General features: G+C 38.0%; 1 protein-coding gene and 1 pseudogene across 2 annotated transcripts; one reads left to right on the top strand and one right to left on the bottom strand.

The window, feature by feature from the left end:
• The first annotated feature begins 46,054 nt into the window (after positions 1–46,054).
• Positions 46,055–49,929, top strand: LOC143571492 (patatin-like protein 2). Its single transcript, XM_077056902.1, has 7 exons — positions 46,055–46,306; positions 46,783–46,967; positions 47,620–47,794; positions 47,866–48,024; positions 48,251–48,556; positions 49,439–49,611; positions 49,711–49,929. Exons 1-7 carry the CDS (start codon positions 46,175–46,177, stop codon positions 49,793–49,795), a joined length of 1,215 nt encoding a protein of 404 aa, XP_076913017.1. The 5' UTR covers positions 46,055–46,174; the 3' UTR covers positions 49,796–49,929.
• A 12,893-nt stretch (positions 49,930–62,822) lies between these two features.
• On the bottom strand, positions 62,823–70,998 carry LOC143571489 (organic cation/carnitine transporter 7-like; annotated as a pseudogene). The gene is made up of 7 exons (XR_013142103.1): positions 70,965–70,998; positions 70,782–70,822; positions 69,555–69,823; positions 64,803–65,040; positions 64,161–64,579; positions 63,306–63,508; positions 62,823–63,231 (listed from the first exon to the last, which is right to left on the bottom strand). The product of XR_013142103.1 is annotated as an organic cation/carnitine transporter 7-like (transcript).
• Positions 70,999–72,089: the final 1,091 nt, after the last annotated feature.

Genomic DNA, 72,089 nt, shown 5'->3' with positions numbered 1-72,089 from the left:
CCACACATGCTCCGATAGGATATATATTCCCAATAATATCCTCTAATTTCTTTCGCATACGTTTCTCGTTCGTTGTATATAGCTCCTCATTTGCTTCTCGTTGTAACATAATGTATCCTTAACCTCTTTTGTAACAGGAACATCCATCATAGGCTCGCTGCTCACGTGAATCTTGTTTGCGGCTCCTTGTTCATAACCAGATCTAAATATTTATTAGTTTATGTTTCTTCTTTCAAGCCATGAATCGATCGTCGGAACAATGGGTGGAAGATGGATGATGAAGCTGATCGATGAACGGGGTGATGTTGGCCGGAGACGTTGAACATGTGGTATTGAAAGGGTGTATTAAAAGAGAGAGGATACATAAATTCATTCCAAAAAATAATAAATGAATTCATTCCAAAAATAATAAAAGAATATGGACGATCATAGCCCTATTTGTTATAATTAATTGCTCAGATTTTTTCCTACACTTCTTACAAAAGTTTGGCTTTTTATTTTAACTTTCCTTTGTATGTATATACAAAACATATTAAATAGAATTTTCTTTAAAAGATTTAAAACAAAATATTCATTTATATATTACTACATATTATATTTAATTAATTACACAAAATTAATATGATTACATATTTATTTATACAATAGTATTTTATTTACTCAAATAATTATAAGTATATTTTATATAACAAAATATATTTATTTAAGTTATGTATTTATATGTCTAACTATATGATTTTTTTTATCAATTAAACGTAATGGTGATTCCATAAAATAATAAAAGTAATAATTCTTTAAATGATAACAATAATAATGGTTTGCCATAATATGTATAATAGAAAATCAATCAACCGTTCAATAAACATTCTAATCCCAAACACAACTTAATCACATTGAAATCTTAATTCATTAAATTATGTTATATCATTTATAATTAATTTATATTATTATAATCAACTAGGAATCCTTGTCGGACTACCCCGAAGGGTTCATCTCTCTCACATCATCATTTTATATTTTGTTCATCCGATCAGGTGAGTAAATCACTCCCCCTTTTAACTCATTTTTAACCGTTTTGGGGACATATGCATTCTATTTATTTTATTACTATATATTACTCAACTTGCAACTGTTGTCACTTGAGTTTAACAATTTATACCTTACTTGCTTTATATGTTTCCGCATTCGGAGAGGTTCAACATAATCTCAGTCTAGTATGATCATACAACCGTCATAGTGGCCGGCGTCCGACGCAATGACAAATGTTTCACCGACACCTCATTTTTGGTAACCAATGCCCTTTCTCATGGCAACGGTTTGGCCCTTTCTTTAAGGTTTGATTGATTTGTTTATATGCTATGGTTAAATTGCTTATCTCACTTGTCACAGTTTGCTATCTTATTTATTATTATATAATCATGAAAATCTGGCGTTTTACTCACTCAACCTTGTGTTGACAAAACTATTTTATTTTCAACGCATATGCAGGTCATCGTATGATGTAGTTGAAGTTAGAAGATCGTTTAAGGACTTATGCTAGAAGAAATTTAAATGAGACAATTAATTTTATGAATTTGATTTGTGTTTGTTTTGAGATATTGTAATGAATAATTGTTTTATTTGAAATTATTAAATAGATATTGAAACTTATAATGTTGCATGATAGTAACCTTGTGAGCTGTGACAATCAGTTCACGCCCCGGCATTTCCGCCGTAGGTTGGGGTGTGACACATGTTTATAAGGAAACAACAAAAAAGTGGGGAACTTGAGAACTATGTCTTGACATGTAAAAAAAAATAAAAGATTCATTTTGACATGTAAAAAACATATTTTTTACCTATTCTTTTTATTTTTTGAGCTTTTACATATAAACACATGTAGAGCCGTTTTCGTTTAAAAAAAAGGTTTTACAAAAAGTCTGTTAAAAAGGGTAAAAAAAATAATACTTTTTACAAAATTAAATTTTTTTGTTGGAATGTAATCAACATGTATTTATAAACAGAAACTCCAAAATAATATATGCTAAAACTAATGTTTTACATGTGAAATCGAGTTTTATATTATTTTTTTTACATGTAGAAGGCATGGTTCCATAGTTTTTGAAATTTCACTTTGAACCCTCCCATAATTTGTACGAACCCATGCGCTTTACGTGGCTTTAGATTTATTCATAAACACAATTCTAATTATTAGAGTTTGTTAAAAAATTTTACGGAATATTAAAACTTCAATCATTCATTGCATAACCATTCAAATCTTCATTTAAACAACTGTTAAACTTGTCATTACCATTCAAACTTAAACAAAACAACACAAATTCTTTTTTCTTTAGATATCAATTTCTTTATTCTTCAATGCTATGTGTGCTCATCAAGCTAGCTGCCCCAATCTATCTTCCTATATGCATACCAAAAGTCAGCTACGTTGTGTGGGTTCTAGTTTAATAGGAAACATGTCATACATTCACATTTATTTACATACATACCTGAAGATACATATTCAATACTTAAACATGTTATTCTTTCCCATACATACATACATACATACATACATACATACATACATACATACATACATACATACATACTTTCTTATCATACTTACTACTTACTCATTCACCGATATTAGAATGGTCTGCCACCTTAACATTCACAGATATTAGAAGGGTCTGCCAACATAACATTCGCAGATATTATAAGAGTCTTTCACCCTAACATTGACAGATATTTATAGAGTCAGCCACTCTAACATTGACGAATATTATAAGGGTATTTCACTCTAACACTCATATATATTAGAAGGGTCTGTCACCCTAATTCAAAGATATTTCTAGAGTTTGCCACTCTAACAGTTACAAGGGCCTGTCACCCTAATGTAATCATACATAAATTTCAACACACACGTACATCATTATATATATATATATATATATATATATATATATAACATTCACATACAATATATTTTGCTAATTTATGGAAGTATATTAACTTTCTTTCTTACGAGTATGCACGAAACCCCAAAACTTTAAAAGTAAAGAGGGCTAGAAACTGACCATGGTCTCTGTAACAGTCGCTCTCTCAACTTGTGTACATTGGGTATCCTTAGAACGTCTTATCTAATGAATATCACAATTACATCAGTTATCTATCACATCAATCCTTTGTTTTCTAACGTGTAACATCGTGAAAACATCGAGTTGAAAATACCAAGTTCAAAAAGCTCAAGGACCGAATTTTTTTTTGTTTCCCTGTCCCATCGTGATACGCGACAGGTCAGAGGACAAGCCCATCGTGTATCGCGAAGGACTTGTTTACATACCCAATAATGGGCGATAGTGCGATACGCGACGCCCCAAAGTACCAACGTCATCGCGTATCGTGATGACGTTGTCTGACAGGCTTTGACACGTGTCCCGACACGTTTTCACACGTGGCACACCATCCGCCATGTGTCACCACGTGGCACTGCAACTGTCAAGTGTCCACACGTGGCAAGTCTACTAGTTGCGTCATCAAGCCTAGTCGCGATACGCGACGACTTTCCACTAGGCCCATCGCGACCCATTAAAATAATAATAAAAAGATCCGATGATCCATCGCGCTACGCGATGGGTCACCGGGTTAATGTCTATAAATAATAGGGGCTCTGGACCTCATTCTCAACACACCAAATCTCATACATCACTCTCTCTCTAAAAACATCTCTCTAGAAATCACCTCGTAAAGCGTGCCATAAATTCCCTCATAAACCGTGTCAATAAACCAACATTTCCTCGTATTTCGTGCCATTTAACCAACAATATCCTTAAATACCGACGATGTTATCTTGAAGAACGTGACGCTCAAGAGACGAGCCGACGCTCGTCTAGAAATAAGTGCTAAGTGAGATTGAAGGAAATAACGTGCATCAATTCGCGTGTCAAGAAAAGTGTTGATCAAGGAAGCTTGAGAAAAATATAAGGCGTTGAAGTGTTGCTCAAGTGTCTAGGGTTGTTATAAGCCACACAAGGTAGGCATAATGCCCGAATAAAATAATAGTAAAATAATGAAAGGCTTATAACCCTAAGTCGAGGATATACTCGATACCTCGATAATAAATAAAAGAAAATATAACAAAGAATATAAAAGAAAGAAATGAGAATATAATATGATTCTTTGTTATAATTATTATTATTCTTAGAAAATAAGTAAAAGAAAAGTATAAGTTTCTTAAAGAAGAAGAAACGTAGGGTTAAAGAAAAGTAAATAGGTTAAATTAAAGAGTTTTAACTTATAAAAGAAAACAAAGAAAGAATACCATTAAACTAAAGGTTTAAAGTAAAGAAAAGATGTTTTGAACTAAGGGTTCATAAAGAAAATATAATCGAGGTAAATATTATAAAAAGTGACTAAAGGTCTTAGCCGGGTTAAAGATCCGACTAACAAAAGGTTATACTGGTACTGTAGGTGTGAGATAGCAAAGAAAGGGAAAGAGCCGGTTAGTGTATTGAAGCTGATCATTTCAAGAAAAGGTGAATACGCCCAACTTTATAAACTTGTTTAATTGAGTCAAATAAATGAAATGAATTACATGAGATTACGTATCTCTAAAACGTTATAAACAAAAATAATCTCTAGTCCTCAGGCTGTCGTGTACATTTGTTTGGATCCTTACATATGTGGTAAAAAGTCGGTGGGCACACTGCACCACACCTGGTCATGACTTCCGCCACGATGGGCCGGACCTAAGTTACGTCCAAGTGAGACTGACCATGTGTATACATATGGTACCTAAGTAATGTCGAACGCTGTGGTGTTTGCTGGGGTGTATTGTGTGTGACTTAAGTTTATTATTGTGCTTTGTTTTAAAGATTGATTATTCCTAAGCCACGATGTGCCGGACCTAAGTTATGTCTCGAGGGGTAATCTAAGTAAAGAAAAATATTTTATGCGTCAGCTTATTAACCAGCATGTGTTGACGTATTTTCTAAACATTTGTAGGTAATCAAGAATAGGAGCTTGGAATGCTCGAAGTGCTTAGATATCCGATTGCTCAGATCTTTTGTTAATACATTAAAAATATGTAATGGCGGTTTAATATGAACAAGTAACCTTTTGTATAAACAAATAATACTTTAAACGGGTATTTTATAATCTCGTCTTTTGACTTGTAAATAGTAATATTTTAATCCACGAAAATATAACTTCCACTTTAAACACGTAACTCTGATATATTTACAAATGTGGTACCAACATATGGGTCGCACGCTTAGGACGTGGTATGGGGTGTGACATAACACGTGATTGATTTCTAACCAAACCCCAAACATCTTGATTATGTGTAACAAGATTATACCCAATCAGTATGAAGAATGAATATGTTTTTATTTAAAGTGTTCCCTTTAGGTCTAACTAAAATGGGTTGTGTCCCGTTTAATTTTGCATAAAACACAAGAACACAAGTTCTCAATATTTCATCTTCAATCTATTCATAACATCCATGTGTAGCATCCCGAAACATTATAAAAGTACAAGGACCAAAAATGAAAATCTGAAATTCTGAACCCGTCATGCTACACGGTGGACAAAGGATACGCCCATCGTGATTTGGGAGGTGTCTCGCTACGCAACGGCCCTACCTATTGGACCATCTCAATACATTATATCCACGTTAAGCAACGAGAGACACGTGTCACAACTTGGTAGGCCACGTGTCGCCACGTTGCAGCACGTGGAGATGATGAGTCATCGCGCTACACGATGGTCACCCAAACAGGTCATCGCGATACGCGGTGGATTCCGAATTTCACGTCTAAAATGGGGCATCCGAGATCTGCCCAAAAGTATCCCAAACACACATATTACACACACAATCTCAGGAATCATGCCTAAGCCCCGAAATTCCGACGATTTGGTCTCTGATACACGACGTAGAGCAGATATTCTGTCCAACCAACCCTAGGAGTCAACCTTCAAAGTACCTGTGTAAGGTAAGGGTTCCTCTTAATTATTTTATTATTATGGCATAGACTCAAGTCGGGGATATAGCCTAAACCTTGATAAAAAATTAAGTATGCATAAGCTTTTCATAAGCAAATGTTATAGTCAAAATCATGTCTTTTTTATAACTAAGAAACATTAAATTTTACATACAAGGGGAATAGTAAAATTGACGTTTCTTTTTGAATAAGAAATCACACGTAGACGTTTCTTCATGAAGTAGACACGTAACACATAATAGGTAAATGAACAAAAAGACTATAGGCCTAAGTGTTTTATACGAACAAATAATAAATTAAAGTTAAAGTTGTTCAAAACAGATTAGAGGTTTGAAGCTAGATCATTGATTTAGTTGTATAAAATTTTTTTCTCGTACTGTAAGTTCGACGTGACGCATAAGCAAAAATCAATACAGAGAGCTGATCATAAAGAACGGTGAATGCTCTCAAACTTTTACAACTCATTAAACGTGTTATTTACAAAAGTTTACACGGGAGCATGAATCCTAAAAACATTATATACAAAGGTCATCGCTGTCTCTCAAGCTATTGTATGCATTTGTTGGATCCTTACATATGTGGGCAGTCAGTGGGCACATCGAACAACGCTTGGTCGTTCTTCCGCCATGACGGGCCGGGTCCAAGTTATACCCATACGGGGAATGATCTTGTGTATGTTGGTAGTTGGTAAGTACTCGAACACTGCTGTGCTGATGTGTAGGTAAAAAACACGTGTTTGTGTTGTGTAATCTCATATGTTTTAATTGTTTAAATGCATCGAACTCGCGTACTTTGAGTGTTTTCATGTTTAGAGGTGTGCAGAGCTTAATGGTGCTAATTTGGAGCGTCTAAGGATGGAGAAATGAATATAACATGAACATGAATGATCGGGAGCTTAATCAGAAAAATGAATATAACATGAACAACTTGTCGAATTCCATTGAGAGTTGAGAAAAATGGAATTCGACAAGTTGGACAATGAAGCAGCCGTAGGTTATGGGGTTTTGTCCGTAGCCTACGACCATATAGAGCCGTAAGGTAGCGATTAAGGGTCGTAGCCTACGGCCTAGCCGTAGGTTACAGTGACCTAGCCGTAGACGGGGAATCCGTTTTTTGGAGTTTTTGTTCCATATTTAAGAGACTAAAACCCTAAGGTCGAATATCATTCATTCTTTATCACATAGGGGTTCTTGGAAGGCTATCTTGACCTTCATAACATCTCCTAATCACAATAATCACTCATGTAATCATCTTCCAACATCATAATAAAGAGATTCAAGATCGAGATACAAGGTTAGACTTCATAACCATCTCGGGGCGTAGAGTTGAGCTGTATGTTGGGTGTTTGGTATTCTAAACTTTCACATTGGATTTGGATTTGCTTAATCATTCGGTTGATCATCTCGTTACATTTGTTTGTGTGCTTAAATAGTTTTCTAGTATTTGATTGCTTAATATTTTATAAGTTAATCGATTTGAGGTCATCAACAATTAGGATTGAGTTGTTATCGTCATTAACCGGTTTATCATTAACCATAGTATTGATTTTGTATATCAAAACAAAAACCTGTAGATTTTCATTAAGTTGTGTCAATCGTTTGGATTAAGTTTTGACATTCAACATAGCAAATATTAAGTCTTTTGGTTTACATATAATAAGAATGATTTCTCCAAATAATTTTTTCAGTTGTCTACCTTGCTTCGAAACCTGATACCTAGAGATTGGTTATTTTCATATTATTGATTTACAAACTACTTTTAAACCTCTTGACATCGGTTTTCCACCAAAGTATAATAAAGTAAAAGTATTAAACTGAACGAGCACTTTCCACTAATTTCATGTGAATTCGACACCGTACTTGCCCTTGCTAGTAAAGGTATTTTATAAATGTTTTTGATTGACCTTTCGACATCGATGAGGTGTTTGTTGAGCGGTTTCGGGTTAAGTTTATATTTATAATATTAATTCAGAATTTCAGAACTCGATTGTTCTCTCTGCCATGACAGGTTGAGTCACAAGATATTCATAGATAATAATTAAGCATATAAAATAGTGTTAACGTGTTCACCAACATGTGTTGCTGACATATTTTATAAGCTGTTTTAAAGGTAATGAGGAATAGAGCTAGAGGATGGTGGTGTTGACATTAGATTATATGATGGCTCAAATGATACTTTAATAATGTAAAAAAAAATATAAATTAATGATTTCAAAGTTCAACACTTTTGTAACATTAATGGGAATTTAATTCCTGAAATTTTGGATATAATATTATATAAATTAAAGACTTCTGCTTTGCAACCTATATTCTGAAATATATACAAAACATGTACCAATGTTGATCACATGGCTAAGCCCATATATCAGGGTGTGATAGATTGGTATAATGACCATCGATCTTAGCGAATTATGAATTTAAACGTACCTAAGTTTTGATCAGAGACAAGTTTCAATATTTTTTTCTTATATAGGGATAAGATAGGTTGTTATTCTTTCCTATCCTTCCTCAATCTAATCTTGACAGATGTCATCAAACCCTTATATCAGTTACTATAGTCATCGATGTAAGATAACCATTCGTTAAAACCCTAATCCTTCATAGATGTCAAATGGAAGTGACAGATTTTTCACCGACTTTTGTAACTATTGGCATATAACTAATAAGATGATAGATGGCGGAGCATATGCCAATCGAACTATCAAGTGATTCCTTAACTTCAAGGTATAATCCCATATATTATACTTTGGAGGAACAGAAGGCAATGGAGGAAACCGAAAGAAAAGTGAAGCATGAACCAATCCATTTCCCGAATCACCCATTAAACATAGCAGAGTATCATCCTCAGAAGAGATGGAAGCTAAAAGTTCAAGTAAGCAGGAATCATACGGATCAAGTTGGAAGGAATGTCACTCAGACCAAAGTTAGTGGCGTTTCGGAACTCGAAAGTATACTATAATGGTGTCAAATACAGACTCAGTACCATCAAGGAGGCCTAAGATGAGGGTGATGCAACAACATGAAAGGTTTATTTTCAGGTGGAAGTAAATATGAATGACATAGAAACAAACTCAGAGGAATAACTAGAAGAGGAATCAGAAGAAGAATCAGAAGGAATTTCCCTTGATCCACCATTCCACATACCACCATATACAGGGTATGTACCCACCATTTTAGAAGATTTTTCCCGTGGACCACAGGTACTATGTGGAAGCAAATGAAATTAGGTAGCAGGAAGAGGCTGCTAAAGCATTTCACAATTTCGATTTTCAAGCAACTCCGCCACAGTCATATATGAACAATCCATACGAAATATTGATGATGGGATACCGGGATCCACCCACATAGTACGGTTATCCCAATGTCATTCTACAATCAACGGACGAGCATCTTGATCGTGCTTTGCATGAGACAAATTATATCAGGAAGGAAGTGATTGATGTTAAAAAGAAAAAAGATGAAAACGGGGAAGAAATTGTTACAGATTTGTAACAAGTTCAGGAAGATAATCAAGCAGTTCGTGGATGATTAGGATCTTAACCCTTCAAAACTATACCAATTTGTATATGGGTCAGTATGTAATATACTCTATCATTGTATCCATGCCCACTAAACGTCAATCGGTTGTAATATACTCTATCAATCGGTGTATAAATAAAAGTTTTCTTGCTTTTTTATAAATCTAGTCTACTTTGATTGTAGAATGTCTGGACAATAGAATAACTCAAAACGTGATGAAGCTTCTACAAGAAGCAACAAAACCAAGACAACAACTACTCAGGAGATTACTTAGCAGTTAATCAAAATGCAATGACCCATATCAAATAAATGAAAGAAGGGTCAACATACAATCGTCCAAATTCCTCAACTCATCACGATGAAAGTGTTCTGCTATACCCACATTTTTATGCTTTTGTATAAATCGAGTTACGAAATGGAAAAATGTACCTGTTTAATTATATTTTACTTTTTAATTATAAAGACGATAAAAATTGAAGGAAACTATAGTTTTTTTACCAAACATTTAGATAACATCTATTTTTGAATTTTGTTTAAACTTATACCGATACACGTAAATAAAACACACTAAACAACATTACTACCCACATGTGGTTTTGCACGTATCTGGTTGACTCTTTATAAAACAAATTTGTTTAAACTGATCCAAGACCTAAACACAAACGTTCCTACCACAAAACATTATTATTGGTAATTTCACATGACGTGAATACTTATTACTTGGTTTTCTTATACCACCTCAAATAAATGCCCACTAGACATTATTATAACCACCTTGGTTTTCTTATACCGCCTCAAATAAATGCCCACTAGACATTATTATAACCACCATATTTCCTTTTTTTCCAAGACATCATCTTCATGCTCTCATTCCAAATCTGAGCCAAGATGCGGGCTTTACGACTTATAACAAAGGACCTGTCATTTTGTTTAATGTGTACTCGATCCTTTCTACTTGATTCTTGACTCAAAAACATATCTAGTTTTGTGTTTCATACGTGAAATATCATGACTTTAAACTTGTTAGTAACGCGTAATAATCTAAGGTATACAATGTTTATCATTATACGTCTATAAACAAAACAAACCGTGAAAATCAGCATTCCACCGTAAATTACGTCGCGGCACCATATTTCACGTTGCACCTAACCTATAAAGTCACAGAGGGGCATCGTATTACTATAAAAAATCCACCGTAAATTATAGTGCGAGACCGTAAATGCATAGTATTTTATGGTGCACCTGATGTATAAAGTCAGTGTAAAACACAAAGGGTACTGTATTTGTATCTCACATCCATTGTAAATTACAGTGCAACACTATAAATGCACCGTAATTTACGGTGCTTAATATACAGTCCCATTCAAAGCTTTCAGACTTATCTCTGTGCTTCTCATACATGTTCTTAATCATCATAAACCCATCATTTGAATTTAAAAAACATGTAGGTAATGATCTATATCAGGTTCATCATTTGATGTTCATACAAAAAGATCACCAATTTCTTAAGTTACAAAAGAATGATTGCCCCTAACCGGCCAAAACATTATTAACTCATACAATAATCATCCTTATGTGGTTTAAAAAATAAATTCATATTAGTACTTCTATTATTTCCATCAAATTTGTCAATCGCCAAATGCTTTCAAACATTAATACTCCTAAAATTTTAATAACACAAACGAGTCAAGCACATACCAATCCTTGTAGCACATATCACAAAGCAACTTCCAACATCAAAACTACTTGTTTTACATCTACCTATCATATTGATTTTACTTCCATGAAATAATAAAGGCGTAAAATGACATTTTATGTGTGAGTGGAAAATCATTTTGACATTTCCATTCACAACCACCCATTTTATAAGTACCTTAACCCTAGAACAAGTTAACATATGTCATATTAGGATAATACGACCACAATCTTGTTGAGTATAGAACCTCTTACTTTAGCCTCAATATTGAAGAACCCTTCTTAACAATCATTAACTTAACACTTTGGATTACCAAGCAAGGAATCATTAACTTAACATTTAACCTTAGTTCTTGTTTTTGAATTTTTGAGTGTGGGTCCCGACCCGTTTATCACCTAAAGTCAACATACAAGAATATATCTCATGTCAGTTCACCACATTTGACATTCCTCTTTATAAATTAATCTCATATAATTTCTCAATTAAACTACCTTCAGCTAGGCATATTAACAATGATATATATATATATGTGTATATATATATAGGGTGGAGTTAAAATAAAAGGTGGAGTGTGTCTAAGAAATATAAGAAGTAATCTGGTGCGTTAGATATGTTGATCTGATGGTGGATATGGAAAGTGTGTTTATTGCGCGGTGTGTTTATTTTAGTTGTAGTGTTTTTATTGTGCGATATGTTTATTAGATCTAAGGGTGAAAACACACTTTCTACACTTCTTAGGAAAAATCTACTTCCTATTATAACCTTTTTGTATATATATATATATATATATATATATATATATATATATATATATATATATATATATATATATAGGATCAGAATAATGAGAGAACTTTTTTTAAAATTGTGAACTAAGAGAACCATTTTGAACCACAAAAAACCCAAAAATAAAAAAAATCATAAAATTAAAAAAAACACAAAAATCAAAAAAGTAAAAAACCAAAATTCTTATTTTATCATCCCGGTTTCATAAAAAAAACTCGGTTTAGCTAAATTATATACACATATGTATAGTATATACATATATGTACATTTACATATTTTTTTATACACATGTGTATAATTTAAGATAAATAATACTATACATATGTGTATATTACGTAACTAAAGATTATATAAAACTATACATATCTGTATAATACGACGTTTTTTTATTTATTATTTATTTTTTTAATGAAACCGGAATGAAATATAAGAATTTTGGTTTTTTTACTTTTTAAAAATTTTTATTATTTTTTGTTTTGTGATTTTTTTAAATATTTTTTTAAAGGTGTTTTTTGTGGTCTAAAATGGTTCTCAAAGTTCTCAATTTGCAAAGGGTTCTATTAGGATCCTTACCCTATGTACGTATGTATGTATGTATTGCGTATTACCAAATGGCTATCTAAATTTCACATAAGTTATGTCAATTCTTTCATTAAGGCATTTTTACAAACACTTGGTGTGCATAAAGAAGTCTTAAAACACATAGTTCATATTTATATCATCTAATCCCACCTTTGACTATACCATGAAGTTCATACATTTCTAATAATATAAACATGTTAAATAATTTTCATTTAACTCACAAACATCATAAATAGACCAATGATTTAGGTTTATGATCAAAACCTAATTCATCACTCAAAACCCTTAAATATGCAACAAAGGTATAACTTCAACAATAGTGATTTGATGTATCTAGCATGATTTTAGAGAGATGTAAGCTCTATAAAATATACTCCAAATTTGTAGATTATATTATAAATTCACACAAGTTAGTAAACATCTACATTTCATGAGTTCTAGGTTAAGAAATCACATACCAAGCTCCTTTCACAAATCAAGGATGATGATGGAATAAAGATTTAATAGTATTAAGCTCTAATTTGTGACTATCTTCATCTGTTTTCTTCTTTCCCCCTTTTTGCTTTTGTCGAACCACGCACACAAAACACACATATTACCCCAACATATCCCCTGAAAATTATAAATGAAAATATCTTGGTATGGCTAATCAAAGTGGTTTTATAAAATTAACTATATGGTCCTCTTACTTTGGATTATGTAGGTTCCTTGGACGGATCACACGAGATATCCCGATATACACAGGTGCGGAATCCCTGTGTAGATCGTTACGGACGTAGAACACAAACACACTAACACACGAATACGATACGAACAAACTCACGTTATATTAATAACTCAACACGTGATATAATCACAGTTACAGACTCTCAACCTCACGTCACTTGACTCACTGATTTACACAAACTTGAACCACTCCTAAACAATAATCCGTAACCTATATAAATACACGACAACTTCGCCTCAGGCGAAGTTGTCCATAAGTTCGCTTGGTTAACAAGTTCGCCTAAGCGAACTTGTCAACAACTTCGCTTGGTTAACAAACAAATACATAAACAATATTACAGACTCGATTACAGACATTAGACATATGAACTACTGACATTTATGCACCAACAGACTCCCCCTTGGCAGTAGCTTCATATCTTGATCTTTCAGCTCTTGTTTCGTAATCCTGTATCTTCACGCGTGCACTCCTTCTCTAACACACACCGACACAACTCGTTGATACTTTCTTGCTTCGTCCTTCCAAGCTGGAATATAAAAGATTTTCTTCTCGTTAAGCACCTTCAGATCAGCTTGCGATAAGTTAACAAGATGCATCGGATCGTAAACTCTAAGGATCTCTTGTTCATCCTCATCTTCCATCACTGCCTCCGCTGTCTCACAATCAACGAACCACCACTTTAGGTCTTTGAGCACATCCTTGGGCATAAGCTTCATCGGTACTTCTTTAAGGCACCGGATTGGTTTATACTTCATAACCATCCAAGGCTTTCCATCAGCTCTCAAACCTCTATCCTTGTCTTCAACAAGTTTCCCTTTCTGTGGTTTCAACAGCTCAAACTTCTTTTCCTTTATGCTCTCTTTCCATACGATTTTCCCTATGACTCTAGCCATATTATCGTCACTTCGATTGATCAACCCCAATCTGGCTAAGTCTTTAACCTCACACTCAGGCAGTGTGTTTAACGATCTCAACATTCTTCTAAGGTACTGAATTCCATCATATCGTTTAATCACGAAGAGCCGCACCTGCTCATCATAAATCCAGCATATAATCCCTTTCTTTGCTTCAGCATAGCCCTTAATATTGTAACACTTTTTGAACATGGTAGGGACTGCCGGTTTCTTCGTTTTGATGAACCATTGAGCGTATCCTTCCTTCCACCTCGGCTGCTCTTCCCATTCAGTATCTTCAACTGCCGTCTGATCACCCATATCGGCCTTCTCAACCTCTGGAATGTCATGTTCGACATTTTCTCTACTATCTCTCCTTCCTCAATCTCATTCTCAATCTCAATCTGCTCACCAATCTTCTCAATCACATCACTCGGCAGCACATCTTCATCAAATAACACATCGTCACTGAACATATCATCGTCAAGTTCCCTCAACGCATTAATCACGTCATCATCAACCAACACCACATCATCACCACCAGAACCACCAGCCGCGTCGGCAGACTCCCCCTCAGCTGTGGAAGTACCAAGAGTTTGAGAAGTTCTTGGCAGCTCACCACCTGCATCTTTCGATGCATTGGGATCATCGTCTCGGTCATTTCTTCTTTTCGTCCTTAGCTCGTCGCCCTTACAGCTCATCTCCCCCTGAGATGCCAAGAACTCCTTCAAGGCATCTATAATTTTCCCATGCTCAACCAGGAGGGATGACTGTAGTTGATTTGCTTCTACTAGGCGTTGAATAGTCTTCGATTGCTCTGCCACGATCCGCTCTAGTGAGGCTATTCTCTCTGAGTCTGACATAGGCGTAGGCGAGATATCAGAAGCAGGCGTAACCACAGGTGGTACCATACCTGATAACCCTGTAGTAGTGACGACCGTTGACTCTACAAATCGTGCAGCAACCACCGACTGAGTAAGCGTTGGAGGTGGTAGAGACACAATCTCCGGAGTCGACATCTGGATGGTAGTGGTAGATGGAATGCCAGCAGATGATGTAGCCACCACGGAAACATCCGCAGCGCTTGTACTTGTAACCTGTACAGAAGTAGGAACGATAGACATACCAGACAGTGCAGCCGGAGCGAAATGTACCATCCTTGAAGTCTCTCCAGCTCCCATACCTGCACCTGTCCTTTCCCGTCTTGAACGTCGTATCAGCTTATGTATATCTTCTTCCTCTTCTGATTCATCATCATCCTCCGTTCGCTTTCTCTTCCCAAACGTTCTCTCTCGAGACACCATCAACCGTCTCCCCTCATCCATGATCTCATCCAAATCTGAGTCAGCCATCGACGTAGCTGCTCTAGTAACACTCACACCCGAACCCTGTGCAGCAGAGACCTGCACCTCTTCATGTGTATCAACTTGATCCATATCGAAATAACCTTGACCTCCAAAGACAGCATCAAGATCTATATCCTCTGCAGCCGACACAACAGGCACAGCAGATGCAGCTTGAGTTGCTCTTGCCTGTCGCGGTTGAGGATCTTTGAACTCGTCCCCACCAGCAGGAACATACTCTGGGTTGATTAAAAACCCAAACAGTGGAGTATGCCTTGGACGACGTTCAGGGTTGCTCCTCGCACTCGAAGTGCGGCATTGAGCAAAGATACCTTTGCTCACAGATTCCACGTATCTGATCGGTCGTCTCTGAGGTAGATTCGGAGCCACATGGTTCAATATCATCTGGATGAAACGTGGATACATAATGAACCGCTCCCGAGCCATCGCCCTTCTCTGTCTGTCAATCTCGTAAAAGACCATCTGACTAAAACTATAGCGTTTATTGTAAGTCAGTGCAGTCATTGCGGACTGCATGGTGGCACCCATACCGTCAGTGCCCGCCTTCCTTCCTGACATGCAAACTATCATGACATGCATAAGGAAGCGCCACTGATCAAGTAGAAAACCCTTCCGTCTCTGTGAATCGCCTAATGGACAAGAATAGCCCATTCGGAGAAACGCTCCATCACGAAACGGAGCCTCAAACTCAGTTGGGTCGTCCCTCGTCTCTTCTCCAAACCGTAACGCCACCCGAATCTGTTCAGAATTGAACTGAACATGTTGATTGTTCACAGTCGCTCGCATGACCGGGGGCTCAACACGACAATCGTATTCTACCGTCTGCCAAAAGTCTTCTATATTTGGTAAGGATATCGGCAGAGTGTTCGTGATAGCATGAAAAATCCTCGAGCGTATGAGGAAAGTAATAATCTCACGGTAATCCTCAACGCCGCTCGCTTCCGGGTCAAGGGTGATGTACATATTGTGACCCGGGAAAAATTGCCGTTGGTTATCACCATCGTCTCCTCCTGCACCTCCAGCACCAGCTACTGCAGCCATATCTGCAACAAACGAACCAAGTTAGATAAACGTTAATGAATAACACAAGTTCGCTGGTTACCATGAGCGAAGTTGTGATAATCTGTTTATAGGCGAAGTTAAAGGTGGGGCGAAGTTGGGAACAACTTCGCTTCAGCCTTAAGTTCGTCTATTTAACATTCAGTAAAATTGATCTAGGCGAAGTTAATGTTAACTTCGCCTCATCACAACATCGCCTCAGGCGAAGTTAATGACAACATCGCCTCAGGCGAAGATAAGCCTCAGGCGAAGTTACGGATAACTTCGCCTAAACCTTAAGTTCGCTTGAATCTGAATCGGCGACAGTAAGGATTATGGAACAACGTGCAGTTGATGTTTTCGTGATTAAGGAATCCGAAAAACATGATGTTAAGGTTATCTAGACGATCAAAGTGGTTCTTAACACGTAAAAACAAGTTTTGAAAATCGATTTTTAAATTCCGATGGTCCGAGGTTTCGAAATCGGTCCAAACGACCCCTGATTAGCATGAATGAACATGGAATATATGATAAATCGACATCTCGAACCTTGAATCTTAATGAAATCTGGGAAAAATAACTCGGAATCGAAATAAACAATAAGTTCGCCGGAAAATCAGTAAGTTCGCCGGAGAATAAGTTCGCTGTTTTTGAAAAGTGATGAACAGTTTGACTCTTGAACATCCTTATATAGGGTCTGGGTTATACAGGCGAAGTTACAGATAACTTCGCCTAGGCGAAGTTATTCACAACTTCGCCTGTTTAACAACATCGCCTATATTTACAAAATCAAACCTTATAATTTGAACATTTTTCAATTAACTCTTTAAAACTTCCCTTTAAGAAATAAATGACATGATTAATTCTAAGTAACCAGTTAAAAAATCATAAAACTATCTAAGTACAAAAACTTTAAAAGATTTAAAGTATAAGGGATCAAATTTCAGTCTAGTTAGGGACTACCACGTTTTTAGAAAAGATCTGAACATGAATCATACTAATTACGTGACTGTCACATAGATCCGTGTTTAGCTGTATTATAACATATAGAGACAGGTTGTAAGCAGGTATAACTTAAAGTGGTTTTTCATCGTTTCTGTGATACGAGTTAGGTTCGATTAAGCCTCAAAATTTAAGTGGGCGATTTGATGCCTCCTATCTATCCTCAAAGCGTATTTGGCTTTCCCCAAGTCACCCCGAATTGACCTCGACCCATAGTGTCTGATTAAGTTGTAAGTACTCTTCATCTGTTTCCCGTTCTTCTTCTTACTCTAAGATTGAGAAGTCTTGATTTTGTCATCTCTAATAAGTTTCAATAACTCCAATTTTTTTTTTTTTTTTAATAAACATAGACTTCAGAGTAGAAATTAACTGCAAGTCCCGAATCTGGATCACTGCAGTATCTTGAGACGCTATCTTCACGGGAATCAGAACACACATGGGCTCGTGTATGACTGGGTAATCACTTTTCTGCCTATCATTCGGAAAGATATATATGAAGACATGCAAAACTCTTAAGGAGTTTCCACGTAAAATCAAGTAAATTTAGTTTGTATCACATCTACTTTTACGCACCATTAAAAAGTTACCATGACATACAATGACTGTTCTAAAGCCTTTTAAGCCTAATAACTTCACTAGTTAAGCACACAGAATCAGTATAACTATCATTTTCCAAGGTTGGATCAATTTTCTGTTAAACGTAGCAAATGAACTTCTTACGAAGTAACAGACTTGAAAAATAATTTCATTTCCCATTTCTTTCAAAATTTTAACATTAATTGCCCCGACCAAAACAAAGTCTTCAGGTAAACGGCTATCCCGAAGATCCAATGGATCAGCTGGACCGACCACATACTAGTATGTGTCCTTCTAACTAAGTATGATCGACTAATTTTAAGCGAAAGAATGAAAAACTCATCATAAACCGCCCCGGTCACTATCAGTAATCTGGTTAATGGCTATCCTCAAAATCTACAAGTAGAAAATGAGGACCAAAACATATTCGAAGACAAGTCGTTCAAACTGATGTAACCGACATATTTTTAAGCGATTAGTGACGTTTTTTTTTTTTTTTTTTTTTTTAAATATCACAAGAAAAGCATGGTTACTCGGAATTGATCATCCTATTCAACTCAATAAGGTTTTGAAATCTCGTTTTGTCAAACGCTTTAGTATAAAGATCAGCGAAATTATCAAGCGTATCCACCTTTTCAAGCACTATCAGTTTCTTCTCAGCACAATCCCGTATAAAATGATGACGTATGTCAATATGTTTAGTTTTACTATGTTTCACGGGATTGTTAGTTACTGAGATAGCAGCTATGTTATCAATGCAAATAGGAGTAAGTAAGAAATTCAGACCATAGTCGCGCAACTGTTGTTGAATCCAAAGAACCTGAGAGCAGCAGTTGGATGCTGCCATGTAATAACTTCGCAACTCGTTATCAGGTATGGTACCACCTGCGGTTACGCCTGCTTCTGATGTCTCGCCTATGCCTATGTCAGACTCAGAGAGAATAGCTTCACTAGAGCGGATCGTGGCAGAGCAATCGAAGACTATTCAACGCCTAGTAGAAGCAAATCAACTAGTGAAGATACAGGATTACGAGAAAGTAGACCATCCAAAGAAAGTATCAACGAGTTGTGTCGGTGTGTGTTAGAGAATGAGTGCACGCGTGAAGATACAGGATTACGAGACAAGAGCTGAAAGATCAAGATATGAAGCTACTGCCAAGGGGGAGTCTGTTGGTGCATAAATGTCAGTAGTTCATATGTCTAATGTCTGTAATCGAGTCTGTAATATTTTTTATGTATTTGTTTGTTAACCAAGCGAAGTTGTTGACAAGTTCGCTTAGGCGAACTTGTTAACCAAGGGAAGTTATGGACAACTTCGCCTGAGGCGAAGTTGTCGTGTATTTATATAGGTTACGGATTATTGTTTAGGAGTGGTTCAAGTTTGTGTAAATCAGTGAGTCAAGTGACGTGAGGTTGAGAGTCTGTAACTGTGATTATATCACGTGTTGAGTTATTAATATAACGTGAGTTTGTTCGTATCGTATTCTGCTTCACAGGTTGAAATTGCGACCGAAGTCTATTTCTTGCATTGCCACGACACCAATCTCCCACCAAGAAACTGACATCCTCCTCTGGTTGACTTCCGACTCTGATTGCACCCTCCATAATCAGAATCTGTGTAAGCGACCAGCTCCAAGTCTCCTCCTCTCGGGTACCACAACCCCAGCTTCGGCTTGCCCTTGAGATACCGCAGTATCCTTTTTGCACCTTTCAAATGAGATTCTTTTGGATTTGCCTGAAAACGTGCACAAAGACAAACAGCAAACATTATATCAGGCCTAGATGCAGTTAAGTAAATTAAAGAACCTATTATTGCCCGATATTGAGTTGGGTCCACATCTGCATCACCGTCTACTTCAGCACCCAATTTGTGATTGACGCAGATTGGAGTATCATATGGAGAACTGTCCTCCATCTTGAAGCGCTTGAGCACATCATGAACATACTTCGTCTGATGAATGAACATCCCATCCTTCTTCTGATCAACCTGCAATCCTAGAAAGAAAGTTAGTTCACCCATAGCACTCATTTCAAACCTTTTCTTCATGACGGCTTCAAACTCCTGACACATGGAGACTTTTGACGCAGCAAATATAATGTCATCCACGTAGACTTGTACCAGCAGGAAGTCGCTTCCATCTCTTTCGAAGAACAACGTGCTATCTATTTTCCCTCTTTCAAAACCATTCTCGAGCAAGTAATCCGATAAAGTTGAATACCAGGCACGAGGTGCCTGATGTAATCCATACAACGCCTTGCTCAACCTGTACACGTGTTCTGGAAAGTCTGGGTCAGGAAAACCCGGAGGTTGCTCAACATACACAACCTCATCAACTTCCCATTCAAAAACGCACTCTTCATATCTAGCTGAAACACCTTCATCTTTTCATAAGCAGCAAACGCTAAAAACAATCTTATGGCTTCTAATCTGGCGACAGGAGCGAACACTTCGTTATAATCAATCCCCTCTTGTTGATTAAAACCTTTAACGACTAGCCTCGCCTTGTTTTTTATAATAATCCCCTTATCATCTCTCTTGCACTTAAACACCCATTTTGTGCCTATCGCATGCACATTCTTTGGTTTTTCAACCAAAGTCCAAACTTCCATCTTCTCGAATTGAGCCAACTCTTCTTGCATGGCTTCGACCCACGAGCTGTCCTTTAAAGCCATTTGATAATTCTTCGGTTCAATCTGGCTTATAAAGCAGGTGTATAGGCATTCATTGATTATTCCTGTCTCCTTAATGCTTGTATAAACACAGGTGTGTTCATTCAAGCTACTTCTAGTTTGTACACCGGAGGACACATCACCAATCACATTATCCAAAGGGTGATCTTTATGAATTCTCGTGGTCGGAACAGAACCGACATGCAAATTATCTTCCAAATTAGAAGAGATCTCGTCAATGGTTGTTTCTGGCTGAGAGTGAAAAGGATTGAAAAATTCTTCTTAAGTCGAGGCAGCAGGGGGTACCAGTAGAGTTTGATGAGGAAGGTTGACATTTATCAATCAGCTGTCTTTGCAATAGATTTTCTTCCTCATCAAGAATCATCTTCGTCGCAACTCTTTCTTCTTCTTCAGAAATTTCCAAATCCGGTATGTTAAAAGACTTAAAAAGCTTAACATAGTCGAAAAGCTCAGCAGGTCCATTGCTTGGTTTTGGCGGTTGGTAACTTGTGATGTCGGTGTTACACACCACCTCCACCTTGCAGGTCGAAGTATTGAAGACACGTCTGTTGGGAGTACCAACAACATAACCGACTAAGATTCCTCCATCGGCTACTTCGCCAAATTTAGAATTTGTCTTCAAGATCGAACAAGGGGACCTGAATGGTTCAAGACCACTCAAGTTGGGCTTCCTTCCATGCATAAGCTCGTAACACATTTTACCAAGTCTCTTAACAGTTAACACTCTATTCAGAACATAGCAGGCTGTAGCAACTGCTTCAGCCCAGAACATCACAGGAAGCTTCGAATCTGCCAGCATAGTTCTGGCTCCTTCAATTAAAGTTCGGTTCTTCCTTTCAGCCACTCCATTTTGTTGCGGAGTATACGGAGCGCTGTATTGGTGTTCAATTCCTTTCTGAAGACAGAAGATCTCCATCTCAAAATTCTTGAACTCCGTTCCATTGTTACTCCTGATGAACTTAACTGTTTTACCCATGACGTTCTCAACTTTGGTAATCAAATTCTTCACCATTTGAGCCGTCTCATCCTTCGATTTCAGAAAATATACCCACGAATATCGCGAGTAGTCATCAGTGATCACCAAGCAGTAAGAAGTTCCTCCTAGACTTTTTGCATACACGGGACCGAAGAGATCCATGTGAAGCAGTTCTAGAGTACTGGCAATAGAGTTGACCTTCTTGGTGAGATGGGATTTCTTGTGTTGCTTTCCCTTCTTGCATGCTATACATTTGTCTTCAAAGTTAAAACATTTCAAGGGAACGCCCATCACAAGTCCATTCCTGACAATGTGGTTCATCTTCCGAAGATGAATGTGCCCCATCCTCCTCTGCCACAGTTCGGATTCCGATTCGCTTGCTTTCGTCATTAAACATGATTCTTCCGTGGCCATTTCAGTAGACCTCATATCCATCACATAAGTATTTGTATCACGTGGAGCTTTCATCACTATCCACTCGTCTGGTATCTGAAAACCAGGCTTCAACACGATCGCCTCATTCTTCGTGAAATGAACAGTGTACTCCTTATCACAAATCTTCGACACACTCAGCAGATTGTGCTTCAACTCTTCTACAAAGTTCACATTCTCAAGAGTCATTTTTCCATTGGACACCGTTCCTCTTCCAGTAATTCTGCCTCCACTTTCACCGGCAAAGCTAACTCTCGCTCCTTGAACAGGTTTTAAGTCGTGCAACAAGTATTTGTTACCCGTCATGTGCCGGGAACAGCCGCTATCTACAATCCAAAGACTATGGGCAGCCCTGTTCAACTGTTCCTGCACAATAAAGCAAAGGATTAGAATCTAGGGACCCAAGACCAATTGGTCTTGGATCTATACATCCCGTACTTCTGCTTTCCAAAGTTAGCATCTGGATAATTCCTGTCAGTCCTATTAGGAAATCTCCTTGGAAATTGAGTGTGAGGCCTTCCAAACCTATGTATATTGAAAGTATTATATCTTGTGGTTTGGTTATTAGCATTGTTAAACTGAGGTTTGTTTCTGTGAAACCCTGAATTAGTTACATTTCGGAACTTTGAAGGGTTTTCATTTTTAGCAGTATTAAAATTACCATTAGGCTTATGCTCAGTTTTAATAGGCCTCACACCTCTGAATTTCGGCGTCAGAGGTCAATCTGCAACAAGATGTCCTAACTTATTACACCTAAAACAACACCTACGCTCCATTTTCTTTTCAATGGTTGTTTTGGATGTCGAGGCTGTGTTACCGGCCGTTCGTCTCACATAAGGTGGGACGTACGGGTTGAGTGGAGTACTCTTTTTATAGGTTTTATCTTTTCCTCCACCAGTGGGTAACACTACCTTCTCTTTTGTCTTACCCGATTCGGACAACTTATCCGAATCTGATGAGACTGGACTCGTAACAGAAATTTTCACACTTGAAACAGGCGAACTCGTGTCGCCACTACTGACACTTGGTTCTTTACTCGTAACCTTGATTGGAACTGTTTGAGGAACTTCAAAATCAACAGATTTCTGAACACTAGGGTTAAAAGTGTAATTGTGGTTATAAGGTGGTGGAACCTCGTGATAATCAATTCCTCCCCTCTTCGCAGAGGAATCTTGACCACTAACAAGGTGATCAAGAATAGCTGAGGAATTTCTGAACTGCTCAAGTTTTCGGTTCAGTTCCACCACTTTCACCTGGTGGTCAGCAATCTGCTTTTCTCGTTCAGCAATCAGTTTAGTCTTTTCTTCTAAAACCTCATAACTTAGATCAATTACTTCAATTTTTTCAGCAAGTTTTGTTTTTAAGCTTTTAACATCTTTTTCACACGCTTTTATTTTAACTTTGTAACTGTTTTCTCTTGCTTTCATAAAGTGATGATCTTCTTTAAGAGTTTTAAATTCAGCATCTAAACGAACATACTGATCAGTTATGGTAGCAAGTTGCTCAGACAAATTCTCACATTTAGTACAAATAGGTTTATAACTTACCTCGGAGAGTTGATCCTTGTTATCTGCCATGAAGGCTTTTTCCTTACCAGTAGCTTTCTCTTCTCCGGTAATCTTCTCACAGTCTTCATTCTCAACCTTAGCCATATTCGCCTGCTCACTAGTTTCATTCGAATGCAGGTTCCAGTTGTATTCACCTGCTTCTCTGGACATCATGGCATTGATTTCTTTACTATTCCCAGTGTGCTGTGCAGACCGGCCTAGACCACGTTCAACTCGCTCGTTTCTGCACTCTTTGGCAAAGTGCCCGTTTTGTTGACAGTTATAGCACCTCACCTTAGACTTGTCGAACCCTGGCCTGCCACCAACAAACTTTCTCCCCGTCTTTCTCATAAATTTCCTCACTCTCCTCACTATCATGGCCATCTGCCATTGTAAATCCATTTCCTCCAGATCATCAGCATCGATCTGGTCATAGTCTTCATCCAGCATCGCTGGATCAACAACCTTTCCTTGAATATAGTTTTCATATGAAGCAATAAACGAAGCATAGAGGGCAAACTGCTCTTCAGCAGATTTGACGCTCATTGGCATCTTAGAGTAATTATTGCTTGAGGAACTTGAAGATCCACTAATCTTGCTTGCTGTCTGTTGAGTACCACTTGATCCACCCGCAACAAAGCAAACATCCCCATTTGAGTTTACTGACACATGCCCCTCCTGTGAAGACTTGGCACCCGACTCGCCCTTCGAGTAGTAGGCGGCAGAATTAGTCTTTGAACTTGAATTGGAGTTTACTTTAGCACCGTACATGCCTGGATCTTGAACCTGATCCATAGATGTTTCTTTTCTTACCATATTAAGCTCAAAAGTTCTGAGCTTGTTGACAGTGGTTTCAAGATCATAAGTAGGGAAGTCCTTGTCTTCCCTCATCAGTACAGTATACATCTCCCATTTTGGTGGGAGGGCATCGAGAAGCTTTTCCACAATCTCTTCTTCTCGGTAAGAAATGGAGTAGTTACTCAATTCAGTCATTAGATGATAATATCGAGTGATAATATCATCAAGAGATTCGTTCTTCAAGTACTTAAAGACTGAAAATTGAGTTTTGAGCAACTTTATCTTTGAAGCCCGAATACCTACATTCCCCTCAAATCTGTTCTCAAGAGCTTCCCAAAGCTCTCTAGCTGATGTATACTTTCTGAACGTATGGAGGATCTCCTGTGGAAGAGCCATTGTGATTGCAGCATGAGCCTTGCTTTCGGCTTCATACATCTTTTTCTCCTCCTCTTCCATTTTACTGTATTTCTTGATTTGGTCTCGACCCTCATACTCCATGACTGGTGGAATATATCCATCTTGGATGCATACCCACATTTTCGCATCCTGGTACTTAACGTATTGTATGAACCGATCCTTCCACGCGACAAAATCGGTTCCCTTCAGCAACCTTGGGGCCTTTGTAGCTGACCCCGCATCAACTTCCATCTTTACAAGCTCCGAAATGTTGATCGACGACATCCTTCTTGAAGACTAAGAAACCCGAAAAATTCTGAGTAGGGGAAGTTAAAAAAATTTCCTCTGAACAGTACTGTAGGCGAAGTTAAGGATAACTTCGCTTAAGTAATAACTTCGCTGGATCTTTCTTAAATTCGCGTGACTGGGCGAAGTTGAGAATAACTTCGCTTAGGTAAGCGAACTTAGAAAGTAGGCGAACTTGAAGAGAACTTCGCTGAGTTAGGCGAACTTGAAAAAGTAGGCGAAGTTGTGAATAACTTCGCCACTCCTTATATCTTCGCCGAAACCTTCGTATCCTGACGGCAACTTCGCCTGATGAACAACAACTTCGCCTGACGAACAACACAGTTTCTGCAGATCTGTAAAACGGATTTTAACGAGGTTTTTGACGGTTTAAAGGCTTGAACACACTGGTAGGAGGCTAGAATGAGCAAAAACATCAAAAACTCGTCTTGTGAATAGTCGAAACGGGACGAATTCTACACCCGCGTGAATATCCCGAACCACACAATCGAGCAAAAGCTCTGATACCAATTGTAGGTTCCTTGGACGGATCACACAAGATATCCCGATATACACAGGTGCGGAATCCCTGTGTAGATCGTTACGGACGTAGAACACAAACACACTAACACACGAATACGATACGAACAAACTCACGTTATATTAATAACTCAACACGTGATATAATCACAGTTACAGACTCTCAACCTCACGTCACTTGACTCACTGATTTACACAAACTTGAACCACTCCTAAACAATAATCCGTAACCTATATAAATACACGACAACTTCGCCTCAGGCGAAGTTGTCCATAACTTCGCTTGGTTAACAAGTTCGCCTAAGCGAACTTGTCAACAACTTCACTTGGTTAACAAACAAATACATAAACAATATTACAGACTCGATTACAGACATTAGACATATGAACTACTAACATTTATGCACCAACAGATTATCATCAAAATTTCCCCAAAATATTATTTTAGATAAAAAATTCAATATTTTGGGATGTTTCAACATTCCCATTTGAAAAAAGTGTTCCATTCGCAAAAATAATTCTCATTTACAAAGAGCATTCCATTGGCAAAGAGCATTCTCATTTGTAAAGACCACTCCTATTTTCAAAGCGCATTGATATTAACAAACAGAACTCCTGTTTGCAAAGAGAATTTTCATTTGTAAAGACTGTTTGATGGTCGGTTAATTTGTATATGTTTAGTTCGTTTATTATTTAGTTTTAATTGTTTATTCTAGAACTATCGATACTTCATACGTGTATTATTGGATTTCAGGTCACAGGCGTTAAAGTACTCAATATGGACCTGTTGTGACACGGAATGAAGACCTGGGATGTCCAGCACGCGAAACGGTGAAGTGAAACGAAGTTTGGTGCAGTAGTGTCCCATCGCGGTACGCGATGGGCTTGCTGAGGTCCCCATCGCGTACCACGATGGGAGTTTAAAATGATGTTGACCAGCAGTCAATCGCGGTACGCGATCGGCTCACAGAAGGCCACGTCGTGTACCGCGACGGGTGTGCAGACGGGAAAATTTGGTTAATATCATATCTTTCATCATATGAAACCCTAACTTCGTTTTTAACGACCAAGAGGCGATTTCCAGCAGTCCTATAGGCGATTTCCACTATCCTAGCTCGTGTTAAGATCCTATATATGATTTCTATCATCCATATCGAAGATTCAATGATGTCTAGGCTCGGCTAATCTCCTAGAATCGCACCCGGGATGTATAGTTTGTAACTCTTTACAGTTTTTCTCTTGTGATTAAGAATACTTATGTTTTGATAATTGATGATTAATATATGATTATTGATGTTTGGTATTTCTGTGTGTTCGGTCGGTTTAGTTTTACGTTGGTCTCAACGATCTGTTACCAGTTGCTAGATAATTAGTCATATAACTGTTTGGTTAGATTGATTACGATAAAACGTACAATTACCCTTAACTGAGTCACACTGGCAAGGACTGTTTGATAACCAGTGTCGTGTGTAAAGTAATTGTTGACGTCTAAGGTTTTGTCTGGTTGACCAGTTTTTAGTTAATCGTTAATAATAAATCTGTTAGGTTGCTTGAGATACTGTTTGGTTGCTTACTTGAATTCCTGGGTGTGATTTGCTTTGTTAACTATTTACAACTCGCTTGTTCTTTCGTTGCTTAGTTCTATAAACTCACTTTAATTGCTTCTGTGATCAGCACTAAAACCATTTACTTCATAATATTAACTCTGTACGCGAATTGCATTGACCACATACTCCTTGTGATACGATACCCTACTTGCTCTAACTATTTAGAATATTTTGTTTTTCGTGTTATTTGATTTTTCGTGTTATTTGATTTTCGTGTTTTATTTAATTTTCAGTTTTTAGTTTAAATTTTATTCTACTTTATTTTATTTGTATTTTATCATTTTACGCGGGTTGTGTTAGTTGTGCAGATTACAGGTTTATGCGCACCCGCCATTCGGGCCGACATTCTCCATTAGTTTACGAGCCCGAAATCGAGAGAGTAGCTCGGCAGAACCGAGTACAAAACAGAAACTCACAAATGGAAGACCAGAACCAGAATCAAAATCAGAACCAGAACAAAAACCAAGACCCACTTCCACAGAATAACCCGTTTCACCCAGACAACATACCTGACCCACCAAATTTCAATAACCCAAATGATCAAAATCACTCAGCTCGTGCTTCCAGAACCCGAAATCAAAACCGGAACCGAAACCTTAACCGAAACTTGAACCTCAACTTTGACCAAGCTGGACCATCCGCTCCAAACAATTACCCATCCATCGAGTTTGGATAATATTGACGATGTTCGATCGAGTGTTCCGACTGAAGATAAGGATGAGGGTGAAGATAATAATGGAAACAAAGGTTTTCGGGCAGCTGATGATGAGGTAGATCGATGGGTTAGCAGGAATCGGGAGGTTGAGCCCGAGAATGAGGTTGATGAACCAGAGGTTGAGGGTGATATTCAGTATGAAGAAGAAGTGGAAGAGCCGGTAATTCGAAGACGGGCTGAACCCGTTAACAGAAATGGAAGGGGTTGAGACAGGGTTAATAGGCAGAACGGCCCGAAAGAGTTCGTGGTATTCCGGTTAACCGGGGCGGTATGGGAGACCCCGGGGGGCAAAGGAGAAATTACATAGCCTCGGCTCATGGTGTTAACAGTTGGTTCAGACCGGCTATCTCAGACGGAGCATCCCCGTTAGTCCCACAAGAACGAGTGCCGGGACAACAAACTTTCAAGTCCCGACCATCTTACATCAACATCGTTCCTCATTTCAACGGGATGGCTTCGGAAGACCCGTATTCACACTTAGCCGATTTTTTGGCTATTTGCGGGTCTATTGGTGATGGTACATTCGATTAGGATGAAGTCCGGTTGCGGTTACCAGTTCTCGTTAAAAGACAAAGCGAAACTGTGGTTTAACTCGTTACCAACACACAGTATCAGAAACTGGGCTGAGATGCAACAAATCTTCCTAAATGAGTTTTATTCACAGTCGAAAACTATCGAGGCCCGTTCAGACATTCGTCACTTTTCACAGTTATCGGGTGAGTTATTCCATGAAGCTTTTGCCAGGTATAAGGATATGATCAGAAAATTTCCACATCACCAAATCGAACTGTGGGAACTGGTAAAGTGCTTTGTTGATGGTTTGACATACGAGGACCGAAAATATCTTAAGGCCTTGTGTAATAGTCAATTGTTGAATCAGCCTGAGGAAGATGATTGGGAATATTTAGAGTTCATGTGTGAAGATTCCAAGGCAGAAGCAGAAGCTGAAAGACGAAGACGGGGTAATTCATCCAGATCGGTTAAGTCAGTCACGAGTGAGTCTGAAAGAATTGCTGAGTTAGAACGTGAACTGGCTGGGTACAGAAAGGGTAAGAAGAAAGAAGTTGGGAAAGTTGGAGTAAAATTCCCGGTTTGTGAAGATTGTGGTGAACTCGAGCACAAAGCAGAAAATTGCCCCGAGTTTTATGATGACGAGGAGGATGATACTGAGGAAGTCAGTTATGCTTACGGGGATTCCAAAGGCCAAGGGCTTAATTCTAACACATATCACCCGGGCCTGAGGAACCACCCGAATTTTCGTTATGGGAACGCATCTTCTCAATTGAACCCGAACTTTCAGGGATCGAGTCAGAACAGATCGTAGGGTAATTACCGCCAGAGCGGTTATCAGCAGGGCTCGGGTAATCAGAATCGGGGGTATAACAGAGATGGTAACCGGGTGAAAATTTTTCGGGTAATCATGATCAGCAGAAACAGTCCTCGGGTAATTCGGATGAGTCAGTACACTCGAAGTTGGATGCGTTATTGAAATATATGACTGATCAAAAGGCTGAGACAAAACAACAGTTCTAGTTACGGGATAAATCGTCGGAGGCAATGATGAAGCAAATTGGTCAGCTCGCTTCAGACATGGCGAAATTACAAAAGAATGCGGGCCAACTTCCGAGCGACACCACAGTCAACCCGAATCATCACAGTTCGAAAAAGCACGTCAACCAGGTAAGTATTTTACGTAATGGTAAGAAATATGATAACAAGGTTGGGGGTCCACCACCATTGGTTGATGGGGTGGTGGAAGAAGTTGATGAGACTCTCGTCAGTGACGAAGAGCTGGAACCGATTGAACTAAATAAACCTAACAAAAGTGAAACTAAAAATAACAAATCGGTTCCGAAGGATGACACCAACAACTCTAAGGATAAGGAAAAGGTGAAAACTGTTCCATATCCCGATGCTTTGTTGGCGCCAACAAAGGCGAAGATGGCATCAAAACGAGGCCCACAACAAGAAGAAATGTGGGAAACGTTTAGACAAGTCAAAGTTAACATCCCTCTTTTAGATGCCATAAAACAAATTCCCTCCTATTCTAAGTATTTAAAAGAATTGTGCACACAGAAAAGGAGTCATAAGATTCCTAAACATATTGATTTTACCGACAATGTGAGTGCAATTATTTCGGGTGCCCTACCACCCAAGCTACAAGATCCGGGAACGCCCATTATACCCATTTAAGTGGGTGATTTTAAAATGACTTGGGCGCTTCTAGATCTTGGAGCTAGTATCAGTATTCTCCTGGGCAGTTTATACGATCAGTACGATTTTGGCCTGCTTCGCGCAGCTGCCACCACGGTTGTCTTGGCTGACCAGACACCGAAACTGCCCCGAGGAATATTGACTGACGTTATCGTCAAGGTGGAAGACTTTTACTTTCCAGTTGACTTTTTAGTCCTCGATTATGTTTCGGGTGAGAGGACTAAATAACCTACGGTTAACCTCGGTAGACCATTTTTGGCTACCGCAAATGCCAACATTAATTGTAGAAATGGTACTGTTGACATGGCATTCGGTAACCGTAAGCTGAGAATTAATGTTTTCACACGTGGAGATAACTCTCCGGTCGATGACGAGTGCTTTATGGACGATGTCATTGACGAGTGCATTCTGCTATACGACTCTGTCGTCAGTTCAGATGGCATAACGGAGACGTGTTTTTTGTTTGACAGGTTATAGGTGGAAACAGACAAGCTGCTGGAAGAGGAAGAGAAAAAAATGGAGATCGCAGCTGTGCGAGGAGACCGTCCGCCATGGTCAGTTCAGGTGGAACCGCTTTCCGAGAAGATTGATACTGGGTTGAAACCGTCAATGCGGGAAGAACCGAAAGTCGAGCTGAAAGAGCTCCTAAAGCATTTAAAATATGCTTTTCTTGGTAAGGATAATACATTACTTGTTATTATTGCTTCTAACTTATCTGTTGAACATAAAATGCTTTGATGGAGGTGCTGGTTGTGAATAAAGAAGCAATTAGGTGGACGATAGCGGATTTGAAGGGAATTAGTCCCTCAATTGTGATGCACAAAATTTTAACCGATCTGGCTATCAAACCCGCGCACGATGCTCAGCGGAGGTTGAACCCGAACATGAGGGAAGTGGTGAAGAAGGAAGTGCTGAAGTGGTTAGATGCTGGCATTATCTTTGCCATATCAGATAGCACGTGGGTGAGCCCGATACAGACAGTACCGAAAAAGGCGGGCATCCAAGTTGTCAAGGACGACTCAGGTAACGAGGTCGCCACCCGGCCGGTAACCGGGTGGCGCATTTGTATTGATTATCGTAAACTGAACGCGGCAACATCAAAATATCACTTTCCGCTTCCGTTTATCGATCAAATTGTCGAAAAGCTATCTGGTCAAAAATTTTATTGCTTTTTAGATGGGTATTCCGGGTATAACCAGATAGCTATTCATCTTGAAGGTCAGGAAAAGACCACGTTTACGTGCCCGTATGGCACATTCGCATTTAGGCGAATGCCATTCGGGTTATGTAATGCCCCCGCCACCTTTCAGAGGTGCATGATGAGTATTTTTTAAGATATGGTGGGGAAGTCTTTGGAAATTTTCATGGATGATTTTTTGATTTTCGGCACATCTTTCGAGTCATGTTTAAACCAACTCGAAAGAGTTTTGAAAAGATGTGTAGAAACGAATTTGGTTCTTAGTTGGGAAAAGAGCCATTTCATGGTCCAAGAGGGAATTGTATTGGGCCATGTTGTTTCGAGTCGAGGGATCGAGGTGGACCGGGCTAAGGTACAAGTTATTTCCACTTTACCTTATCCCACCAATGTCAAAGGCATTAGATAATTTATGGGGCATGTCGGGTTTTATAGACGGTTTATTAAGGGTTTTAGTGATATTACCAAACCCTTATGCAATTTATTGCTTAAGGATGCCCCGTTTGACTTTAATTATGAATGTGCTAAGGCTTTTGACATTTTGAAATTGAAATTAGTTGAAGCCCCCGATCTTGCAATCACCCGACTGGAGTTTACTTTTTGAAATAATGTGTGATGCAAGTGATTACGCGGTCGGGGCTGTTTTGGGTCAACGGGTTGACAAGAAACCTGTTGCTATATACTATGCAAGTAAAACCCTCTCGGATGCTCAATTAAATTATACCACAACCGAGAACGAGTTACTAGCAGTATTATATGCTCTAAATAAATTCCGGTCTTATATTTGGGGTAGTAAAGTTATTATATATTCTCACCATTATACTGTCAGGTACCTCATGGATAAAAAGGATGCAAAACCGAGGCTTATCAGATGGTTTTTGTTGTTGCAGGAATTTGATCTAGAGATTCGGGACAAGAAAGGGAGTGAAAATGTTGTTGCAGATCACTTGTCCCGAATTATGGTGGAAAATGGGAACACTGATGGGCCCATTAACGAGTCCTTCCCATATGAACATATCCTGGCAGTTTCACAAAATCCTTGGTTTGCTCACATTGTTAATTTTAAAGTTGCAGGTGATTTACCAGAGCATTGGCCAAGGAGAAAGAAGAAACAGTTGATGTCTCAAGCTAAACAGTACATCTGGGACGATTCGGATTTGTTTAAAATTGGTGTAGATCAGATGATCAGACGATGCATACCCGAGGAGGATGTCAGATCAGTATTAGAACACGCGCATTCGTCTGCGTGTGGTGGTCATTTCAGTGGCCAGAAAACCGCTTGAAAAGTTTTAACGAGTGGTTTCTTTTGGCCTTCATTGTTTAAGGATGCTCACGAGTTCGCGACACACTGTTTAAAGTGTCAACAACTCAGGAGTATTTCTAAGCGGGATGAGATGCCCTTGAACCCGATCCTAGTTGTTGACATTTTTGATGTTTGGGGGATCGATTTCATGGGCCCGTTTCCGAATTCACACGGTAATTTGTATATCCTAGTGGCCGTCGATTACGTTTCTAAATGGGTTGAAGCGATAGCCACTAGGACGAATGATCACATAGTTGTTTGCAATTTTTTTCAAAGTAATATTTTCTCTAGATTTGGTGTCCCCCGAACCATCATAAGTGATGGGGGATCTCATTTTAAGAATTTTAAATTCGGGAAATTGCTTAAACGATATGGTGTTGATCATAGGATGGCAACTCTTTACCATCCACAAACGAGTGGACAAGTTGAGGTTTCCAATAGGCAAATTAAACAGATTTTACAGAAAACTGTAGCTCTGCCTGACCGGAGGTTTTATAACCAGTTCTTCTCTCTTCTTTCCTTCTTCCGTCTTTCTTTCTCCCCTCCCTGTCTTTTTCTTCTCCGACGAACACCGCCTCACCATCGCCTCCCTGTCTCCACCAACCACCCCGCCGTCTCCCACCATCCACCAGCCTCCACCACTTCCAACCACAACCATCACCATCTACCCACACCACCGCAGCGCCACCGCTGTCTAACCCTTGTAAACCACCCTCACCACCGCTGCACCATCAACCACCATCTCACCGCCGTTTCCCTTCTTCCCCAGTCACACCAGCCACCACCCCCTCACCATCCTCCCATATCCGACCATCCATCTTCTACCACTACCACCAGCCGTCCCCTATTATTATTACGTCTGTTCTGGTCCGACAACGAGGTTAGTATCTTTATTACGTTTTTAATTTAGTTTATCAAAGTGTGATCACAATGTCGGGTTTATCGGGTTATTGTCGAATTTTTATAAGGGCTGATTTGGATTTGTTGGGCCGATTGGGTTGTTGTGACATTGGTTCGGGTTGTTATTAGTTATTGTGGGATTATGGTTTACGGGTTGTTCGGGTTGGTTATTCGGTTGACTAATCGAGATTGTTCAATATGACGAGTCGGGTTTTGAGGTTCACATTTAAAAATCATTATTTTTAATTTTTTATAAAACTAATGATAGTGTTTGTTCGATTTTAAACGATTTATGTGAACGTATTTTTAAAATAAATTTTATTAATACTTCGAAACCCAACCCGACATATTACTTGTTTGCTTTGCACGTTTTTCGAGACAGTTGGTCAGTTTGTGTCCAGTATGTTAGTTTGTCTTTTGTTTTGTTTGGTTGTGTTTGGTTAATCGAGTCTCGGGGATACCTTGACAGTTTGAATTGTTAATTGATTACCCGCCCGTACTCAATCTCCATTAGGGCGGGTTAATCTGGTTTTTAGATATACGCACAGGGTGTCCCCGAATTTTTCGTCTTTATTTTTATTATTTTTTTTATTTTAATATTTTATTAATATTTTAATATTATTTTATTATATGGGACGACCGCGACCAAAATGCTATACGATCGTCGCCATATTAGCATATATAACTTGTTTGCTTGAGTTTGCAGATATGGCTGATGCACCAGCGCCTGCACGGGGCAAGAGGCAGCGGACTGACCTGCGTGTCATCCGTTACGGTAGCGATGAGGTCCAGATTGTCCCTGGCATCGATCCAGCGGATATTATGGGAGATGGACGTATACCTCATTAGGTTCTTCGATTCGACTTGACATCAGATGAGTCTACTAGATTTGAGCGGGTTCAACAGATGCAGCTGCTACGCCACCACTCGTTTGACTGGACATTGCTGCGTGCTCTGGAGATTCACGACCAGATACGTGAATTATTGACAGGTCTATGGGCAGTTGTGCTCGCGTGTGACTCGCGTTCATATGTCGAGCTCACACGTGAGTTCTACTAGACCTTTGATTTTATGCCCACGGACTTCAGTGGGCCACGTGCGGTATCATTCTGACTGGGACGACATCTGTACGAGATGTCAGTCCGAGATTTTGCCATGGGCAATGGATTTTATACGGCCGAGGAGGTTCAGGCGCCTGCGTTTATGCAGAGTATACGAGGGTACACGACACATGCTCAGGCGCACCGTGAGCACTGGCTCACGGAGACCCAGCTCGGCCAGTATTGGGAGGAGATCGCCGATGGGGCCCACCCCAGTTCTGTTGTGGAGTCGTCTATTCGGGACCCCGTCCATCGCTACATTCACAGGATCGTTGCCTGTACTCTAGTTGGCCGACATTAGGGCCACGAGAAGTGCAGCAACTTAGATCTGCTGTGTTTATATTCTATCCTTGGCCGGCGACCGGCCAATGTGGCGATGCTCCTGCTCACATCTTTCGCTCGGGGTAGCAGACTTCAGGGATCTTCGGCATGCTTACCTTTATGGCCGTATATTACGAGGATCGCCGAGAGGCTTGGGGTCTTTGAGTGTTATCCGACTAGATATTTCACGCGGGGGCCAGATACAGGTGTTTTTGGGACATCGGAGGCCCGTTGGGCCGGGATCATTGAGGAACATGATCCACTAGCTTTAGTCCCAGTTCAACAGGGCCCACCGGCACCACCACCAGCGGGATCGGATGCGGCAGTTTCTCTTCAGATGGGTATTCCGACACGCCGGCAGCGTCGTCCGACTTCACATATTGAGCGGCCTCAGCAGCAGCATCCGCTCAGATAGGTATCTGTATCATCAACTTCACAGCCGCAGCAGCCAGTCACATTAGAGATGATTTATCAGCGGCAGTTGGAGATCCAGGAGGAGCAGAGGGCCCGCTGGGCCCGATATGATGAGTATTTTCGTTTATTGTTTGTTGCTTCACAGGTACCGCTCCCTCCGTCATTGATCATTGCAGTGGACCCGCCGGTGGATCCGCATGACGAGGCAGATGATGATCCACCTGTACAGTAGCTTTTGGTTACCCTTTTTCACTTTATTTTGTTTTTATTAGTATCATGGTCTGTATTATATTATATTATATTTTGGGGGATCATGTGTGGGTAACTGGTTGGGATTATATGTTTATATATCTTTTGATTGCTGCTGTGTTTGACTTTATTGTACATTTTGTTGTAACCGAACTTTGTGGGCGTAGTTCACTATAAACCCTCACGAGACCCCACTCGTCCTCCCGGGATACCGGGGGGTTTAGAGGGCTTGTTGCATACGCTAAATGCAATCGTGATTCCTACGAAAGTGAGTTAGGTCTTTTACATTTTTAACTAACTTAACAGGTTTTATTATGAAACGAATTAATTTGGCTCGGTAATTGTTTTGATAAAAATATTCTTTTTCGTAACTTTTGAAAGACCTATGTCTTACACTTGTGAGAAGCTTGCTTCTACACATCTCGAGATTTTGCAGGTTCGATTGTCAGTTTGGTAATTGGATGAGACGAGAGTACATGAGTGTTTTTGAGAGTTCACGAGCCGACTCGTCCTTCTCTAGTCACGTTGATATCAGGTGATTTCAGTTTCATAATTTCATTATGTTTATTATTTTTAACGTTAAAAGTGTAATTGTATAATTGTTAGTAGAACCGCCACACATAAGCCCCGAAATTTTAAAAATTGCTTAATAGTTAAAAAGTCAATTTCAACCCCGTCCCTCAAATGTTCATTAATCGTTTTATCTATTTTAACATTGAGGACAAAGTACACCTGTCTGGGCGGCTCTATTGTTTTTATTATAGCATTTAACCTTATTTGTGAGATGTCAATCTAAAAACAGTGTCAGTCTGGGAAATTGGGTATGACTTTAAACCTTACTAGTATTAATGGCGATAATCTACATATCTATGATGAAGGTCGATGTTTGCTTTAGAGTTTTGCTTGAGGGCAAGCAAAAGATAAGTGTGGGGATGTGATGGTCGGTTAATTTGTATATGTTTTAGTTCATTTATTATTTAGTTTTAACTGTTTATTCTAGAACTATCGATACTTCATACGTGTATTATTGGATTTCAGGTCATAGGCGTTAAAGTACTCAATATGGACCTGTTGTGACACGGAATGAAGACCCGGGATGTCCAGCACGTGAAACGGTGAAGTGAAGCGAAGTTTGGTGCAGCAGTGTCCCATCGCGGTACGCGATGGGCTTGCTGAGGTCCCCATCGCGTATCGCGATGGGATTTTAAAAAGATGTTGACCAGCAGTCAATCGCGGTACGCGATCGGCTCACAGAAGGCCCCGTCGCGTACCGCGACGGGTGTGCAGACGGGAAAATTTGGTTAATATCATATCTTTCATCATATGAAACCCTAACTTGGTTTTTGACGAATAAGTGGCGATTTCCAGCAATCCTATAGGCGATTTCCACTATCCTAGCTCGTGTCAAGATCCTATATATGATTTCTATCATCCATATCGAAGATTCAATGATGTCTAGGCTCGACTAATCTCCTAGAATCGCACCCGGGATGTATAGTTTGTAACTGTTTACAGTTTTTCTCTTGTGATTAAGAATACTTATGTTTTGATTATTGATGATTAATATATGATTATTGATGTTTGGTATTTCTGTGTGTTCGGTCGGTTTAGGTTTACGTTGGTCTGAACGATCTGTTACCAGTTGCTAGATAATTAGTCATATAACTGTTTGGTCAGATTGAATACGATAAAACGTACAATTACCCTTAACTGAGTCACACTGGCAAGGACTGTGTGATAACCAGTGTCGTGTGTAAAGTAATTGTTGACGTCTAAGGTTTTGTCTGGGCCAGTTTTTAGTTAATCATTAATAATAAATCTGTTAGGTTGCATGAGATACTGTTTGGTTGCTTACTTGAATTCCCGGGTGTGATTTACTTTTTTAACTGTTTACAACTCGCTTGTTCGTTCGTTACTTAGTTCTATAAACTCACTTTAATTGCTTGTGTGATCAGCACTAAAACCATTTACTTCATAATATTAAGTCTGTACACGAATTGCATTGACCACATACTCCTTGTGATACGATACCATACTTGCTCTAACTATTTAGAATAATTAGGTTTTTGATTGACTCAAACGACGGTCATCACTGTTCGCATTTGCAAAGAGCATTCCTACATACAAATAGCATTCTTATTTACAAGGAGTATTCCCATTTGCAAAGACCATTCCCATTTGCAAAGAGTATCCTTAGTTGCAAAGAGCATTCCCATTTGCAAAAAGCATCCCCATTTTCAAATGAGTATTCCCATTCTTCTGATGAACCAACCTTACTCGCTTAACACGAACTAGTCCGAATATCTTGTTGATTATAAATTTCGAGACTTTAACAAGCATTCCACCCCGATGTAAAGGCATACTAAATTTCGTGTACGTAAAACCGATTTGGTTTACCCGTCCTTTTTACAAATCGAACTTTACTCATTTAACATGAACCAAACCAACTAACTCGTTTGTTATCAAGTTAGTTACTTTATCATTAATAGTGACCCGATCTATTATCCTTCCCACCTTTAAGACAAATCGACATTAAATGAACCTCTTTTTTATACAAAACGTATATTTTGATATTATTTTTGAAAACCCTCGAATAGTACAAAGTTGTATCAAATGAGATCTGGTTTAGGTGATTCATGCGGCCACGGAACCGTATCACTAATATCTATGAACCGTCGTGCTCTCCGTCGCTAGAACCCCCCCCCCCCCCGTCTAAAGAAACCCCAAAAAAGTCACTGGATTTTTCATTTTAGAGTTGTTACATTTCTAAACTTAAAACCTAACTTCCATGCTCTAACTTAAGATCTAAACGGCGAAAGTTATCATTTATATGTTGTGAACATGCTTTTTAATTTGACAAATATCCGACAGTTAGATCTCGTTTTCAAACTAAGAAGTTGTGGAAATGACACATTCAACCCACGCAATTTTTAAAGAGATAAAAACAAGCCTCGTCAATTCTTTTATCTCCAAGGTGAATTGAATTTGGGATGTTACAAGTCTACCCATGTTATAAGAGGTTTCTTCCTCAAAACCTGCTTACACAAGATCTTGCGTGAACCGTTCAATACTCCCATTGGTGACACACACTACACCGTGTGCGGAATCCCCGGTGCTTGACAAAGTGATTTATAATGAGTTAGAAGGAAATAAAGATACCCACAAGTTATTGCTAAATAAGTTGAAACATTTAGAGGTTACATTAGTTCATAAAGAACAAAACATTAAATGTTTTCCAAACATAAAATATAATAGACAGATTCTTGATTTAGTTTCTAGGCCATACGATGTTTTCCTTGTCTTGACCTAAGCATGGTTGCCTAAAACATGTAATAAAATGGGTCAACTATAAAGTTGGTGAGATCATAGGTTTGTGAAAACGATTATGGAAATGTTACATGTTTCTCCATATCAAGATAGCACATTATAAATGTGCGAAATTTGATGATAAACATGGATTAAGCATGCCAATCAATCCCATTGATTATCATAATAAATGAGGCACTATCCACACATGACGTCCTAAGCTTGAGGTCCAACCCAAAAGGTTCCTAATGTTGACGTTTGCCAACCTATGGCGATATTTGTATTAGTGGAGTCTTGAATAAAACAAGTTAATGATTGTATACACATAATGATTATGATTCCCAGCTATAATATAATAAAATGATAGCGGGAATAAGATAAAACAATTTTATGATTACATGTTTCACCCAAAAGTATAAAAAAATGGGCTATGAATCTCACCTTGGATAGGAGATTGTACGCTTAAGTAAGCTTAAGTACTCACGAGCCATTGTTGACTCCCTATATATTTTAAGATACTTACATCAGGGTAGGTTGATGTTATTAGAATGCTAGTTTTTAACGAGATGCTAATAGGCGAAAGTTAGAATGTAAAAGTATTGGTAAAGTTGTTTTCTATTTTGGACAGATTCTGGCCCGAGCGTTCACAATTTCTTTCAAAAAATCAAACGTTGACAAAAAGATATGAAATTTTCTACTTTACTAGAATATTTTGTTGTGAACAACTTTTGTTTATAAAAGTTTTTAATTTCGATCTTCAAAATATGAGAAAAACGCCCATCTTTCAGAAGTGTTTAGCTCTGTGCACATGTTGTGAGCTGACATTTAGAGGTCCTAACGGATGTGTTTCTCAATGTTGTTTATATCGTGGAATTCCTCTTTTGACGAACTAAGTTAGAATCGAGATTCAGCTTTTTTAGATTTATTATGAATAAGTTATGTATGAAACTAAATCGGATCAGAAAGGTGTTAAGACTAGAGCTGCATTTTGGTTCACCTTAGCTATATTTTAGGCAATTTCGAGTTAAATATGATAATTGCAGGAATGTAAACATGTTTTAGTGCGGATTCACACAATGTGGAGGTATTTCTATCCTGGAAAACTGGATCCATGATTAAGTTAATACGAATTCACGGAATGCGGAGACATTTCCATTCTTGCAAACAGGATCCTAAGTGTGGATTCCTGGAATGCGAAGGTTTTTACATCCTTTCAAACTGTATACTTCTATTAACTTAATACGGATTCAAAGAATGCGGAGGTATTTCCATCCTAGCAAACAGGATCCTTTAATTATGTTAGCGTGATGTTAGTTTGTTTATAGTTCAAATTTAAGATGATGAAAGCAGAATGAAAGTAAGAAAGAGCGGGGTTTATACCCTTGAAGATTCGAATGGTTCTAGATGATTTTGGGTCTCGGATGAGTTTCTTGTGGTGTGAATCACAAATAAATACTTCAACTCCTAGCCATTCGTGAGATTGGATGCATGTTTTAAACTTGAATCTTATGTAAATATAATGGAAAAATGGTGGTGTTTTGGTATTTGAGTGTGGCAGCCGATGGTGGTGTGGTGGGGAGGGTGGTCGGTTAAGGTGGTAGGGAAATGAGAAGAAGAAATTGAAGATGTGATATGATGCTAATGAAAGAGTGTGGAGGTGGGTGTATTTATAGAGTTTTAGGTATGATGGTTTTACACAAAAACATGGGTTTTGTTTGATAGTTTTAAGAATAATTACGATGGGGCAAATGGGTTGTGGTTGATGGTTTTAGGTGGGTATTTGTTGGGTGTCACATTTTCCCTCTGTAAAGGGAATTTCATCCTCGAAATTGAACTAATAGAAGTTTGGATATGACATATATTGACTAGGGCTAGTTCTTAGTCCGATTCCTAGTCCCATTTCAAATAAATCGTAAGTGTTTATATATAGGGTATACCGCAGCTAACCCACCACACTCTTGATGCATCGAAAACATATTAGTTACCAACAGAGATTATCCTAACATTGGAATACGAAGTTAAGAGTTTTGGAATTTTGTTTTAGATGGGGATTTACACAACGACATTCCATTTCACACCAACGCACCTGTAAATTTGCGTTTACGTTCTGGACTGAAATCCTTAATTTAATTACTTTGGGTTCCATGTCCTTCCAGTATGTATTTAAAATATTTATAATAGCGTAACCATATGTTATGAATGTTAAGGGTGGTTTATGGAACATGTAAGTTTCGTGATTAAATAGATGTTATAAGTACAAACATTTGATAAAATATAGCGTGACATTCACGTATGACAATCAACAAGATGAACTTGTAAAATTGCTTTATTATGACATTCCATACATAGTGTAAGTTTATAAACAACAAGATTTGAAAGGATCAAAACAAGGAACATGGTTATCATTGTCTCCTCTTATCAACGGAGATTAATCCTTTAATTTTTCTTAGTAGAGGCTGGTCATTTTGGAAAAAGACGAGAGTACTTGAGCCTCATTTGATCTTCACGTTCCCATGTGAATTTAGGTTCAAATGGACTTTGATAATTCAAATACGGCTACACTTGAGTTTCTTGATTCCAGAATCCATGATTTATATAGGTTCTTCCACATAGTGTAAGGATTTATTGATACAAACTTCCTCGAGAGGAATATGGTGGTCTTCTTTGGCTAGGTAGTTTTTGAGATTCGACATATGAGAAATGTCATGAATGGCACGAAGCTCAGATGGCAACTTAAGTCTGTAGGCACCGGACCAACCCTTTGCAAGATTTCGAATGGTCTGAAAAATCTATGGGCAAGTTTTCCTTTTAATCTGAAACAGGCAACTCTTTTCCAATGGGAAACTTTGAGTATCACTTTGTCACCAACTTGAAATTCTAATGGTTTTCTACGATAATCGGCGTAACTCGTTTGACGATCACGAGAGGCTACGATTCGTTCTAGAATTTGAGCAATTCCATTGGAGGTCTATTGAATAAGCTCGGGGCCAGTAATTTGAGAATTATCGACTTCGTTCCAACATATGGGAGTTTGACACTTTCAACTATACAAAGCCTCGAATGTGGGGCATTTTATTATCGTGTGACAGCTATTAATATATGAGAACTCGACGAGAGGTAGGTGGCGATCCCAACTCCCACCAAAATGCATCACATAAGCTCGAAACATGTCTTCGAGGGTTCGAATGGTTGGCTCGGTTTTTCCATCCGTTTGAGAATGATATGTTGTACATAGGTTGACTTGAGTCCCAAGTGCCTTTTGCAAAGACTTCAAAAAATGGGAGGTGAAACTACTATCACAATCGGATATGATGGATAATGGAACAACAAGACGAGTTATAATTCTGTTGATATAAACCTTAGATAATTGCACCATTTTGAAGTCTTTGTGAATTGAAAGGAAATGAGCAGACTTGGTTAATCGGTCAATGATGACCCAAATAGTGTAATTACCCTTAGAGGTATTTGGAAGCTTGGTTATGAAGTCCATGGAAATTTAATCCCAATTATAAAGGGTAATTTCTGGTAGTTGGAGTAGGCCTAAAGGTTTATGATATTCAGTATTGACCTTGGAACAAGTAAGACACTTTCCTACGTATGGGGCTATGTCCTTTTTCATTCTAGGCCATAATTAGAACTCCCTTAGGTCTTGATACATCTTATAAGATCCTGGGTGAATTAAGAATGAGTTTTGTGGGCTCTTCTGATTTAGGAATCATATAAGTATCATGAACTACATAAACCCAGCCGACTTACTTTCCAATTTATTTCAAAACCACAATCTAGTTCGGTCATCAGATTTCTTGTGCAACGACTTGGGTTTGAGCTTTAAGGATTTGGGCTTTAAGGCATGTATGCACAGTTAAGCCCAAGGCTCAAACAGGGTAAGGTTTAATTCGTTCCTTTCGGCTGGGGGAATTAGCTACCACATTCGCTTTCCTGCGGTGGTAGAAAATTTCGCAATCATGGTCGTTGAGTAATTCAACCTAACGCCTTTTCCTCATGTTGAGTTGTTTTTTGTTTAGAATGTGTGGTAAGCTCTTATGATCGGTGAATACTATGAACTTGACACCATAAAAATAGTGTCTCCAGATTGTAAGAGCAAAGACTACCGCACCTAGTTCGAGGTCATGGGTGGTGTAGTTATTATCGTGGATTTTGATTTGGAGGGAGGAATAAGCGATGACTTTGTCTCGTTGAAATAAACAACATCCGAGACCTTCATTTGAGGCGTCCAAATGGATGGCGAAGCCATTGGTACCCGCGTGGAGGCTAAGAATAGGAGCACTGCAAAGTTTTTGTGTAAGTATTTGAAAAGCGTCTTCTTTCTTTTTTCTCCTAACGAAAGGGTTTGTCCTTTTGGGTTAACATGGTAAGATGTAAGGCCATGCTAGTGAATTTTGGAATGAATCGTCGATAATAACCGGTAAGAACCAAGAAGGAACGAATTTCTTAAAGGGTTTTTGGTTGGACCCAATTTCTAATGGCCATGGTTTTTGTGGGATCCACAAGTATACCTTTGTAGGTGATGACATGGACCAAAAAGTGGACTTCACTTAGCCAAAAATCACTTTTTGAGAACTTAGCATAGAGTTGTTCCTTTTTTAAGAGGTCTAAATTTGGGCGAAGGTGGATTTCATGTTCTTCTTTGGTACATGAATAGATCAATATGTTGTCTATGAAGACAATGAAGCATCGATCCAATAATGGTTTGTAAACTCAGTTCATAAAGTTCATGAATACCGCGGGTGCATTTTTTAGCCCAAAAGGCATAACCATGAACTCATAATGTCCGTAATGGGGTCGGAATAAGGTTTTTAGAATGTATTCCTCAAACACTCTAAGTTGGTGGTATTCATATTTAAGGTCAATTTTGTTAAACATGTGGCTACTTGGAGTTGGTCGAAAAGGTCATCGATGCGGGGAAGAGGATAATGAATTTTGAAGGTTAGCTTGTTAAGGTTCACGGTAATCTATGCACACACGGAGAGACCCATCCTTCTTTTTGAAGTATATAACCGGAGCTCCCCAAGATGAATAGCTCGGTTTAATGAATCATTTTTCAAGAAGTTCTTGCAGTTCGCTTGAAAGCTTTTGCAGTTAAGGTGGGGCAAGACGTAAAGGAGCTTTGGGAGCTTTGTTAACTTGTATGGCATCATAAGCATGGACTAGTTAGTCCGGTGCCATATCGTGGCGAAATGGATCTAGTTAGTTGCACCAATGGTGGCTCAATACCAAATCGTGCGAAAACTACTTAGTCCAGTGCATATATCTCATCTAGTAGCTCGGATGCTCATGTAGGAATCGACCTAAACGTGTCCGGGCAAGAAGATCAACTACAAGTCCTACGTTGACCACCCGGAAGGACCGGGGAAAAAGATCAACCACAAGTACCAAGGTCGATCCGGCATTTGTCCAAGACGTACACAAAATATTGACTAGTATCGAGGCGGCGGCCGGGGTGACGATTTCAAAAGACAGATTTAGGAAGTTAAACTTTCTTACCAAAGACTATAGCAACCTCAACCCCATGCGCCGAGAGATATTCGAACAAGAACAAGCGCTTGTTCTTGAGGAAATCAAAGTAGATCAAGAACGAAGACGAAGAGCTGGAGGTAGCGGAGATCGGGAATAATTTATTTTTATTTTTAAATTTGTAATTTTTTTTATATTTATAGGATACTTATTTTTTTTAGTTTGTATTTTTTGATGTTATTAGGATGTTTAATGTTTTTTTATTATATAAATTAGTTTTTTAGTTATATTATTATGTTATGTTAAAAAAAGTAGAAAATCAGATAATTCGCTGAAGCGATCGCTCGCTTGGACCACAACAAGCTCAGGCGCCTTCAGCAGTGACTTAAGCGAGTGTTCAGTTAGCATCCAGTCAACACTGCATGGGATAATATTATTGGATGAATTCGGAACCCAACTTTAACTACAACACACAGTCTAACAAGTATTCAATTAAGAAAAGCTCCTCGAATCATATTCTGACATAGTGGTCGGTAATTTGTCAATAATACATGTTAATGATTCCTAGTTATTTGTTGTTATTATTATTATTATTATTATTATTATTATTATTATTATTATTTTAAATTCAATAGTTCCGTTAAGTTTTCCTATAGAGTGTCATCAACAGATTGCCAACATATATCACCATTCCGAGGGATTTCTGATAAATATGTCTTTCCCTAAAAACCCTCTATGTTGTGGTGGATTTAAAACAACAAAGAACAATGGTACGTAGACAAGGACAGAAATATTATTGGATGAACATATTTGCGAACCTGAGAGTTTATAGTTCATGAATCTGTCGACTTAACCTTGCATGCCTTTAGTCGTACGTTGGGGCCGATTTTGATGATATTTTCATCATATATCTATAGTTTGTGTGAAGCACATGAGAACCTGATTTTATATTATGAATCTATCTGCCATTATTTCGGGCAATAAATAATGCTGACAAGGATTGCATAGTCTATGCCTTTAATTTCATCACCATCAATAAAGCATCCAATAACGGCTTCTCCTTTGTTTTTCTCCTTTTCTTGATCTTGATGTGTGCTACATCATACATACAACGTGCCTCACGTTATAGTGAAAAATAGTAAAATACTACATGAAATAATTTATATTTAAAATTAATTCTAAAGATATATTTAATTAACGAAAATTTGGTAATAACCAATGTTATTAAGAAGTGGAGAGTATCTCATTAGTTCTATTAACACTGACTAAGTTTTTTAATGGCTTTAATGCAACCGGTTGTCGGGACTTCGAAAGACTTTCCACCCACATACAACTCACATTTCACGAGTTTGCATAATACCAAACGGATAATCTGTTTGATTGGTTTCATAGTTTTAAACCAAACCTTCAACCCCATAATTTGGTAATGCATAATTCCCCCACCAAAAAGTATAAGATATAATATAATAAGGCTTCACTTAAAACGACAAAAAAAGGAGTGCCTACAAGTAGTAATGCCACTAAAATAGACTCACTGGCTTCTCAAAATGGAGAGAACAAAGTCTATAGTACAACCACCAGCTAAAGGAGAACTCATCACAGTTCTTAGCATCGATGGTGGCGGAATTAGAGGTCTCATCCCGGCTATTATTCTCGACTTTCTTGAAACTCAGCTTAAGGTATAACAATGTTCTGTCATTTCTATCTGTTTACTTTCACAGTAGGTCGATTTAGAATTCTAACTGTATGGTTTACGGCATATACTCAAAACCGGACGAAGAAAACTAAAACAAACGGTAGGATTTTCGGATATGTAACTGTTTTATATTTTACTCAAGCTTTCATCTTTTAAGTTGGATTATATAAGAGAGAGTCAGTCTTCTAACCTTTCACTATTGAAACAATATTACGCCTTTATTTTGAGCGTTTTAACCATTTTTTTATCATAATTCATAAATATCTAATTAACCCAGATCGTGAAGCTAAATCGTACTCAAACTACTCTAGTTTGGTTTGATCGTTCTTAATTAATTTTCAACGAATTAGTTTTGATTTACAATGGTCGGAAGCTGCTACTAACGATTTCACTTGCTTGTTTGACTTAAAAATTGTTAAAATCAGACCATGAACATCCCTAATTTGAACTTCTGTTCAGGAATTAGAAGAGGATGATAATGTAAGAATAGCAGATTATTTTGATGTAATTGCTGGGACGAGTACTGGTGGTTTGATCACAGCCATGTTAACGGCTCCAGATGAAAACAGACGCCCTTTGTTTGCGGCTAAAGAGATCAAAGATTTCTACCTTCAGAAGAGCCACAAGATCTTCCATCAAAATTGGTAATTAATATATGAGTTTAGTTAATTTGAATATATTCAATATAATCCTTTTAATCTTAATGATTCAAATCTTTTTAAATCTTTAAAAAAGAAATGTTTTGATAGACGACTAGAGAATTAGCTATTCTGACGGCACCCGTCGCAACTGGTTCACATGGCCAAAAAATCGCCATACTCATATGAGTCTGTCGGGATTTTTATATTATCGTACTACTAAAAAGCATTTTTCACAGGGGATCACCGACTCCGTGCCACAAGGGTGGCTAGGTCCGCCCCTAAATTTCCATTTTAAGTTCTTTGAATATATAGTACCACCTCAAACATACATATACAACGTATGTATTCTATTTTTTTATTAGGAATACGTGTTTGTTTTATAAATTCATTCTCAACGTTCAAATATAAACTTTATAAAATATACCAAGTGTGCCTACGATAACGGTGCCGGTACATTGGACACCGACATCAATACTTGTTTTTATATTTATCATTCTGTGTAAAACATATGTCGATATCCTTTACTGTATATGTACCGGTGTCTGAAGTACTAGGACCAGTATTGGTATCTTTTTAATTATGGTTTTTGATAAATTTAAACTCCGCTGCAATGCGCAGATACAATTACTAGTTTATCTTTATTGAACAAGTGCAGGCTGGTCACAAAGCTAGTAAAAACCATATGTGGGCCATTGTATGACGGAAAGTACCTTCGTAGTTCCATAAGGAAGAAGCTAAAAGACACCAGATTAGGAGACACATTAACTGATGTTGTGATTCCTACCTTTGACATCAGGAGACTCCAGCCAGTCATCTTTTCCAGCTTTGAGGTTTCTCTCTATTTCTTTTGTTTTATAATTGTGATTGCATAACTTAACAATCTTAATTTCCATTTTGCTAGGTTAACGAAAAACCATACATGAACGCCTTGTTGTCGGATATTTGCATTGCAACATCAGCAGCACCAACTTATCTTCCACCGCATTACTTTGAAACCAGTCGCGATAAAAAGCCGCATAAATTTAACCTCATTGACGGTGGTGTCGTCGCAAATAATCCGGTAACAATATTTATCCATGTTTAGTTTAGACTCAAATGCATTCCACTGCTATAACACAAAGTTCTACTGAATAATACGTTAAAAAAGAATTTTTAGTTGTGTTCCACCTTCACCGCAAGTGATCACCGACGAATATGGTTGTTGCTTAAAACTATCTGTTTGTTGTAATACGAGTGCAAGCTCTTTTTGTTGTTTTCATTTTGTATGATCTCTTATTGTTTAACAGACTCTAATTGCAATGGGGGAAATTGCCAAACAACTTATTCACAAAAATCAAAACTTTGCTGAGCCTAAATCCCTCGATTATCAAAGATATATGGTCATATCTATTGGAACCGGCGAATGCAAACCGGCAACAAAATATACCGCATACAAGGCTTCAAGGTGGGGCTTGTTTGGATGGTGGTTAAATGCTGGTGGTTCAGCTCCCTTAGTTGATATTTTCACTCAAGCTAGCAGTGACATGGTTGATTTCCATCTTTCTGTTGTCTTCAAAGGTCTTGATATCCAAACACATTACCTACGCATCCAGGTTTGTGTGTAAACTCACTATTACACTTCAACTAAATTGCAACAACTAGTTAAAATCATTTATATTTGTATATTTATCCAACATTCTAACATGATTCTTAAAATACATTATATCTTGAAACATATGTAGCATTATTGACTTATTGTAATCACATTCATGTACTAATATATATGTTTATGTAATTTGTTACTTGAGAGAGATGATTTCACGGTTTGTAGAAGTTTGTTGTTTTAAAAATAGAAAATCTTCCCTGGTGCTTATGTTTTTCACGTGTTCAGTTAATATAAAAATTTCTTTTATTAAAGTCACTCAAATTTTTCATCTTGTTTTCCATGTTGTAACATTTTTCATAAACTTAACTGCTTTTATATGAAACACGTGTAAATCCTAGTACGTTATTCTTTACTGATTTTCTTTTTCAATTTGACTTATGAATATATAATTAATTATGTAACTTGTTATTTAGAAATTTTTTTTCATTATTATTTGCTACTTCAAGCTAATAAAAAATAATAACCAGGAGTCACTTATTTATAAAAAAATTAACTTAACAAAAACATTTACAATATTAGCACAACTAATAGTTAAGTAACATTAAAAAAACAAACGAGTTTGATTGATTTTAATATTTTAATAGAACACTTGACAAATTTGGTTACTACTTTGTGAAGATTTTTACTTTTTTCTTTTTAACAATAAATTCACACATCCATAAATTTACACCATATTCTCATAATGGGACTTAAACCTCACTTTAAACTCTTTTTGTAATACCTTAACATCAATGTGCTACAAACCCTTTGGTTATTTTGTGAAGTTTTCCTTTCTAATATTATCATGTAGATTGCACATAATTATTTGTGGTTCTGCATTAAAACACAGGAGAACAGCTTAGAAAGAACATTGGCTTCATTGGACATCGCTACTAAGAAAAATCTGAATTACTTGAGTAAAGCCGGTGAATACTTACTGAAGAAGAAGGTTTCGACTGTCGACTTGGAAAAAGGAGAATTCGTCCCCTACAGGGAAGAAACTAACGAAGAAGTTCTCATAGAGTACGTATCTTTATAAACTAGTATTAGATGAACCCTAGAGATCGAAACATATATTTCTAGCTTGTATATTACATTAACGGATTATTTTTCTTTCGGTAGATTTGCCAAGACACTTATTAACGAGAAGCGAGTTCGTGCCGGTTTGCCTCCACGCGCCTTCGAAGAGACAAAACCGGGAACTTGAAAATTAAGCATTGCATGAAGGACACGCATACTTAATATCTTGTGATAAAGTTAAATAAAGTTATGGCTAAGAGTGCCTAATTAGACTTGTCAACTTTATGCTTTCAAAAAGTTGTGTTTGTTAATTACATGTTGCCACTATTGTGTGAAGAAACTTAAGATATCTTATCGGTAAGGGTTGTTAAAATGTAACTGAAAGCAATGTTATCTTATCCGATCACTTTCAACTAAATAACGTCTTATGAAGTATTTTTTGTCTTTTTGTGCGGATATACAATTTTGAAGAAATTACAAATTTTGTCCTTTTAATATAACGTATTATGGTTTGGGTCCTTTTTTAAAATGATTTTAATTTTTTATCCTTTATTTGGATTTTCGTCTCGATTTTATTCCTTTACACTAACGACCATCCAAAAACTCATTTAGGTGGTGTTTGTTTTTTCAGATGTAAGATGTCTGCAGTCTGCGGACCATATCTGCAAACATCTGTAGCATAAGACGTGAACCAAACCTCTGCAGTCTGCAACAAGAATACTGTTTGTTTTTTAACATGTGCAGACTGCTAAAATAAATTAAAATTTAAATAAACTAAACTATAAACTAACAGAAACTTAAATAAAAAAAGGTCTTCAACATCGAAATTTAAATAATAGTCAACGACACTGAAATAATATTCATAAAACCACAACAACAGTTTTTAAATCATTTGTTCCGTGCTTTTACATTAAATGCTCAGCAATTTCATTTTGTAAATGAGTCATATATTCCCGATCTGATTTAGTGCCAAGTGCTTCAACCTCATCTTCATCAGCATCAATGTGCCCACGACTATTTCCAAACGACACATCAGCTTGATCATATTGTGTAAACAACTCATCATCCAAATCATGTTTCCTAATAAAATTATGTCGCGCGAAACATACAAAGGTAGCGTTCCCTTGTGTTTCCAATGGAAATGGTGTCATCCTCTTCAATATAGAGAATCTTGCTTTCAAGACACCAAAAGCACGCTTAATGACGTTATGAAGTTTTGCATGTGCATGATTAAATTTTTTTTATTGGTTAATGCACGTCTCCGACGAAAATCTCCAAGCCAATACCTCACATTATGATATAGAGCCATAAATCCTCGTATGTCTGCATACGCAGCATCACAAAGATAATAATTTTTTGTAAATATTTACAATTAATTACAATATTAAACTAACATAGAAATAATTAATAAACAATAAACATACTAGGTGGTGGAAATGGGAATGACGCATGTAGATCTAATAATGCATATGATAATATTCTAGAATCATGTGCTACCCCTTCCCATCCGGCCACAAGAAACAAAAAAATCATGTTAAAATCACAAATTGCTAATACGTTTTGGTAACAATCCCCCTTCCCCTTCCTCTATATAAATATTGTTGCCTAGTAGGAACAACGACATGTATCAAGGTTCAATCTAGTGCACCAACTGCTCCATTAAAAACCCCTCGTAGCCTCTTGTTATGTCCCGAAATGTTTGGATTCGGATTGAAAGAAATTTGTACTATCATATCTTTGACGAAAAACATCATTTTATCCAACACTTCATAAAAACTTTATGAATTGTTTGGTTTGAGTGTTGAAATCTACGCTTGATAACCACACAACGTTGATTATGGCCGATTATCATAAAAAACATAGCCATTTTCTCTTCAACTGAAACATGTTTACTATCCTTTAACGATTAATTTGTTTTAAAATGTGCACATAGTCGGAAAGATGATTCACAGAACATATTCAATGCATTGTTTGGGGTTTCCTTGCAATAACTCTAATGTGTATTTGTGTCCCGTCATTTCCGAATCATTATCTCGCTTTCGTTTTAAACCCCTATTCCAAAAAAAACGGACATACAAGTACATAAGAACTACCAGAAGTATTTTCTTATCATTATTCATTATGAATATGTTAATAAAACATAAACAACCATAACATAGCCATATAAAACAACCATTAACATAGCAAAAAAAACATACAATGTGTTCAACATAACCAAAAAGCATACAATGTTTTCAACATAACTAAAAATAAATAATTTTTTCAAAAAAAAAAAAACATACACCAATAGCAAATAATGTTTTCAACAAAACCCATGTTCTTCACTACTACATAAGTCGTAAATTTTTAGTTGTCATCTCGATCCGCCCTTTTAACACGTCGGGAATACTTGCCAATGCCATCCACGCCTCTCTCATGTCTGAGAACACTCCAAAAATATGAAAAGAAACTAAAAATAGAGGGTCTCTCGGCTCTAACCCAAACAAATTTAACTTCTCAGAACATTCAATAACTGTTGTAACTGTTGGGCGTTTTTTTGGAGGTTTTTCTCTAGTCAAATGTCGTAAAGCATTTTACATTTCAAGTGCTAAATCCCCAAGAGTGACAGATGATGATGATTTTGTGGTTTTAGCCCTTTTGGGGGTAGACTCAGGATTAGGCTCGGGGAGTTTGCTCGGTAGTAAGCTTGATGGTAGGATTAGTGCCGGCATCATCTTCTGTGTCGCGAAAAATGTTGTCCATAATCGTAAGTGGTTGGACCGGTTTGAGTCGATGACAAGAGGATGATCCCACCACTGATGTTTGGGTTGAGGTCCACTTGCGATTCTCAGTGGCAGTATTACCATCAGACAGTTGTGCACAAAGTTCTGGAAATTCTAATGGAACCGTTTTTAATGATGCAACTTTCGGATGCCCCTAAAAAAATCATTGTAGATGCTAAAAAATAAACTAGGGGTGGCCCTTAAGGTAGAGGCATATGTTATAAAATAAAAGTATATGAACATAACTTCTTAAATTCTTCCCATTCCTCGTTCGTTAAGGTAAAGGTATTTATTTGAGGATTGTATATGTTGCCGGTTTTGTTTTTCAAATATGCACATCCTACGTATTTGGCTTTAAGATTATCATAAGTGTTTTTAAAATGTTTTTGTAACATCCTAAAATATTATAATATTAAATAAAGGAAGATTTTGTTAAGTTGTCGAGCGTTAAATATTATTAGCTAGTGTTTAATAAAGAAAAAGGGTCTTGGACTTGGAGTAATTAAGATGGATAAAAAAAGAGTAATGGGCCTTATGTCCATGGGCTTTAAGGGATATAAATACCCCTTAAACCATCCTAAAACCCTAAATCCTCATTCTTACCATCTTATTCTCTAACACACTCATAACACACACACACACCCTACACCACCTTACGGCCGAGAGAGAAAGAGGGAAAGCGAGGTCGAGCGAACATTCGTTTTGGTGGATCTTTACTATTCGAGCCATACACGAGATTTATAGTTCATAAACAAGCTAGCCTAGGCCAAACGAAACGTAAAGGTATGATTTCGATCTTAAAGTTTATGTTTTTATAGACGGTTAGCCTTGAAACTTGAGTCTAGAATAGATCGGGTATGAATGAAACGTAAAGTTGTAAACTTGATGTTAGAGATGAACTTAACGAACTTACAGCTGCTATGGCTCGTTAGAAATAAACCTTTAAACCTAGTATTGAACGTTTTAATCTAAAGGTCCAAGATTTACGCACTTTTGGGTCGTGTTTTACCTAAAAACGGCTAAAGGAATGTTTGCGAGAACTATTAACATCTTATCGATATATTACACCTTGAAAACCGACTGATTAGAGAGGTTTTGGGATGAGCCGTAGCTGCTGCTGGGTAACTTCGCCCACAGCAAGTTCGCGCAGCAAGTTCGCTAAGCATACAAGTTCGCCTACTGTGAACTTCGCCTGGTATAAGTTCGCTAAGCATGCAAGTTGGCCTACTGTGAACTTCGCCTAGTATAAGTTCGATTGTATAAGTTTGCCAAAGCCAAGTTCGCCGAACACTAACCTCGCCGAATGTTAAGTTCGCCGAATATTAAGTTCGCCAAAAGTTAAGTTCGTTTAGAAAATAAATTAAAATCCTAGTGAAAAATGTGTTAAGACAGTTAATGTAAATAAAATTTTTCCAAGCTGACCTGGCAGCTCGACCCCAGCTAGGGGCTCTGCCCCTTGGACCCTGCTAGAGGCTACCGCCCCTAGAACCCCGCTGCCAGGGGCGCTGCCCCCGGACTCCCGTTCGTTGTGGGATTACAATAGACTAGAAACACGATATGGGTAGTGATAGTTAATTAATACGTGTAATTATTATACAGTTAGTCGTGCAGAGCTCAGGAAAGGGATAACGATTAATGGTGAACGCAACAGGATCCAGGTGAGTTCTAGCCCCATTTATGTGTTATGTTTTCGGGGCTGTGTGCATACTCAATATGTTTGTTAATACGCTTATCCTAAGAGATAAGTGTATTCCTTATGTGAATAATGTGAAATGTATGAATGATTACTTGATGGTACGTGAACGATCTTCGGATATTGCACGTACTGTCAGGTTGTAACGCTATGTATAAGGTAAGTATGATATGTATGCTTATGTGTATGAACGTGATAAAGTTAATAAAAGAAGGAAAGGATGGTTGTATGGTTGTATGGTTACGAAAAGGGTACCGAGCCCTAATAATACTCGAGGTATGATGTCTGGTTGTATGGTAACTAAGAGGGAATCAAACCCTACTAATATTCGAGAACTAGGGAACCGAACCCTACTAATATTCGAGGAAAGAGGGTACCGAGCCCTAATAATACTCGAGGAACGAGGGTACCGAGCCCTAATAATACTCGAGGAAGGAGGGTACCGAGCCCTAATAATACTCGAGGAATGTAGGGCGTAATGCTCTTTATAACGTAAGATATGAAAGCAGGTTAGTACAAAAGAAAGTATGAAAGTATGAATGAAAGAATATAAGTTTGTGTGTATTGTATAATGTATGATTAACTAGAACTCACTCAGCGTAGCTGACTTTTAGTATGCACGCATGTGAGTAGGATGAGGCAGCTTGCTTTAGGGGACACGTGGCGTTGAATAAGAGACTGGCATCAGAAGGCTCAAGACGTGATATGTTTTAATTACTTTATTTTTGAAAGACAAGTTGTTTGTTTAAGACAAGTTTTGGATTGTTACGAAATGTTTTATGAAAGTTTTTAATGTTCCGCGAATGTTTTAATTAACTCTGATATTTAGAACTGCGTTTATGAGTAAATCCAACATGAAAGTAGGGCTACCGGTAACGGGGCCTTACAAGTTGGTATCAGAGCAAAGTTCGAGAGATTTAAGCATCCTACATGCTTAGACTCAAACAGAGAATGGGATTTAAGTAAGAAAAGAAAGAAGATGCCAGTTCAAGATAGCCATGTGTCGCTCAAGCAAGCTCAGCAAAGGTAAGGTGCATAATTAAATGATGTATGTTAAATGATAGAGAAAGGATATATGAACGATAGGGATAGGATTAATTGATTGCTTTGATTGACTAACTGTTTAAAGTAGAACCAGCACAAATAGACTCATAAAGGGAAGTGTATAGGACACGGAAAGTAACGTGATCAGCTAATCACGGCTGACCACTGTTATTACCTGTTAGCCTTACTATTCTTGTACTAAATAGTTCCTTGAGTGATGACGTTTGTGGTTTTCCTTTTTTAGAATACGATGGCTGGAACGGGAGGCGATGCAGGATCTGGAGTGATTGCGAGAACTGAGGGCCCCGCTAGACGTCGTGGCAGGCCTCTTCGTGCCCAACAACCTTCGGTTGAGACCGCTTCCAACACCGAAGATGAAGGAAGCGCAGCTAGAAGAGACCTGAACAACAACGAAGGGTTTCAACTGGATCTTGCAATTCAGGCAGCTATTGTCCAAGCTGTAGCCATTGCTGTGAAGAATATTACCCCTGAAGGGTCTGCTGGAAGTCGTGAAAGAACTGCTGGAGGGGCAGGAGGTGAGGGTAGGAGAGACGAGGAAGAAGAGAGGGAGGCATCGAGTGTGGTTAAGTCTGGGAAAGCTGTTGACAGGAAGGGAGGCCGAGGTGGGTGCAACTATAAGTCCTTTAAGGGATGCGACCCACCGAAGCTGACTGGTTTGGGAGACGCAATCGCTACTCTTCAGTGGATAACCGCCATGCATAAAATTATCCGCATTAGCGAGTGCCGTCCCGATCAAGCTGTCGGTTATGCCACCCAATTTTTTGAAGATGAGGCAATGTATTGGTGGGAATCGGTTGAGCAGAGAAGGAGTTGAGAGGAAATCAAGGCTATGAGGTGGGAGGATCTGAAAAAACTGGTTAGAAGAAATTTTGTGCTGACGCCGAGATTAAGAGGGCAGAGATGAAGTTCCTGAATTTGAAGGCTGGGACAATGACACATCGTGAGTATACCACCGAGTTCAACCGAATTTCTAGGTTGGTACCCGATATGGTCAACACTGAGGCTAAGAGGATCAAATGTTATGTGAGGGGATTGCCACAGAAAGTCCGCACGCTAGTCAGGACAAGTAAACCTGCTACCCTTGACTCTGCTGTCGAACTTGCAGAGATGGTTTATGCAGACTTGGCTGCAGATGATGTGGTGGTGGGAGACGAGAAGAAAGAGAAGAAATGGGTCGCTCCTGTTAAACGACCCGGTACCCATATGTGGAACCCTAAGAACAAGCAGCCGAGAGTTTGGGAGAACAGGTCGTGCAAGACTTGTGGCAAGGCACACAGTGGTGAGTGTAGGTGGGGAAAGGGTTCGGATACATGTCATAAGTGTGGAAAGATGCATGCTGGAGAGTGTAGAGTTGGGTCGAATGTTTGCCACAAGTGTGGGAAGGCAGGTCATTATTCTCATGAGTGCAGTGCTAAACCTGCATGCTACAAGTGTGGTAAGACAGGTCACTTTGCTAGAGAGTGAACCGAGGGTGAAGCTGGAGGGAGTGGGAAGAAGGAAACTGAGCAAGCTAGGCCAAGAACCAGAGCCTACATGCTGACCTAGGAGCAAGTTAAGCAGATCCCAGATGTCGTCACAGGTACGTTTCTAGTAAACGGTATATTCGCTTCAGTATTGTTTGATTCAGGTGCGAACAAGAGTTTTGTAGCCACGCCATTTAGTAAACTAGCTAAAATGAAATGTTGCCGAGTGTCCGAAACTCTTATAGTAGAAACCGCTAGCGACACTTCGGTTGAAATAATAAAAATGGTTAAGAACGCTAAGATAGAATTAGAGGGACATGAGTTCCCTGTTACCTTGTACGTTATGACCTTGGGAGGGTTCGATGTGGTTTTCGGTATGGATTGGTTGTCTGAGTTTGAGGCTCAGATAGTATGTAAGAGTAGGATAATAAGGTTAAAGTCCTTGGATGGTAGTGAGGTGACGATTTATGGTGATAAGGAAAGTTATGGGCTTAATGCCATTTCGATGATAAAAGCCGAGGGTTTGTTAAGGCAAGGGTGCGGTGCCTACTTGGCGTATGTTGTCAATGCTACGGCCGAGACGAAATAAATGAAAGATGTTCCTATTGTGCGCGACTACCCAGAAGTATTCCCTGAGGATCTTCCAGGGTTACCACCAGAGCGAGAGATAGAATTTCAGATAGATTTAGTATCAGGAGCCCAACCTGTCGCGAAAGCGCCTTACCGTCTAGCACCGTCCGAGATGAAAGAATTGATTTCCCAACTGCAAGAACTCCTCGACAAGGGTTTTATCAGACCGAGTGTTCCTCCGTGGGACGCACCGGTTTTGTTTGTGAAGAAAAAGGATGGGAGTATGAGAATGTGCATAGACTATCGCGAGTTGAATAAGCTTACGGTAAAGAATAGATATCCTTTGCCAAGGATTGATGATCTGTTTGACCAACTGCAAGGTTCAAGTTGGTTCTCACGAATAGATCTCAGATCAGGCTATCACCAGCTAAAGGTGAAAGAGGTAGACATCGCTAAAACAGCGTTTCAAACGCGGTATGAACACTACGAGTTCCTCGTAATGTCATTCGGTCTAACGAATGCTCCTGCAGCATTTATGGACATGATGAATAGGGTGTGTCGGCCGATGTTGGATAAGTCAGTTATCGTCTTCATCGATGACATACTGATTTATTCAAAGAACGAGACTGATCATGCTGAGCATTTGAGAGAGGCATTAGAAGTTCTGAAGAAAGAGAAGTTGTACTCTATGTTTTCAAAATGCGCATTCTGGTTGCGAGATGTGCAATTTCTAGGTCACGTGATCAATTCTGAAGGGATTACCGTGGACCCAGCTAAGATTGAAGCGATAACAAATTGGAAGACTCCACAGAATCCGACTGATATACGAAGCTTCCTAGGGTTAGCTGGCTACTATAGGAGATTCATCGAAGGTTTCTCCAAGATAGCCGCACCATTGACCGGTATGACCTGAAAGTTGGTAGTATTCAGTTGGGGTAAGTTTCAGGAAGAAGCTTTTGAGGAGTTGAAGAAAATACTCACGCAAGCTCCAATCCTTACTCTACCCGATGGTGATGAGGATTTGGTTGTTTGTGTAGATGCCTCGCATCAAGGGTTAGGTTGCGTGTTGATGCAACGAGGAAATGTGATAGCTTACGCGTCTAGACAGTTGAAAGTCCATGAGAGTACTTATCCGACACATGATTTAGAGTTAGCAACTCTAGTGCATGCTCTTAAGATATGGAGGCATTATCTGTACGGTACTAAGTGTACTATCTATACAGATCATAAGAGTTTAAAGTACTTCTTCGAGCAGAAAGAATTGAACATGAAGCAGAGAAGATGGTTGGAGTTGATTAAGGATTATGACTGCGACATTAAGCACTTTCCCGGTAAAGCTAATGTGGTCGCTGACGCGTTAAGTCGTAAGAATGAGGAAGTCCTTGCAACGGTAAAGTCATACCAGTTGATCATAACCCAAGTCTTTTTGAAGTAATCATCAAGGTGCAGTCAGAGGTGTTAGTAAATGAAGGGTTAGTAAAGAAAGAAAGGATTTATGGCCAGCAAGATGAGTTGATGGAAAACACTCATGGAGTTAAGACTAGGTTCGACCGTATGTGGATCCCACGCCATGGTGATCTTAGAAGTCGAATCTTAGATGAAGCTCATAAGTCAAGGTACTCAATCCATCCTGGAGTTACAAAGATGTACCAAGACTTGAAAAGAGATTACTGGTAGCCTGGAATGAAGAATGATGTAGTAGATTATGTCAGTAAGTGCTTAACTTGCTTACAAGTCAAAGCCGAATATCAGAAGCCATATGGGAAGATGCAACCGCTAGAGATACCTGAGTGGAAATGGGAACACATCACCATGGATTTCATAACTAAGCTACCTCGTACAGCTAAGCATCATGATACATTTGGGTGATAGTGGACCGTTTGACCAAAAGTGCTCACTTTCTGCCTACACGAGAGGCCATCTCGTCAGAAACGTTAGCAAGTTTGTTCATTAAGGAGGTTGTATCTAAGCATGGAGTGCCACTGTCGATTGTGTCTGATAGAGATACTCGATTCACTTCGAGGTTCTGGAAGAAATTCCATGAAGCTATGGGAACGAGGTTGAACATCAGTACGGCGTATCATCCTCAAACAGATGGACAGTTTGAAAGGAAGATCCAGACCCTTGAGGATATGCTACGTGCTTGTGTTTTGGACTTTGGAGGAAGTTAAGACGATCATCTGCACCTAGCAGAGTTCTCCTATAACAACAGCTACCATTCAAGCATTGGTATGCCACCGTTTGAGATGCTTTACGGTAGACGATGTAGAACCCCGGTGTGTTGGGGAGAGATTGGTCAGAAAGAGATGGGAAGTTTGGAAGTCGTGCAAGAAACATCTACAAAGTTTGATCAGATCAATGCAAGAATGAAAGCCGCTCAAGACAGACAGAAGTCGTATACTGATAAGCGGCGACGACCGATTGAGTTTAACGTTGGTGACAATGTGATGCTCAAGTTCTCGCATTGGAAGGGAATTATTCGTTTTAGAAATAGGGGGAAGTTGAGTCCAAGGTACATTGGACCATTTAAGATCTTAGATCGTGTGGGTGAAGTAGCTTATAAGCTGGATTTACCCGATGAGTTAGAAGGAATTCATTCAACCTTCCATGTTTCTCATCTGAGGAAGTGTCTAGCTGATGACACGTCTCACGTGCCATTAATGGACATCGAGTTTGATGAACAACTGAACTACGTCGAGCAACCGATAGAGATTGTTGATCGCAAGGAGAAGCAGCTTCGTCACAAGATTATACCTTCGGTAAAAGTGATATGGAAACATCGCAAGGGATCAGATGCTACTTGGGAGGCCAAGGATGAGATGCGCAAGTTTTACCCTAGTCTGTTTATGTAATAGTTAGGTTTCGGGGACGAAACCTCTTTAAGGAGGGAAGACTTGTAACATCCTAAAATATTATAATAATAAATAAAGGAAGATTTCGTTAAGTTGTCAAGCGTTAAATATTATTAGCTAGTGTTTAATAAAGAAAAAGGGTCTTGGACTTGGAGTAATTAGCCGCTTGTAGGCTATAGTTGAGGAAACCCTGGTATGGGCTGGTATGAGCCGCTTGTGGCCATATCCTGACCTCGAGCCATTCTTCTAGAATGCTGTTAAAAATAAGTATCTATGTAATTATCTTTTCATATGACTTACTTATATATCTTTTCTTCATTTTCTACTCTTGGTACTTACAGGTGAGAGTTCAGTGCTGAATGCATTTCTCGACATGGCGGTGGGTTACATGCATCGCCGGCCACGTGAATTGAAAGCCCTTCTTGTTCTTGACAGGACGAGGGACCTTTTTTTGTTCCTTCAAATACTTGCGCTCTGAACCCGTGGTGTCAGAGGCAATCTTTTCACTGGGTGAGTTATCTATAAATACTCGTCCTCTGAGCACATTCACTTCGGATGGGGTGATTGTACTATTGTCATCTAGCAACACTTCTGATCTATCGGATTTTACACGTGCTTTAGGAGACCTTAATCGCAAGAGGAAGCATCGATCCTCAAAATCAAGCGATGAGGGTGGTAGCCTTGCTGAAACCGGTGATGCCCAACCGAAGAAGAAGCAGGCAGTGGGGCCAAAGAAGGTGTAACAACTCGGACCTTTTCGTTTAAATTATCAATGTCTAATACCCGATCCGTTTTATATTCAGGGAATTTAATCCGTAAAATTACCGCGTTTATCGAGTAAACTAATTATTATAATATTATTGTTTATTTACTAATATATATATATATATATATATATATATATAACTTTCAAGATATGGAAAAGTTAACCCAACTTAAACAATTACCCAAATGTGTTTCCATCTTCATACTTCAGAGACCTTTATGTAAAACCAGTTGTATCATTATTATATTATTATCCAAACCCAAAACCATATGTCAAAGTGGGCGCGCGGACGTTTTTTTAATGAAACGTCTTCAGAAAAACAAACCCTCCGCTGAGGGCAATGTCTGCACGTGGTCTGTGCGGCGTACACAGAAGAGGCTAGGAAGAGCTTTTAAAAAAAACAAACACCACCTTAGTGTCATTATGTACCATGCGCATGAGGGTAAATTTGTCCATTTACATTTCAAAAGATTATTTATGTAGTTATGTGATTAACATAATAAATTATTTTTATATAAAAATAATTAACTTTAAAACAAAGTCTTTCTCTTTATCATTTCTCTCATCCTTTCCCTTTCTAGATCTAGCCACTGCTCTTTGGTGAACGGTGGTGTATCCGCTGGGCAAATGGTAGCCAATGTGATGAAGCTTTTGTAGCAGGTCAGAATATGATATTTAGTCGGTGGGCGGAAAAGATGGTAACTGGCAGCAGAGTGGGTGGCAGCTATGGTGTCTTTCAGTCGAGAACGGTGGCAGCCGAACACAACCATCTTGTTTCTTTGTCCCAAACGCCAACTAACACCAGCCACCATGATCTACAGCTTTGAAACACACTTACAAACCCATATCTGAAACAACACGATGGTGATCAGACCTGATTTGAAACCCAAATCTGAGGATGATTGTTGTAGCAGGCCGAAGTTTAGGTTTGAGTTAGTGGTCGAAAAAGAAGGCAACCGACGACATAATCAGTGGCGGTCATAGTTTTTAGGCGAGAATGGCGACAGCCACAACCTTCTTAATTTCTTTTCAGGTGAAAAACTTGACGATGAAGATGAAGACAAGATGAACATGGTGGTGGCGGCGGCTAGCCATCTAGGTATGTAATTGTGTATGAAGATGATGGTGGGGTAGTTTAGAAGTAAAGAGAGAGAAGAATAGAATAACTGAAGAAAAACTATTAAATATAAAGTTTTTAATTATATTTATTTAAAGAATTATTTTTAGTTAGATAGATAAAATGACCAAAATACCCTCACATGTTTCGCATATGTCATGATTTAACTGGGTTTTTGGATGATCGTTAGTGTAAAGGATTAAAACTGAGGCGAAAATCTAAATAAAGGATAAAAAGTGAAAATCATTTTCTAAAAGGACCCAAACCATAATATTGTATATTCAAAAGGATAAAATTTGTAAATTTTCTATAGTTTTAGTTAAATATGAAATCTTAAACAAAAATTTTGAAAGAAATTAATAAAAACTTGAAATGTTTCCACTCACTACTAGCTAGTAAACCGGGCTTTCACTAGTGGATTGTTCTGTCGTAAATCCGTCAGTGAAAGTCAACACTAACGGAATTTCTTATGAGAAAAGCTGTCGGTATAATGCTCGTGGGTAATACTCTTTTCAACAGAACACCGACGAGTGTTTTCTGTGAAGAATTATCTCCTTCCGGCAATTACTCACCTCAGAAGAGTTATCGGTAATCCATTGCTGACTTTACGAAATGAGTAAACTACTATTTTGGTTCATTTGGTTTAGCTCATTTAACCATATATATATCTATCTTTTGTGTCAAGTTAGGTTATTTAATAAATTATAATTAATTAAATGAAAATGAGTCCATATTGTGGGTTTTCCAACAATAAATATGTAGAACAAAGCAATGGGCTTCTTATCATCTACTTAAGAATTGTTGGAAATCATGCCCCAAAAACAGCATTTGAACAAGATCAAACGATCACTACGACTCTTTCTTTTATTCATTAAACTTATACACAAATTACATGAATTCTAACCATCTATTTATGCTAAGAACTTAAAAGATAAACACAATAACCTATTATAGGAATCTAAATAGTAAAAATACCCCCTAATTTCTTTTACTATGCTACATAAACATACCTTCAACTTTCACTTTCCTTAAAAAAAACCTTTCACTTTCCTTATGAAAAACATGTACTTTCTTAATCATCCGTTTTGGGATTAACCTGTAATAAGAATAATATTCATTCTACTTCATCAGTTAAATCCCTCCCTTTGGTTTCTAACGGAAGTAGCACAACACAAATTCCTGAAACAAGTATCAGAGCCTCAAACAACATAACTGCAAGTGTTTGGCTACAACTGCTAACCAGACCAACTGCTACAAGCGGGCACACCATACCACCAATTCGCCCACAGCCGTCGCTATTCCAACTCCCGACGCCCTTATGTTAGTTGGATAAACCTACATAACCCAAACATCAATATAGCAACATATCAAATAAGCGCGGATAAAACAAAAGTTTAATGTTTATATACCTCGGGCGAGTAGATACACGCAACAATGAAGCTTGCGGAAATGAACATACGAGCTCCAAATAGACATGTTGTGGTCAACATATCATTCTGATGAACAACTAGTGGTAGAAGTAGAACGAATCCTGCAATGAACATAATTTCCATCGAGATCTTACGCCCTAGTTTGTCTAATATGATTGCGGCTAAACCAAGCCCGGGAAGTTCTGAAAAAAACGTGTAAGAAGACGTCATTAGACCTTTGGACACCATGCAAGTCACTAAAGGTAGTTAAATTTGTCAATTATCAAAAGGTAGTTAAATTTGTCAATTATCAGATTTACGTGGTTGTACTTATCATTTTGGGTGTTCTGTATTAGCACAAAGTTTAGCGACTAGCTTTATTGATAAGCCATGCTTTTATGGTTTTTATTAATTTGGGCTGAGAAAACCAAAAATCGAAACCAAAAGTTACAGTTGGATTTCGCTTATGCCTTGATCCAAAACCGAACAATAAAACCAACTCGGTCACACCAAACTTATTTGAATGTTTGTTATTTGAATTATGGCTCAAAGTTACTATTTTGGACCAAAAGTTTCATATTCAAATCCGTTAATTAACAGGTGCTTAACAAAAAAATTTAGCTCAAGCACCAAATTCATTATTCAGATTTTTTTTCGAGCACATACATTTCAAGCCCAAATGTAAAATGCAAAATGACTTGTGATTGAACCGATCACACAAAAACCAAAAACTTAAACTGAACAATTCTCTATCACTTAAAGCCAATACTTTGGTATGAAATGATACTGACCCAAATGGACTCATTAGTGGTTAGCATTTTATCACTAATAAAGATCTTGTGATCTGAGACTTACCTGCCAAACTATTGACAAATACATTTGTATAAAGACTTGAATTCTGGATACTTTCTGATTGCATGATGCTCAATTGTGAAGTCAATAGTACTATGCCATAATATGAAAACGTGTTACCGAAGTATAAGAACCATAGAGGAAGTGTTGTTCTTCTCAAATTCGGCGACAAAAGCATGGTTATCGAAGATGACCTTATTTTATCTGCCTTGTTTATATGATCTGACACATGCATGCCAACGGGGAGTTCTTTTCTGTCAAGCGTAGCTGCTTCCTCTAATATAGCGCAGCTCAGTCAATTTACTTTTCACGCAAAGATACCTTGGTGACTCTGGTACATGACCGTAAAACAGTAGCACAAGTAGAGACGGAATCGTGGATAGTCCGAGCAGCCATCTCCAACCAAGGCTAGGCATGACTGACTGTATATAATCATGTTATTAGTAGTCAAATTGTGTTTCCAATTTAAGAAAATAAAAATTCGATTATTAAGGGAGAATTCCTAAAATATCATTTTATTAGAGAGATTCTCTTTTTGTCAACAAAATCTTGAAAAATCGAAGTTGTCCCCCTCCAAACAACTATTCACACGTAGATTCGAACTTATCTTTGAGTCCGGATGTGAAAAAATATGATGTGACGTACCCATGCAAGTGAAGCCTCGATGATGGTTCCAACCGTCCAAAATGTAGAAAAAACAACCATCCATGTTCCTCGTTTTGGAGTGGGAACAAACTCTAGAAACCATGACGAAAATACATGTCCACACCCTAAACCAAATCCAATGAAGAAGCGAAGAATGAACAATGAAGTATAGTTTGGTGCAAAAGCGCTCAATAATCCGCATGTGGTTGTCATTATAGATGCACCAAGAAAACCCTTCCTGGAAGACAAGGGAGAAAGAAACTCGTTTTTCACCATTAGGCTTCACAAATAAGTACATACAACAATTTAGGGGTGAGCAATAACCGAATCGGTAACCGAAACCGAACCGAAAACCGACGAAACCGAACCAATATAACCGAAAACCGAATTAACCGAAATTAACCGAACCGAACTCTTCATTTTTTAATATTTTCAAGCATTTTTTCCTCTATTTCATGTATTATATATATTAATAGTTTAACACTATCATTTTCATGTATTTATATCTCCATTTCATGTTCTAATATCTCAATTTTATATATTTATACCCTCATTTCATGTAGTTATGCATTCATTTCATGTATTTAAACATTCATTTCATGTAGTTTTAAGCAAAATTTTAGCCCAAATTTGATACCGGTTATTAACCGAACCGAACCGATAACCGATCGGTTAGGTTGGGTTAATGCTAATAACCGAACCGAACCATGCACACCCCTACAACAATTGATGGATCTGAAGTTTTGTTTATGTGCGACTTTTCAACAATGTCTGGTAAAACAAGTATCGAATACTATATAATTTATAAATAAAAATAACAATGTTTAAAGTAACTCTGGTACCTAGTAGATTTCATGTATCCCTAACAAACAACACAAACATTCTATATGCCAACTTTCAAACAGGATTCGTTTTTGACATGATTGGTCAGATTTTTCATGTCACAAAGGTAATGCTAATAGAATCCTTTAAAATAACACTAAAATCCTAGTGGGTTTTACTAGCTCTTATCGTACTTGTGTGTCGCAGAGAATGGCGAGGAGCTAATCTAAGGGTTTGGTGACTTTTATTTGGATAAAAAACAAGACATAAAGCACATAATTATCTTTGCATATCGTACTTGTTTGTCGTTTGATTTCATCGCACCCGTCTTGATCGATTATTAAGAACAAAATCTGTTTGATGTTAGATCCGGCGTTTCAAGGCCTACAATTGGTATCGGAGCAGGTTTGAATCAACTGATTCAACTTTGTTCTTAATATTCGGGTTCTAATTCCGCGGTTACCTAAACCGAGATGTTAATTTCTTAAAGTTTTTGAAAATCCTTTGAAGTTTTGGAAATAAAGTTGGATGTTTGGAAATAAAAGTTTAAATATTTGAGGAAATAATGATGCTCGAAGTTCATCACGGGTTCGTAGAATCATAATCAGTGCTACTTAAAGGTTCTGAAATCAAACGATGGAACAAATAATGTAAAGATAAGATAAAGAATAATGAATGACTCCGTTATCGGTTTAAAAGATTTATAATATTGAACCGATCCACCTAATGTGAGCTCCCCCATGAAAAACACACATATAAGAAGACAATAAAATATATATGTATAGCCTAACACATTTGTTCTAGAAGCTTTCTCCACGTTGAAGCTAAACGCATACACCGAAGCTCTCGACTCGGATCTGCCGGCCACGGTTTTATAAACCCGAGCCGCCATGTATGAAACATTTTAACAAATTACGTATCTGGATGTGAAATAAAAGTCATATGGATCTTCAAATCTTCTTGAAATACTTCATAAGAATCTTCAAAAGAACTTCTAATCAGCAATAAATCTGAATCTACGAATTCACGACGAACTTCGAACACCATTATTTCCTCATTTTGTTCTTGATAATAGATCCAGACGGGTGCGATGAAATCTAAAGATTGAACATATAATCTAAAGATAAGATAAAGAATAACGAACAACTAGTAATCGGTTTAAAAGATTGATAATATTAAACAAACCGATCCCACCCAAGGTGAGCTCCCATTGGGTGGTTGATTACATCATGAAAAACACACACATAGAAAGACAACAAAATGATATATTTATAGCCTAACACATTTTTTCTAGAAGCTTTCTCCCCGTTGAAGATAAACGCGTGCACCAAAGCTCTCGACTCAGATCCAGAATTCGCCCACTTTAATTATTTGCTTGACCATAATATATTTAACGAGTTTCTCCATATTGATATCGCAAGTCATAAATTATTGGCCATACAATCACCCCCTTGACTTGTGAGATCAATTGTTTACGATCCGAGGTTGATTTGTCGGTATTAAAGCTCAACTCAACCTATATTGCATAAGATACGAGAGAATGGATAAAGAAGCGAGAACTCATTCACGAATAAAATTAGGTGGGTCATAACTTGAGGGGGTGTATTGAAATTCAAATCGTAATGCAACAGCTGATGCTGGATCCATATGACTTGTGAGCAGCAGGCGAAAGCATCTATGTATTATGCTTCAACTGTGGAGGTGTATACCATGACTTGTTTCTTGCATTGCCAAGAGATTAGCCGATCCCCAAAGAATCGACATCCTCCTGATGTTGATTTTCTATCCAACTTACATCCCACATAGTCACTGTCGGTGTACGCGTGTAGCACTAAAGGAGAGTATTTAGGGTACCAAAGACCCAGTCTAGGTTTTCCTTTGAGATACCGAAATACGCGTTTGACAACATCCAAGCGGGATTCTTTCGGATCAGATTGATATCTGGCACACTGACAAACCAGGAACATGATGTCCGGACGACTTGCAGTGAGATACATCAGTGAGCCAATAATGACCTATATATGTGCTGATCAACTGACTTTCCCGATGGATCTAGAGCTAACACCGGTCTTGTAGCAGTCAGAGTGAGAAAAGAATTGGCATCCTTGAATCCGAACTTCTGAAAAATTTCATGAACGTATTTTACTTGATTAATTAAAATCCCGTCCGTCTTCTGCTCAACATGAATGCCCAAAAGAACGTCATTTCCCCCCCCCCAATGAACTCATCTCAAACCGACTCTACATGACTTCTGCAAACTCTCTACACAATCTATCACATGTTGATCCGAAGATAATGTCATCAACGTAAACTTGGACTAGGATCTGATCGTCTTTTACCTTCTTGATAAAGAGTGTTTGATCGACACTGCCTCTTCTATGGATTCTCTGCTGTTTTAAAGGTTCATTTAGGTCGAATTCGTTTATATTTGATTTTCAAGATCTTAATGTTTGGTGAAATTGATGAATGATTGGTGATAGACAAATGATCTTGAGATGGTTTAATGAAATTTAAATGTTCAATTTTGTGTATGAGAGGTTTAATTTCAGATCTAACATTTTAGGGCTGACAAGTCAAAATTGGGGGAAACAGTTATTATGTGTTCGGACTTGATTAGATGTTGATTTAATTATGTTCCAACATATAAAAAAATTTTATTTACGAGTTGCTGACTGATTTCAGATATTACTCGAGCAGATTAGAAATTATTTCATGAGGTCTTGCAAACAAGTACATTATCAAACATTCATGAGTATATGGGGCTGTTAATACACAGTTTGTTATTGATATTCTATTCTCAAATCTATTAAGAGCTTATGCAAGTCATGAGTAAATGGTACAATTTTGATGTGACGAGCAGATAACTTGCTTCACGGGTATACAAGTGTGTAGAGTTATTTTATTCAATATGTTGCTGCACATCAGATTGCATTTTCATTATTCTTGAGCTGATATTCACGAATTGATGAGTTCCAAACTGTTGCAGATGCTGAAGCGCTTGAAAAAAAATGTGAACGTGAAAGTTGGTGGTTGAACCTAAAAATGAACTGATCGTGTATGAAGATCGGTTAAAGGACAAAGGAAAGAAATCATTCGGCTCAAGAAAGTCAACAAATGAAAATTAGATATCGAGCCTCCCGCATCTGATGTTTCTAAAATTTGCTGTTACCGATCATTCCCAGAAAATAAAATTGAAGTTCAAGTCTACAAGAAGTGAAAATAAAAAATTGTCCAAAATCCAATCTCAAGCTCTTTGATCAGGACAACTACTAAATTTCAAGAAATAAAGACGAAACAAAGAACTTGACGAAGGTTCCTTGACAAACTCAATCCTAGAGGGAGATTATAGGGCTAATATTCTATATAATTATTACGATTGTGTGTGTCTTTCTGTTTGCTTATAGTCGGTGTATATATTACGTACTCAGTATGTTTATTTTGTACGGTAAAAGTCCATTTTGGCCCATTATGTAATGACCTAGATGTGAAGTATATATACTCCATATTCAAGTCATCACTCTTAGAAAATATTCAAGTCATCACTCTTAGAAAATAAAAGAACTTCTTTCCAAACTTCATCTTTTTCTTTTTTGTTTATACAAACTAAGATCTGAGATCCGAGTGTTAGTGATTTCCGCAAACTAACACCACAGATTGATCGGAGTAAAGTTGTGAGATCCATTGAGAGGACCTACACTCATAAATCATTGATTTATCATAGTTAACGTATATAGTTATGTATGATATTAATTTCAATAATCATTAGTCATTTTGTATTTTTAATAACTTGCAGACCTTCCAAATTTCAAAATACCAATAAAGCACCTCGTGTATTGGAATTGGTTTAAGCAGTCAGTTTTTAATCAAAATTTTGAAAAGTATATCCTTGTGTTAATATATGTTTCAGCTTTGTGCCGGAGATTAACTTACTTGCGTCCATAACCATCCGAAACAACGCCCCACACATATGCTCCAACGAGCATGCCGCCGAAAGTGACCGTTGAAATGAAGCTTTCTTGTTCCGAAGAAAGTTCCCATTCGGGTTGAATAGCTGGCCCAACGAACGATAAAAGCATCATCTCCATGGCTTCTGCAATCCAACCAAGTCCAGCATATGCAAGCATGATAAGCGGGAAGTTTGTGATTCCTATATTTGAAAGCGCCCCATCTAATTTGTATGTGACCCTTTCATCTACAATCTGGGAAACAGTATTAATGAACTTTGCACGATTACTGATCGGTGTCCGCACTATCCCTAAATTTTCGTAGTACACCACGATGGAACACATCAGCTCAAGTGGTTGACAAGTGAAGAGAATGATAAAATAAGTGAAAAATAAATAATGTCATTTGTATAATTGTTTTAAAATTCTTTTATTGTGTCCCACTAAGGCCATGAGTAGTCATAAAGCCTCACCCCCAGGCATTATGCATCACGTGGCTCCTAGTCATAGTTATGGCTTTTTACAAAAAACAAGTGTAGTCATAAAGCCTTCATAACTTTCCATAAATTTGTTTATTTGTTTTTTTTTAATTCCCATGCCTATTACCAGCGTTATCTACAAAACGCCACCCAAAAATAAATAACCAAAACGCCTCCATAAAGCCTGGGGGGCGGTGTTCTCAGGCTTTATGACCCCATAAAGCCTCCATAAAGCTCCCACTACGGATGGTCTAAAGGGAGAAGGAGTGCTCTCGGGGAGAAGGGGGGGGGGGTTATTAGGGTGCTTTCGACCTTTCGGGAACTGCGCCCGTCCAGTTTGGGCATGATGAAAGCGATGCAATTTACATTTTTTTTAGTTTGAAGCAATTAAAAATATTTGTCAATTTTTTTTAATAAATTTTAGTATATTTTTTTAATTCATAGAATGTTATTTTTTAATATTATAATATGTTATTTTAAATTGAAAATAATTTAGTTAAATTAGCTAAGAAAACAAAAATATAAAATAAGTGACTATGTACATTTGCACGTATGAAAGATGAATTCGGTGCATTCGACGCTACCACCACCCTAGGAACGGATATGATCGTATGGATACAGATGTATAGATTATAGATATACAATACACAAACATAAATGCCATTCAATATTAATAAAATCAATTATTTCAAATTTTAAATACAAACCAATACATGTACCTAGAACGTACTGACCTTATTTTCCACGAAATTTTGATCCTCTTTTGCAGGTTCCACTGTTTGGTAATTACAAACCATTCAAAATATTAAAAAAATAAAATATATAAAACCACATACAAAATTTAATGTCTTCGTTTTATCAAATACTTAAAATTATATCATAAGCATTACACATTTAATCTCTTGAAAGAGGAGTACCTGGAGAGTCAGAACTGAACGATCTTCTAACAATAAAGCACAGGCATTACGGGGTGACATGATCACCTGTTGATTTATTTTAGTTAAAAACTATTTATCTTAAAATAATAAAGCTAACATCAGTTGGCTAGGGTAATATTTAGTTGTTAAAAAAATACACGTAAATAAAGAGTTGTCGTAAGTGTGTGGTTATTTGTAAACATTATTTTTCACAACAGTTAATAAACGATCAAGTTTAGACTAATCTTTTATATCGATTATACTTTCATATACAAGTACCGTGGCGAATGGAGGAGAAGTTGATCCAAATACATGTCGGAGAAATGAAGAAGACGAAATTTTTAATTTTGGCGGCGGCGGCACCGCGACCGTCCGTCCAACTGATATTGCTGGGCGCAGCTTCATTAAATTTATTTAAATAAAAGGTAATATGATTATTAGAAAAATCAATTTGAGAGACAGAGAACGTAATGTCATCCACAAATTGTTATAGAGGATCATGCACCACTAGTTTTGCTACTCTGCAATTACTTGTCACGTGTTTGAGCTTTCAAGGCTAAAAATGGCTTTTGCTAAATGTCCCTTACGTTTCTCAATGTGTGAGGACTAAAACAAAATATCTTTTATTAAGTCACTTTAGAAAAATGACTGTTATACCCTCAAACTTATAAATTGCCAATTAACAACTTTTTTGACTGTAGTTACCAAGGGAGACATAACATTAAAAACAAGAAAATTAACATTTGCCTCACTGGGTAATATTGTCGCGAGATGGATTGAACACTGAAAATATTTTGCACATTTTGTGCTATTGTATTTCTTGGGCGGGTTTTTTGGCTCCTTCCGTTAGTTGACTGTCTGTTGACTTAGTAAAGTTACCATTATGCCCTTTTATAAACAATAACAACAAATGTTCACCATAATAATAATAATTTTACCCAGATCTTTACCATTATCATACTCAAACCAAGATCTTCATCTTCATCATCATCATCATAGAATAACAAACCTAGATCTTCATCATCATCATACCCACACCACCACCAACGTACCCCCTTCACCAAGCCCGGAAACCCTAAACCCATAAACCCCAAACCCTAAAACATAATTCCGATGGAGGTGACC

The sequence above is a fragment of the Bidens hawaiensis genome, unplaced genomic scaffold (genome assembly GCF_021521415.1).
Source record: "Bidens hawaiensis isolate Kalapana, Puna unplaced genomic scaffold, B.hawaiensis_p1.1 tig00025382_1, whole genome shotgun sequence".
NCBI lineage: Eukaryota > Viridiplantae > Streptophyta > Magnoliopsida > Asterales > Asteraceae > Bidens > Bidens hawaiensis.
This window is presented reverse-complemented; position numbering and strand designations above follow the sequence as displayed.

Bases quoted from the DNA above. Each gene is read 5' to 3' on its own strand.
- LOC143571492 (XM_077056902.1), top strand. From the start codon at position 46,175: ATGGAGAGAACAAAGTCTATAGTACAACCACCAGCTAAAGGAGAACTC. The intron at 46,307-46,782 runs GTATAACAATGT...ACTTCTGTTCAG, and splicing joins TTCTTGAAACTCAGCTTAAG to GAATTAGAAGAGGATGATAA. The intron at 49,612-49,710 runs GTACGTATCTTT...TTCTTTCGGTAG, and splicing joins AACGAAGAAGTTCTCATAGA to ATTTGCCAAGACACTTATTA.